Source organism: Eumetopias jubatus, unplaced genomic scaffold, assembly GCF_037043125.1.
Source record: "Eumetopias jubatus isolate StellerSeaLion01/CBP00866 unplaced genomic scaffold, mEumJub1_p1.0 scaffold_12, whole genome shotgun sequence".
NCBI lineage: Eukaryota > Metazoa > Chordata > Mammalia > Carnivora > Otariidae > Eumetopias > Eumetopias jubatus.
The window spans coordinates 103,623,902-103,676,970 of record NW_028274818.1 but is presented as its reverse complement, the minus strand read 5'-3'; the positions used below and the strand labels follow the sequence as shown (position 1 = coordinate 103,676,970).

At 53.2% G+C, this 53,069-nt stretch overlaps 2 protein-coding genes across 2 annotated transcripts; both read left to right on the top strand.

The window, feature by feature from the left end:
- Window positions 1–9,049: 9,049 nt before the first annotated feature.
- LOC114214299 (mucin-12-like) lies at window positions 9,050–15,937 on the top strand. The gene is made up of 8 exons (XM_088017073.1): window positions 9,050–9,073; window positions 11,099–11,348; window positions 11,679–11,753; window positions 11,845–12,007; window positions 12,920–13,081; window positions 13,574–13,650; window positions 15,325–15,413; window positions 15,600–15,937. The coding sequence occupies exons 1-8, from the start codon at window positions 9,050–9,052 to the stop codon at window positions 15,639–15,641; spliced, it is 882 nt and encodes a 293-aa protein (XP_087873199.1). The 3' UTR covers window positions 15,642–15,937.
- A 981-nt stretch (window positions 15,938–16,918) lies between these two features.
- MUC17 (mucin 17, cell surface associated) lies at window positions 16,919–50,773 on the top strand. The gene is given in 32 exon segments (XM_088017072.1): window positions 16,919–16,979; window positions 22,946–23,047; window positions 23,949–24,109; window positions 25,143–25,208; window positions 26,199–26,297; window positions 26,601–26,651; window positions 26,979–27,044; window positions 29,076–29,150; window positions 29,442–29,525; window positions 29,733–29,798; window positions 29,982–30,077; window positions 30,489–30,545; window positions 31,245–31,304; window positions 32,697–32,867; window positions 33,567–33,647; window positions 33,726–33,946; window positions 34,541–34,838; window positions 35,166–35,386; window positions 35,486–35,608; window positions 35,651–36,416; window positions 36,831–37,214; window positions 37,595–38,682; window positions 41,462–41,618; window positions 42,099–42,227; window positions 42,593–42,651; window positions 45,770–45,921; window positions 46,332–46,400; window positions 46,497–46,659; window positions 47,636–47,797; window positions 47,981–48,078; window positions 49,006–49,079; window positions 50,344–50,773. Coding segments are annotated over 32 exon segments (5,502 nt in total). The 3' UTR covers window positions 50,386–50,773.
- Window positions 50,774–53,069: the final 2,296 nt, after the last annotated feature.

Sequence of the window (53,069 nt, the reverse complement as noted above, 5' to 3'; positions counted from 1 at the left end):
TCTGCCCCACTTGTCTCTCTACCCTCTTGGATTCTAGCCTACTAGCTGGTGAACTTAGAGAGAATATACCCTTGGAACTCCAGTGAATGTGTGAGACAGAAACAGTAATGCCTGCCTCATAGGATAACATTAAAACATTAGGGAAAAGAGTCTGGTGGACTTTTCAGTTTTCATTCACTCATTTACTTCAGAAGTGCTCACTGGGCACCTGTCTGGGTCTCTGCAGCCACGGAGGCTCTGCTCTGGGTGGGAAGGGGGCTGTCAGCAGATTGTGTAGCCTGTTCCCTACACAACCACTGACTTAACAATTGAGATAAGGCTAGTATGGGATGCTGATAGGTAGCCAATAAATGCCAGCCCTCCCCACCCCTATTCATTCTTTGTGATTCAGTTAAAGACATGACCATAAACTGCCTTTAAGAGCCTGTTCATTGTTTGACTTGTCACAACAAACACAGTCTACTTTTATAACTTAAAAAGTCCAGTAAAATTTATAATGCCTAAATCCACAAAACTCTTTTTAAAGAAGGGGAAACAGCAGCTCAGATCTTACTTTCTGACTGTTCCCTTCCTCCCCACACCCTCTGCTGGGGTCCCTCCCACCTCCCTTCATGTGGACCTCGACCACCCCCACCTTGCACTGGGGGGGCCAGGAGTCCCAGCAAAGGCAGGGGGCTGAGTGGTCAACCATCCCAAGGGCCAGCACGGTCTCAGCAGTTACAAGGACAAGGGCGGGGCAGAGCTGAGAAGTGGCTTTTCCATGGGCACATGAAGGTAGGGAGGCTGAGGACTGTGGTCACCTCCGGGTGAGATACAAAGAGGGCTTCAGAGATGTGAGTAGAGGAGGCACCCTCTGAGACCAGGAGGGCAGATTGGGCCATCACTCAAGGAAAGGATGAAAGGAAAGAGAAGGCAGCTCTGAGGTCCTATGGCCAGGACTGGGTTTACACTGAGCCCTGCCACTCTCTGCTTTGTGTTGACCAGAGCCCCTCAGTGCTGCCTCTCTCTGATCCTCCTCATACCCACGACTCAGGGATGCCCCCCCCCCCATCTTGGCAACCTCCCCAGCTCAGCCCCTCTACTCCCACCATGCCAAATTAGACAAAACCTAACTCAGAGGCGAGAGGATTGGGCAAAACAATCGTATCTACTGACTTAAAAAACAGCCAAGCAATTTTTTTCAATCTTTCTCATCAAATGTAGAATTCCAAAAGTCTTAGGCGTTATTACACCTTTGACCTGAACTCATTGATTAGTGATTTGATAGTGCTGTTCTCTAAATTTTCAGATGGTGGTCTGCAAAACCAAAGATCTAGAACTGTTGATGTGAATGACCTGTCTTGACTAATTGTCCACTCCCTGCTTACCCTAGCTTCCAGTCCTTATCCAGCTCCTGGTCTCTCCCTGTGACTATCTGTCAGGACCTTGTGAAAATGGGGGTGTCTGGAATGGCAGAGAGTACCTCTGCCCTGAAGGCCTCCATGGCCCTTTCTGCCAGTGGCAAAGGTCCATCCTCATGAGAGGTGAGAAAGATGCAGCTCCAAGACATCTTTGGGGAGGGGTGGGGTACAGACAGGAGGGATGAGAAGCCGCATGCCCTGCCCTTTCAAGGAAGTCCCCTCATACTATCCTGTAGAATTCCTAATACTCCCTACCTTTATAACACTATTGTCAAAAAGATTCTTTTCATATTTGGTCTTTTCCATCTCATAGCAGGAAAGAGGAGCTGGGATTGTAGTCCCACATTACATAGGAGAATAGAGTCCTACACATGTAATCGCATGTTCTAAGTGGTGAAGAGGTGACAGAATGAGACGTCTAGATGCAGGATACATTCCCAGCATTCTTATACTCAGGCAACTGTAGTCTATTGAGTGGGCTATGGGGCCAAGGAGTAGGAGGAACTCACTTGGGCCACAGGGTGGCCCAGGTAGAAGTGGTAGTGTGGCTAGCTCTTGAGTAAGTGTGTCTGGAGAGAACAGACAGGGGGCAAATTATCCATGGAAATACGCCTTAGCTCTCCTGTTCTTCCTGGGTCTGTGAGAACTGCTAGGATAGAGTGTGTGTGTGGGGGGGGGATGGTCTCACATGTAAGACATGAGGAAGAGAGACTTGTCAGACTAAATAACAGCCAGATGACTCAAGGAGAATATGTGGTCTGCAAATCACAGAATGTGGGGAGCAAAAGGAATGTGCATGGGGCGTTTGTGTGAGTACAAATGTCCTTTCAAATTTATGCCAGAGTGCCCAATAAATAGACATGTCCCAGAGTGCTGAGGGAAGAAGGTGTAGGCAATTTTGGGCAGAATATATGTATATCTGAACAGCCATACAGATTTGTCAAAACCTGTAACCATACAACTAACAATCCAAGCCATAAATCATAATCAACATCCAGAAACTCATGTAGTAACACCTTGCTCTCTAGACAAACTAGTATATTCCAGAAGGGACACAAGTCTAGATCATCACTGGTAAATTGTCTAAATATACAGATTCCTCTGATATTTCTAGTACCTCTGAAGAGAGAAGTTGTGCTTCAGTCTCACAGGTTGACCAGCTATCCGGGACAGATTGTCACTAAAATCAGTGACAAATTCACAGACCACAGGATTATCTCTGATTTTTTTTAAACCCACAGGGTCATCTGCAACCACCCTTACCAACTATGGATACACATCGACTTCCAATAACTCCGCTACCCCTTCAGCCACATCCACTTCTATGGAATCCAATGTCACCACAGCTGGTTCAGTGTCATCAAATTCTACAGTCTCATTTTATACTACAAGTTCTTCTAATTCTTTGAGCCCCAGTGGATTTTCTACCACAACTTTGAACACTGGTAACAGCATGAAAACTTACACTGAATTGACTTCTGTCTTCACAACCAGTCTTGAGTTGTCCAAATCAACTGTTTCCTCTGGGACCTCCTCTACCTGGGAAGATAGTGCTGCATTCACTTCAAGCACCGGTCATCTATCTACCACTCCTACTGTCTCAGCTCAGACAGATTCAGACCTCACAGAAGGACTGACTGTGTATACAGGCACCCCTGATTTGTCCAAGCTTACAGTTACCTCAGACAGCACCGTTAGCAAAGGGGATGGAATGTCCAGGTTCAACGTAGGGCCTATGGAATCTTTTACATCAGGGACTGCTGACTCCTTCTCTACCCATGTTGATAGTGGACTAGCAACCCCATCCTTTGCTGTAAGGTCCACTTTCTACATTGCCCCCTCCGAGTTGTCCACACCAAGGTTTCTCACCCACTCCTCCCACAGCACAGATGATGCAAGTCCTGCCTCCACATCCAGCCCCAGTGAGCTCTCTATCCCCACTCTAGGTGCTGGCCAAGGGGACTCAACTCTCACAGGGGAGACCACCATCCCCAGCACTGTGCCAGCTTCATCTGAGCCCCAAGCATCATCCCCGGTTTCCCATGCCCCAGGCACTGGGAGTTCTGTGGCTCCATGGAGCCCTGGGGAGGCATCCCCCAGCCCAGCTGTCTCAGGAACACCTGCCACTGGTGTCATCCTGAAACTCACAGACCACACTATCATCTCTGATTCTTCTGCACCCACAGACACATCTGTAACCACCTTTACCAATGAGGATGGGAGTCCTGCGTCCACCCCAAGGCCCAGTGACACCATGTCCACCTCTAGCAGTTTTGGCCAAACCACCACGTCCTTTCCGGTGGCATCCACAGTCTCCACGAACCTCTCTGATTCATCAGATCCAACATTTTCACCTGACACTTCCCATACTACTGACAGGGCAAGTCCTTCATCCCCTCTGGGTCCAGGTCAAACACCTACCAGCCCTGTGGTATCTGGACAAACAGCCACCTCGACTTTCAGGAAGGAGACGACTGGCCACTCACAGATTTCAGATCTATCAAGACCCTCGGCTTCTGCTGCAACATCCTACACCAAGGCTGAAGGAGGGGCCACGTCCACTTCAAATCCTGGCCAGCAGTCTTCCTCCTCTGTGATCTCGGGACAGACAGCCACAGGCCTGACCGAGGGGCCCTCTGTCAATACAGATACAGCCAGTGGGTCCAAACCTACCAGTACCTCAGACGGCACAGTGACCAAGGACGATGGAAATTCTGTTTCCCTTTCGGGGCCTGCTGAATCATTTACCACTCCCAGTGGTGATCCTCACACAGCCACATCTTTTCCTCCAGGATCGCCTTCCAACACCCCCACCTCAGAGGTGTCTGCCCCAACATTTTCGCCTTACTCCTCCTACAGCACAGATGATGCAAGTCCTGCTTCCCAGTCAGGCCCTAGTGGTGTATCGACCACCACTGTGGTCTCTGAACAATCAGCCATGACCGTCACAGGGATGCCAACTGTCCACACCACTTCCGATTCACCTGAGTCCCTGGTTTCTTCCGACAGCTCCAGAACCTCAGGCCCTGGCAGTTCTGAAGCTCCATCGAGGCCAGGAGACTTCTCTACCAGCCCAGTTGGTTCGGGACCAACTGTGACCACAGTCACCCAGAAATCCACAGACCACAGCACCATCTCTGATTCTCCTCAACCTCCGGACTCATTGGCATCCCCTTATACCAAGGGTGATGGAAGTCCCGTGTCTACAGCAAGTCCCACTGAATCTTTAGCCACCTCTCCAGGTTCGGGACCATCAGCCTCACCCAGTGCTATGGAGTCTACATTCTCCTCAAGCGTCTCAGAGTCACCTGAATACACAGTGTCTTCCTATACTACAGGCTCTCCAACTCCCTCTCCCCAGGTTGGATTTTCCACCACTTCCCTGACCACTGGACACAGTGCTACAGCTTCTACTGGGTTGCCCTCTGTCTTCCCAAGTGTGTCTGATTTGTCCCAAGCCACCATTGCTTCTGAAACCTCCTATACGGCGGATGACAGAAGTGCGGTGCCCTCTTCAAGTCCTGGCCAGCTGTCTACCACACTCTCTGTCTCAGCACAGACATCCTCGGGCCTCGTGGAGGGATCCAGTGCTTATCCAGGCACCCCTCACTCATCAAAACCTACAGTTAGCCCAGTCAGCACCATTAGCAGAGGGGATGGAGTTCCTGCTTCCACATCAGGGACTGCTGACTCCTTTTCTACCCATGCTGATGGCGGACAAGCAACCCCATTCCTTGCTGCAGGGTCCACTTTCTACACCGCCCCCTCCAAGCTGTCCACACCAGTGTTTCCCACCCAGTCCTCCCACAGCACAGATAATGCAAGTCCTGCCTCCACATCCAGCCCCAGTGAGCTCTCTATCCCCACTCTGGGTCCTGGCCAAGCAGACTCAACTCTCAAAGGGGAGACAACCATTCTTGGCACTGTGCCAACTTCATCTGAGCCCCCAGCATCATCCCCAGTTTCCCATGCCCCAGGCACTGGGAGTTCTGGGTCTTCGTGGAGCCCAGGGGAGGCATCCCCCAGCCCAGCTGTCTCAGGAATAACTTCCAGTACAGTCCCCTTCAAGCCCACTGAGTACAGTATCCTGCCTGGTTTTTCTCAACCCACAGGCTCATCTGCAACCACCTTTACCAAAGAGGATAGAAGTTCTGTGTCCACATCAAGGTCTATTGAACCTTTTACCACTTCTGTTGGTGATGACCAAAAAACTTTTCCTCCTGGATCCACCTTGAATACAATAATCTCACCGGTGCCTACAGCTACATCTTCTTTCCACTCTTCCTACAGCACAGACAAGACTAGTCCTGGTTTTCCATCAAGCCCTAGTGAGCTCACTCACCCAAGTCTATTGTCTGAAGTAACCACACTGACTGTCACAGAGGAGTCAATTGTGTATACCAGTGTTTCTGATTTGTCCATATCTACTGTTTACTCTGAATCTTCTTTTACCAAATTTGAAGGAAGTTCTGCATCCTCTTCAGGTTCTGGCCACCTTTCTACCACCACAGGTATCTCACAACATACATCCTTAAGTCTAAGTGATGGGTCTACTGTCTATACAGGCACTCCTGACTTGTCCATACCTACAGTGATTTTGGACACGACTCTTTCCAAAGAGAGCACAAGTTCTGCTTCTACTTCAAGTTCAGGTGGAACTTTTCCCTCTACATGTGGATATCAAGAAACACCCACATCCTTTACCGTGGAATCAACTGTCTCCACAATCCTCTCAGATTCATCAAATCCAGCAGTTCCACATGATACCTTCTATACTACTCATAATGCAAGTCCTTCTTCCTCATCTGGTCCTGGTGAATTAATTTCCACTACTCTGGTCTCTGGGCAAACAAGCGCATCCCTTCCTGAAGCATCCACTGTCCCCACAACCATATCTGATTTGTCTCATTCCACTGATTCAGTGGTTACCTCCTCCACCACTGTCAAGCAAAGTTTTATTTCCTCACCAAGCTCTGCTGAATCATCCTCTACCACCTCAGTCTCTGGACAAACAGCCACAATTTTCATGGGAAAGCCAACTGTCTACACCATTTCTGATTTATCTGGTTCTACAGTTTCTGTTGATACCTCCTCTACCATCCCTATTGGGGGTCCTGCACCCTCATCAAGTTCTAGCTTGTTGCCTTCCACTACCATCACAACCATCACTGAGGAATCCAGTGTCTTCACCACTACCACTTATTCCTCCAAAACAACTGATTCATCTGATGCCCCCCAAACCACTGAAGATCTTAGTCCATTATCTTCATCAAGCCCCATCCATTCCTCTTCACCCCCTGCCACCTCTGGACAAATGCCCACCACCTTGGATGAGAATTCTACTTTCTTCATCACCAATAGTGTTTCTGCCAAACCAATGATTTCTACTTCTATCCCCTCTGCCACGGACAGCCCTAGTCCTGCATCCCCATCAGCTCTAACTTTCTCCTCTACAACTAGACTTATATCCAGACCAACAGCTACCACCTTCAGTGGAGGATCTACTATCTTTCAAAGCAGCGCAGGGATACCAAATGCAACAATATCATCTAACAGCTCCCAAACCCTAGTCCCTGGTGCTTCTTCTTCAGCCTCACCTATCCCTGGCTTCTCCTCCAGGCCAGTCCCTGACTCTTCTTCAGCCCTTACAACTTCTTCTGGTTTTTCCCCTCCTCTGTCCTCCACTCCACCTGGCTCTACCCATGCTCCAGTCCCTGGGTTGTCTACCTCTTCAACCCTCCATCCCCTGTTCACTAGCACACACACAACTGTGAGGACGACCCAGTCTTCAGCTATTACACCAAGTAAGTCTTTTCGTATGTCACTCTGTGTGCCTCTCCTGTCCATCTTCTCTCATCAACTAATCAGCTTTGATTTGACCTCTTTGTGGTCTTGTTCCACCCTTCCATTGCCTTCTAGTTGTCAGTCAATATCATCCACAGGAATGGTTATTGTTTTTTCTTTTCTTTTCTCTTTTGATTTGTAGGGCTTTTGCTTTCTTCACTCATCCCCTCTCATCTTTTGTTTCCTTCTTTCTCATTGTCCCTCCTTCTTCCCCCCGACCTTGGGCTTGAGGTGGTGGCAGAGGGTTCCATCCTCCTCTTTCAGTGTAATGCATAAATGATGGGTACTGGAATGGGAGCCAGTATTTTTGTCCTTTGGGCTTCCATGGTGACTGACGTGAATTCTACCCCTTCACAGGGCAGTGTCAGAATGGGACCATATGGAACGGAGAAGAGTGTGTCTGTGTCCAAGGCTTCTTTGGTTACCAGTGCAAGTCCCTTATAGACTCCTTCCTCCTAGGTAATGAACTTTTCTGAGACCTGCAGATTGTCCCTATGCTCCTTAACCACTTAAATTGGAAGGCAAAGCTGAAAGGATTATCTGCTACCACTATCTCATTGTGCAGGTGGATGAGAAAATATGACATTTACCTAGACCCAAATGCTTAGGTAGAACACAGACCTTCTGACTCCTTCAGGGCTCTTTTCACTAGCTCCTCTGCCCCTTGGATCAAGATGTTTCTAACCCAGCCTTTTCTGGAGCCCTCCGCTTAGCTCTCTCTGGGTCATGATCCTGACCACTAACGCCTCATGGTGTTCAGAGACAAAGGGCAGAAGTTTCAGTGACTCCTACTTGCCTCCTGGATTTCCATCCACCCTCCTACCCACTTTCTCTACCTCCATGAGACCAGCAGGTAGAGAATTAACCAATCCCAGAAGACATTATTGGGAGGTTGTTATCTCATGCATAATATGGCTATTCCCACAGAAATCCCGGAAAAAGTCAATGCCACTTTAGGTGTGACAGTGAAAGTGACTAATAGGAATTTCACAAAAGCCCTGAATAACATATCCTCCCCGGTGTACTGGAACTTCACTCAACTATTCGAGAGTCAGGTAAGAGAAGGAAAATCCCAGATTCCTCAATATGGATGTCCAATGTCCAATGTCACTGAGGATACAGGGGCTCATTCTGACTGACTTTGGAGTTCCTCAGCCCATGGATCCCTTCAGTCTTCTCAATTCCTGGGTGGGGGATCCTCTGAGAGCCCCCTTCCTTGAGTACCACCTCACCCACATCCTGGGGGGGGGGAGCATCCCTATATGTATACTTTTCCTTCCTTCTTTTCTATGAGCTAATTCCATGGGTTCCCTGGGGGAAGGGGGCCCTGGAACTGCCTCTGAGACAGGGAACAGGGGCTGTTGCATGCTCCAAGCCTGTATGAGCTCAGCTACCTCATTTATTTCAGATGGATAAAGCTTACATGAGCAAAGACTTTCCCCAGTACAGAGGCGTGATCATTAGGAGACTGTTGTGAGTATGTGGGGGGGGGGGTCAGATTTATAGACTGTGGGAAGCCCCCTCTCTCTGCTCGCTTGTCTTCTCCCATCTTGAATGAGTATCAGTACCTAGCTGGACCAGAAGGACGCCCAGCCCACAGGCAATACCAGAAGGTTCTGAGCCATTCATTTATTCATTCATTTATCCTTCATCCATTCAACAAGCTTGTACTGAAAGCCTACCTACCCTGTGGTAGGTGCAGGGAACACAATGGTCCTGGTTTTCATGGAGCAAAGAATGGCAGAACACAGCAAAATGGCTGTGCAATATGGTTAGAGTTAATGGTAAGAGACACACAGGGTGCAATGGGAGAGGTTGAGTGCAAGCTGGTGAGGTGGAGGAAAATCTTTCTGGAAGAAATGACAGCTAAGCTGAGGCTAGAATCACGAGGGGGAACAAGCCAGGTGGAGGGAATTGAGGAGCCTAAGGTGAGAGAGAGGAGGGTAGATTCCAGGAACATAAAGAGCAGTTGACAGCTTGAAATCATGGTGGGAGAGGAGGTGGAAAGATGACCCGTACCAAGTTACTTAATCTTGAAGCATCAGTAGTTTTGGCCCACATGGGAAGGTATCTGATTTGCACTACAGACAGCTCAGTCTGGCTGCAGGACTGAGAATGCACGGACAGGGGATGGAGATTATAGTGACCTGGACCAGAGAGGTGACAATGCAGAAGAAAAATAGTCCAGTGTGAAAGGTCTTTAGGAAGCAAGACCAACGGATCATAGGGATTTGATGGGTGTTTGGAGAGAAGGAGGGATGACACCAGATTTCTGGGCCACTAGGGGTGTGGAGTGCCCTTTGTTGAGATGAGGAAGGTTAAGAAGGAGGGAGATGGGAAAGAAGATGGTAAGTGGGCTGTGTGGAGTCTCAAGTGCCCAGGGCCCAGCCACATTGAATGGCTGAGTAATGGAGCGGCATGTGGTGGAACATGTAATAAAAAGTATCTGCATCAGAGACACTGGAAGAAGGTTTCCCTGGATAGAAGTTGCTGGAAGCCCTGGGAGTAGACCAGATGGCCTGGGGATGGTCACAGCCCAGGGACTAACATTTCCCAGGAAAGAAGCGTGGGAAGCACCAGCATCTAAGGGATAGGGAGGAGAAGCAGAGTGGCAAGACGTAGACAGAAGTGTGGGAAGGGAGCCTGGAGGGTGTCTTGTCCCAGGAGGGAAAGAGGGAGATCTTGCCAAGGGCCTGTGGGGTTCCATGCCTCAGCGTCCTCTAGCCCCCCCTCACCCCCTGCCCAGTACCAGCGCTTATTTCCATCTCCATTTTGGCACAAGGTTTTGTTAGTTTTTGTCCTCCTGTGTCTTGTTCCTGACTTCTCTGTCACAATGGCTGTGACTGGTGACAGACCTTGTCTTAAGATCTCTCAGTGCCCAATTGGCCACCTAACAAGGAGCTTCTGGGTTGGAATCTTGTATTTCTAAAGCGACCTCATGTTTCTTCATTTCTAAAAGCATGCTTATTTGGTTTTCAAAATACAATCCAACAGACTGCATTTAAAATTTTTAATTTAAAATATTTTTTATTGTGGTAAAATACCCATAACATAAAGTTTGCCATTAACCATCAAATGAATCATTTTAAGTGTATAGTTCAATGACATTAAGTATATTCACATTGTTGTGCAACCACCACCACAGTCCATCTCCAGAACTTTCGCATCTTCCCAAACTGAAACTCTGTACCCTTTAAACAATAACTCTCAATTCCCCCTCAAACCACCTTGGGCAACCCCCATTCTATGTTCTGTCTCTATAAACTGGATGACTCTAGACACTTCATATCAGGACTCACGTAAATACTCATACAGGATTTGTCCTCTTGTGACTGGCTTATTTCACTTAACACAATGTCCTTAAGTTTCATCCACATTGTAGTATGTGTCAAAATTTTCTTCTTTTGTAAGATTGAATACATTGCATTGTACTGTATACCACATTTTGTCTGTCTGTTCATCCATCAATGGATGCTTACTTAGTTTGCTTCCACCTTTTAGCTATTGTGAATAATGCTGCTGTGAACATGGGTGTACCAATATGTCTTCAAATCCCTGCTTTCAATTCTTTTGATCATATGGTAATTCTGTTTTTAATTTTTTAGGGAACTGCCTTACTGTTTTCCGCAATGGTTGTACCATTTGACATTCCCACCAACAGTGCCCAAGTGTTTGATCTTGCCACATCTTCAACCAAGAGCCTTCCATTTTTAGGAATGAATTTCACCCAATGGCATTTATTGTGATCACTGATATTTTGGAATCTTAGATCGTTTGACTCTGCAGCTTCCCTCCAGGATATTAACTGTTGGAGGGAAGAGTCCTCTAGTCTGTCCTGCCTCTGTGTCACATAGCTAATTGTCTCTCATCACCCCTCTTGCTTTGTGAGCCCCACTTTCTGGAAGGGTGGAAGACCCAAGGTGACTAATGAATCACCGAGTTCTGGTTCTAGGAATGGCAGTGTTGTGGTGGAACATGATGTCGTTATGGAGGCAAACTACACTTCAGATTACCAGAAACTGTTTGAAAACCTCGCTAAAATCATAAAGGTCAGGATTATGAATGAGACCAAAAGGCTATCTGGTGATTCTGAAGTGTGCAGAGGTAGGCCCACACAAAACCCCTTGATGGAGGTGGGGAAAGGATGGGAGGGGTCCCATAGGGTGATCTCAGCCTCTCCCCACCCTACATCTCTCCTCTTTTCTGGAACTCCAGAGGCCTCCCTATAGGGATCCTGAAGCCAGACCTGGGTGCCTTCCCCAGACTCTCCAGTGCCCTGAGCAGCTTTTCCCGGTCTCGGGCTCAGGTTGTCCCCAGCCCTAATGTCCCCATCTGAGCCTGCTTACAGGCCCAGCCACACCTAGGGATGGGCCAAGACCCTAGTAGAGCAGAGGGCAGTGTTTATGTCTTGTTCTTTTCCACCATGCTTAGCAGCCTCCTCACCTCTGTGTTACGATGAGGAAGCCACTATTGTGAGCAAGACTGTGAAGCTGGGCTTTGACCTGCAGGGTAAGCAGCTCCACAGGGTGGTGGACAGTAAACGTGGGGGTTGGGGGCACTTTAACCAGGCTAATGCTTGCTGCCCACCCTTCACCCCCAGAGCAATGCGCTCAGAAGGCCGCGAAGGACTATGCCCAGTTCTACTATGTGGATGAACTGGATGGGAAGCTGGCCTGTGTGACCAAGTGCACCTCGGGGACAAAGTTGCAACTGAACTGTCATGAGGGTGAATGTCAGCTGCAACGAAGAGGTCCCCGCTGCCTGTGAGTGTCCAGCCCCCCTAAGGCCAGTGCCCACTCTCTCTGGTGGTAGGACTGCACGCTCCACCACAGTCATGGAGCAGGGGTGAGGAGGGGGAGGCAGAGGGGGTCAGGCAGAGCTTACAAGGTGCCTCCTCTCTCCCATCATCCCTCTTTGTTCTACCTGGGTGTCCCTTCACCCCTCACCCCCATCAGAGGGAGGAGGGGGTGCAGTTTACAGACGTGGGCATCCTAAGACTTGAGCGAGCCCCTTCCCAAAAAAGTTCCAGTTACCGGGCGCCTGGGTGGCTCAGTGGGTGAAGCGACTGCCTTCGGCTCAGGTCATGCTCCTGGAGTCCCGGGATCGAGTCCCACATCGGGCTCCCTGCTCGGCGGGGGGTCTGCTTCTCCCTCGGACCCTCTTCCTTCTTGTGCTATCTCTCATTCTCTCTCTCTCAAATAAATAAATAAAATCTTTAAAAAAAAAAGTTCCAGTTACCAATTTCCAAATCTATATCTATAGATCTCTATCTCTATCTTTCCTTTTCCTATCACTATCCTAGCCACAATGCCATTATCTCCTCTCGCTACAGCTGGGGCACTAAGTTCGGGAGAGCACAAATTAAAGCATAAAATATAAAATTGGTAACAGGCCAGTCAGGGTGCCAGCTAGAGATTAGATGGGTGGACATCAAGTGTCTGGGATGAGGCATCCAACACTCAGATTCTGAAGCCTGCTCTGTAGTAGGGGACCCCCCACCCCCTCACTGCCCCTTAAGTGCTAGGGAGCCTCCTAACCTGGGTCCCTCCGAACCAGTGCCTGCCCCCTTGGAGGGAGAGCCAGTTTCCTGTGCTTTGGCATTCATCTATTTTTCCTTTTGGGAGAGTGGGTGTGAGGGATGCTAGTGGATTGGCTGATCTTGCCTGTGTCCCCAGATGCCCGACCTCGGACACGCACTGGTACTGGGGAGAGACTTGTGCCTTGAGCACCAGCAAGAGCCTGGTGTACGGAAGTGTGGGAGCTGTGGGAGCAGTGCTGGTGGTCACGGTGGTGGTCCTCACCGTCTTCCTCTGCCGATCCCAGAGAAAACTGCACAGGTGAGCTTCTGGGGCTGGGCCCAGAGATGGGGGACCACAGCTGGAACATCCCAAGGCTCTGCTCCTTCTAGCTCAGCATTCGGAGGCCTGATGGCAACCCAGCCCCTCTCAGCTCTGGGTAACAGCAAAAGGCAGCCTGCTGATCTGATCTGATCTGTTTGGCAGAGAAATGCATCCAAAAACTTGGGTCCTGAAATTGGATTCTGTAAAGACATTACTTGGTGTTAAGTAGCACCTTGGACTGTCAGAGGGAGTTGCTCTGGGCCTGGTCCAATGCTCCCATCTCATAGATAAGGGAAGGAGGGCCACTGAGGGAAGGGCAGGCAGGTCACAGTGATGTTGTTTTATTTTCTGCTACTGCCCTGGGGAGAGGCCCTTCCCTGACTCAGGGCTTGGCCGTGACAGCCCTTTCCAGAAGCCAAGGGTTAGGGCCCTCTAGGCCCCCTCCTCCACCTCCCTGCCCCCAACTGTTAATGGCGTTTCTATTGGCAGGGAAGAATACAGCTTGTCTCAAGAGTGGCACAGAGAAGATGTTCCTGGCAGCTTCCAGAACATAGGCATCTGGGGAGGTACTTCTCACTGGGAGCAAGCTGATGGGTCAAGAAAGGCCGAGAAAATGCTATGGCCAGACTCAGTGTGGCCGTGGGTGCTAGCTGGCTTTGTGTGTGCTGTGGATGCCAGGCTCTGCCGGCTTCTCTGTGGCCTCCTGACCCCGAGCCCCCACGCAGCCCCTGCCAAGCCTCGTCTTTTCTCAGCTCCTCTCTATCACTCCCGTCTGCATGTGGCCCACACTCACCGTTTCCCTCTTCCATGCCAGACTGTACCACTGTCTGGAAGTTTCCCCTTGCTGGGGGCTCTGCCTGTCCCAATCCTGCTCTGTTTCCAAGATCTGGTTCAAATACTCCCCCTCCTTAGAGCCTCCCGTGTGTTCGGGCTCTTCTGATTCCCAGCTGGCGTGGAAAACCTCCATGTCACATCTGCTCTGATCTCTCACTGAACGGAGATGAACGATCTCTGTCCCCCACCATCCCTGCGCTGGGGCAGGTTCTGCCTTACCAGTTCCTCCTGGCAAACACCATGGAGGGGCTACAGGCATGGCTGAGAGCCGGATCCTGCCCCCAGAGAGCGGCCCCTGTGAGAGCATCAGATGCACACACCGTTAGCGGGAGGACAGAACCATGCCCTGGGCTCCAGGGGCATAGAAGGATGCCCGAACCAGCCAGGGTGGGCTGGGATCAGAAAAGCCTGCAGAGGGGGACATCACCTGAGCCTGTCTGCAGGCTGGGGCAGTGCTGCGAGCTGGTGAGTAAGCCGTGTGCTTCCTGCTCCCAGAAACACAGGTCCCAGTGAGGTCATGGAGGTCTCTGTGGGCTGTGATGGGGAGGGGGACCCACCGGAGGGGCTTTAAGAGAGGGAGGCCAGACATGCATTTTGAGCAGCTCACTCAGGTGGACTTGAGGGGGACCTCAAGTGGGGAGACCAAGGAGAAGCCTCTGCAGTCATGCAGGGGAAGGAGGATGAGGCTGAGTAGGGGTAGTGAGGATGGGAGGAGTGGACAGACCCCAGGGAGCTGGGCAGGGCTTGTCCCTCACAGGCTGGGGAAGGGAGAAGGTCCGGATGTGGGGGGGCACTACCTGGAGGGGGCAGAGGCAGCAGTGGGGGACACAGCTGAGTACGGGGAGGGGTGTTGGCCAGTGGGCAGCTGGGAGCATGCAGGCAGGGGAGAGAGCAGGATGAAGGGCAGAGTCCCTGGGACAACCCTGGAGGAAGCAGAGAAGAAACGGTCATGGAGGCTGAGGAGGGAGGCAGGTGCAGGACTCGGAAAATGGCTGCTGAAAACACGCCAGCTACAAGAGAAGATTCTGGGTATAGTTTCTGCTTGCCGCGGTTCCCGCTGCTGGAGGGAGTGTGTGCTGGTGACCCCTGAGCAGTGCCTTCCTCCTGTTCCACCCTCGCCCAGGTCACCCCCAAGCCTGCCCACGGCCATGACTTTTGACCCCGAGGCACGCAAGGGGCTGTGGTTCGCTCCTGTCCTCTCGTCACACCGGGCCAGTTCCCCGGGCACGCTCCGGAGCGACCTCATAGACTAGCTGCAGCGGTGGGAGGATGGATGGGCGGTGGGAGATGCTTTCGGGAAAATATGGGACTGACTCTTCAAACCTGTCCCTCTTACTGGAAAAGGCCCCCGTCTGTGTCTCTCCAGCCTCCCCCAGGCTCACTCAGCCTGGCCCCTCTTTCTGCAGGTGAGAATCTGAAGGAGAATGCATTCAGCCTTAAAAACATCTACAGCCAGTTTCGGCCCTCCCTAGAGAATGTTGACCCTACCACAGAGGTGACTGGGAGCCCCTCCCCGGCTAGGAGCTGTTCCCTTCCCCCCAGCCATGCCACCCACCACCCTGGGGCTACCTGGGGAGGGTGGGCACCCTTGGTCTGGAGACAGCTAACTTCCATGGGATATGGCCATTGCTGAAGGGCCCCCGTTGGCCTCACCTCCTCTCTCCGCGCCCCCCCCCCCCAGCTCCACATCCAGAGGCCAATGGTGGTGACAACTGCTCAGTAAGCGAGGCAGGGGCTTCTGCCCCTCATCCAGATTTGGACAAGACAGCAGCAGACAGAGAGCCCACCACAGTGCTACTCCCCCACCTCCCCCATTGGTCAAAAGGAAACAGACGTCAGAGCCCAAGGTGGTCCTGCTCAGGCTGGTGGGCTTGGCCGGGCCCCTGCTGTGCACTCGCCTCTCCTCCATCGCCCTCTATCCAGGGGCCCCAGGGCTGCCCAGACACCCCAACATCTTTGCTCCATTGACTCACCACTCTGGAATTTGCCTCCCAATAAAAGAGCAAGGTTTAAAGTACAGAGCTGTGAGTGGTTTCTTTTTCTCTCCCTGCGGGGGCCTGGCTCCCCACCTGGGGCTCCAGGGAGCCCTTCTTGGGGAGAGCACTCCTCCCAGGATTAGATGCCAAATCTGGACATGGGACACTCGCCACTCTCAGTCCCTTCCTGTGACTGCATGTCGAGCAAGGAACATGGACCCCCTTCTTCTGCTCCAGGCTGGGGCAGGATCAGGCCCACCTCTGCCTGAGGTCACCGTGGAAGATGAGCCTGGGATCAGACCTTGGGGGCCTCAGACCCAGGGAGTGAGGAGTGGGGGCCCAGAGAAGGCTAAGGAGTGAGCCCTCAGCTTTGCTGACCTTGGGCGGGGGCAAGGTGCCTCCGGATGGCCATGGAAGCTTGTGCCCACCTGTGAACTCAGAGATAGATCTCTGGGCCCATAGATCCAAGAAAGCAGCCACCCCAGAGCTGGGCACTGGCCCAGGTGTGGCCATGATTTGAATCCTGGTGGGGTACACACAGGGCCAGTAAAGAGAGCTTGACACAAAGGGAGGGGAGTGTCCTTACCGGAGGCTGGAATTGAACAACAGGCGCCCTTCTCCTCTGGGGTTCAGGCCCAGCTGCTTCTCCTCCACCCTCTGAGTCCCTCCAGGGGTCTTCTCCGTTCTCCCAGGCTGCTCAGGCCCCTGTGCCTGCCCCTCTATTGGGGTGAAAATGCTGATGGCCCGCGTGCTTGTTGTGTACTGCCTGGAGAGGGAAGAGCTCCCCTCCCTCTGCCCTTTGGCCCGAAATAAAATCCACACCCTCCCCTCCCGCAGCATGAGAGAAGCTCATTCACTGACTCAGGTGGGCTGGCCCCGGTTCTCCAGAGTCTCAGGGATCAAAGGGCTCTGGGGCCCATTTATTACTGGGGTTCCTTGGCTGACATTCATTTTGCTCATTCTGGCGAGAGTGAACAGCAGGTGCACTGTCCTCTGAGCTCTGATGTTGAGACTGGTGACCAGGATGCTCTGCCTGCTGCCCCTTGTCCTTCAGCTCCTGTCCCGCCCTGTGGCTGCTGCGCACGGTGAGTGAACCCTGGCCTTGCCTCCTCTCCTGGGTCTGCCCAGGCCCAAGGGAAGGCTGCTTCCTGGGGGGCACAGGTGGGGGTATCTTTTGCCTGGAGCTCAGCCTCGTGCCCCTCACCTTCTCCTTCCCTTCCCGGCTACATGTGGTTTTGGGGTGCATCCAGGTTAGTCTCTCTGAGCCTGCTTCCTCCCTAAAAGGAGACAAGAGGTGAGGCTTGCCAGGGCCGGAGGATTCGATGCAATACTCCCCGCACGGCCCCTGGCATATGGCAGATAGATGCTCGGCTGATGTTAGGATCTGTCCTTACCCCTTGGATATGCCCCCCAACCGCCTGGTCACCTCCCACCAAATGTCCAGGCCTTCTTTTCATGACGGGACAAATGCTTGAAGTCTCTGCTCTCACTCTCATCCTGGCCATTTCTGCATCACCCCACCCCTGCCTTGTGCCCCGAGGATGTCCCATGGGCTGTCAGGCATCCCAGTACCAGGAAAGGGGCCACTGCTGTAGCCAGATGGGCACAAGATGGGGCTTTGGGAGCCCCAGATTCTAATCCTGCGGTGAAACAGCTCTGTGCCAGGGGGCAACTCAGTTCATCTCAGACCTCAGTGTCTTCCCTTAAAGGACATGGGTTGGGCCCACTAGGGGTTCCTTGGCCAAGGGGACTGGGCTCAGGTTGGCAGAGGATGACAGGGGGTACTGATCAGACCCTTCAGGAGTTCCCTCTGCCACTCGCCTGTCCCCAGAGAGAGAGGGAAGGGAAAAGCCAGGAACCAAACTGCCAGCCTCAGGTTCTCCCTCCCTGAGACGTCCTCCTGGGATGGCCTGGCTGGGGTGGGAAGGGGACTTGGAGGCAAAAGTGGGGGGGGGTGGCTGATGCTGAGCATGTAGATGGCATTCAAGTTGCCATGTCCTGGGCTTTGTCTTGCCCTGAGCTCACTACACCAGGAGCAGTAGGGGGGCTCCTGGTGCCCTGGCCCCAGACCTTGGGCCACCCTTCTCCGAAGAGGGAATGGGGTGGGAGCGGGGGAGAAAGTACCTGTGAGCATAATCCTGGAGCCTGTGGCCTCTTTGGCCCAAACCCACCCACAAAAGGTAGGGCCTTCTCTAGGGACCAGCCTGATGGCTGATGGGGCAAATGAAGAGGATGAGAGGAGGAAGGGGGGGCGGCAGTCTGGGGCAGGGTGGGGCAGTGCTTGGCTTGGTCTAAAGGGCTGGTTCACTGACCTGAACCTTACTATGACTTGGCACAGACTCCCAATGTGACAGCACCCGGAGCTGTCACCTTATTAGTAATAAGAATGACACCCTCAGAAGAATGAATACCTACCATTTACTTCGACCTGGATGGAACTGGAGGGTATTATGCTAAGTGAAATGAGTCAATCAGAGAAAGGCAATTATCGTATGATCTCACTCGTATGTGGAATATAAGAAATAGTGCAGAGGATCATAGGGGAAGAAAGGGAAAATTGAATAGGAAGAAATCCGAGAAGGAGACAAACCATGACAGACTCTTGACTCTGGGAAACAAACTGAGGTTTGCGGAAGGGAGGGGGGTGGGCGGATGGGGTAACCGGGTGATGGGCATTAAGGAAGGCACGTGATGTGATGAGCACTGGTTGTTTTTTTTTTAATTTTTTTATTATGTTAATCACCATATATTACATAATTTGTTTTGGTGTAGTGCTCCATGATTCATTGTTTGTTCATAACACCCAGTGCTCCATGCAGAATGTGCCCTCCTCAATACCCACCACCAGGCTAACCCATCCCCCCACGCTCCTCCCCTCCAGAACCCTCAGTTTGTTTTTCAGAGTCCATCATCTCTCCTGGTTCGTCTCCCCCTCTGAATTACTCCCCTTCATTCTTCCTCTCCTGCTATCTTCTTCTTTTTCTTTTTTCTTAAAATATGTTGCGTTATTTGTTTCAGAAGTACAGATCTGTGATTCAACAGTCTTACACAATTCACAGCGCTCACCGTAGCACATATCTTCCCCAATGTCCATCACCCAGCCACCCCATCCCTCCCACCCCCCCCGACCACTCCAGCAACCCTCAGTTTGTTCCTGAGATTCAGAATTCCTCATATCAGTGAGGTCATATGATACATGTCTTTCTCTGATTGACTTATTTCACTCAGCATAACACCCTCCAGTTCCATCCACGTCGTTGCAAATGGCAAGATCTCATTCCTTTTGATGGCTGCATAATATTCCATTGTGTATATATACCACATCTTCTTTATCCATTCATCTGTCGATGGACATCTTGGCTCTTTCCACAGTTTGGCTATTGTGGACATTGCTGCTATAAACATTGGGGTGCACGTACCCCTTCGGGTCCCTACATTTGTATCTTTGGGGTAAATACCCAGTTGAGCACTGGTTGTTATACACAACTAATGAACACAACATCAAAAACTAATGCTGTGTTATATGTTGGCTAATTGAATAAAAAAAAAAAGAGTGACACCCTCTTCCCAGGCACTGTCTACACTGTCCAGATTCTTAGTGACTTACCTCTAATAATGTCATTTTAGGCACCGTGATGTGCCTTGGTTGGGGAAGATGTTTCCAGCTCCCTCTCGTTCCTCCCCCCGCCCCCTCCTGGCCTCTCCCACATTCTGCACGCGATGGCTCATTGCATCTCTAGCCTCGGTCGCCCCCTCAGTGAAATGGAGCCTCTTTGCTCCCGCTTTCTAGGATTCTGTGGTCCCCTTTCTGCGTCGGGCGTTAGCTGGTCTGTAGAGCTTTGGCATCTGACTCTCCCATGTGTCCTCTCTGGGGACCCAGAGCCACATCCCTTCTCAGGCTACTGGGCTGGGGATGCCTGAGTGGGGCGTGGGCCGCGAGGAAGAGCCTGGTGGCCTTCACCTGGCTCTTCCTGGCAGGCACACCCTCCCATGGCCACGGCCCCTCCTTCCAATACACCCTGATTATATTGCTTATCAGTGAAACACAACATCCTGGGCCCAGTTTGGTCCTGTCCAGCTGTGGCAAGTGCATCTCACCTCCCACACCCAGCACAAATGTGTCAGGCTTGAGTGCTCAGTCATCTCCCTCTGCCCTCTCTCTCACTCCCCATCCTGAGTGCCTTCACCCACCCATGTCCTCATCACCATCCTAATGTCAGCCTCCTGAGGGAGTCTAAGGAACATACACTCTAGAGGCTAGCTTCCCCCCCGCCTCCGTCAACAAGGTCTACCTCCTCTGAGGAGCCTTCCTGGGGGTCACCACAGACTTCTCTCCCCTTGAACCCATTGCTGCAACTACAAGAGACTGGAAAGAGTCTCACTCCCTGGACCACCATAATAAATTAGCACAACCCGAGTGGCTTAGAACAATAGGAAAAATCTTGTCTCACGGTTCTGGATGACAGAAGTCCAAAACCAAGGTGTCAGCAGGTGGTGGGGAAGGAAGGATCTGTCCAGGCCTCTCCCCTGGCATCTGGTAGCTGCTGCCAAGCTTGGCATTCCTTGCCTTGCAAGCACATCATCTGTGCCTTCATCTTTCCCCAGGGTTCTCTGTGTGCGCATGTTCCTGCGTCCAAATTTCCCTTCTTGTAAGGACACCGGTTGTTTTGGATCAGGGCCCACTCTACTCCAGTGGTGACCTCATCTTATGTAATTACATCTGCAACAACCCTACTTCTGGATGTCATGTTCTGTGGTCCTAGGGGTTAGGACTTTACCATACGAATCTGGGGAGGGGGACACAATCCAACCCCTCCCAGGGGCCCCGGGGCGGGTGGTTAAAGCACAGAGGTAACCCCACACATGTGTTATGAAGGGATCCCTCTAGCTGCAGTGTGTAGGATTGCTTGGCTTGGAGGTCCGGGTGGGAAGTGGGGAGATGGGGCAGGAGGTTGGGTGAGAGTCCACAGCAGCGCTGACCCGGTGGTTTCGGGAGCCACGGCAGGAAGTGGATACGTCCGGGATACCAGCAGGCCTGGCTGATGGCGCAGATGTGGGAGGCGAGCGGGAAAGAGAAGCAGAGTGCCTTCCAAGGGGCTAGGCTTCAGCAATCGGTAGAAGGCTGCTTGCTCCGAGGGGTCTAGCAAAGAACTCAGGAGAGTTTTGGACAGAGTCTGGGACGTCCACTTAATATCACCTGAAGATGTCAAGTCAAAATGGAAATCAGCTTGCCTTTGGGGGTTGGGGGGGCAGAGCAAGAGACACACACGGTGTGGAGGGCTGTATTTCCTAGGACTGAAGCAAGATCTTCCTGAGTTCTCCGTCCCATGCCCTGAGAATTTCAGGTTTTTCCATTTTGGCTGGTGGGAACAGCGCTGCTCCCATCCCTACACGAGAGCCAGGTCTCCTTCCTTCCAATCTTTTCCAGTGGCACTTCTCGGATCTTGGGGAGCTGTTTCATAGCATGCTCTGATCAGTAGATTGCGTGGCGGATATCCAGGGGCCCCTCTGTGCAAGTCCGCCTCCCCAGTAATTCTGTCCTGTGAACTCTAGCTGCCTTGGTCTCTCAAGACCATGACGTGCATCTCCTCAACCCAGGAGATCTGCTGGGCTCCAGTTACGTTCTCCCTCCAGGCACTCTGCCTGGAAGCCCTCTCACATCAGTAAGCTAGGATCATCACAGGGCTCACCTTGTTTGTTTCCTTGTTTGTCTCTCAGGAACCATAGTCCTCTGTTGCCTGACATCCAGTGTATTGACAATCATCATTTCATATCTTTTGTATGGTGATGTGGTTATCTGGGGGCTGGGTGTGGTTTCAGGTGGGAGGGTGAATTCTGATCCCTGACACTCCATCTTGGCCAGAAGCAGAAGTATAATGCTTTGATAGGGGCCTTTGACTAGTGTGTAATCTATTATACATACACGGCCAATTAAATCACTTTCAACATTTCAAGTTATATTTATAAAATTAATACATTACATTTCCTATTGAAAGACTTCAGTGGTTTGATTAATAACAAAACCTTTCCAAGTATTCAAGAGACTCCATAAATCTAATACAGTAAATATAAATTTTTTAAAACTTCCCCCAAACCTTCAAGTCTAATACATTGGAAGTACCCAAGTGGTGGATCTTAAGTTCTCTTAAATGGTCTCATACTGTTTACAACCTTAGCAAGGTTTCAAGGTAAAATGACAAGTCTAAATCAATCGTTTAGTTACATATTATAAATTGAAACTACAAGGTTTGCACATTAGGCCAAATTCTCTTGAACATTACAAATATCTTAAATCCCAAGTGCGAAGAGATTATGTAATACGAAGGGTTTAAATTTCTTAAAGTGGGTTTAAATTTCTTAAAGATAATTAGAGTAAATGTATCTGTTCCAAGAGCTTAAATGAAGCTCTTTCCCCCATTAGTTAGGATATTTTTGTATCTGCTATAACAAATATGCCCCAAGTGTATAATTGCTCAACCACAAAAGAAGATTTTTTTTCTTGCTCATGTAATAATACGAGGCAGACGTTCCTGGTTGGCAGGTAGCTTTCCTTCATGTGGTGATTCAGGGACCTAGGTTCCTTCTTCCTGAGGCTTCACTATTCTCTTGGGCCTCCTTTCCATCTGCCTCCAGTTGGCAGAGCAATGAGGACCACCACGGGAAGTTTCTGGGCTGGCCTGGAAGTGGCATGCTCACTTGTGCTCACGTTCCATTGGAAGGACTTAGTGACATGTGAATACTTACTTTCTTGAAATCTGATTCCCGAAGTAGGCAGGAGCTCCCTTTCCTACTGATGTACAACTTGATGTTGTCCCAACGTCTCAAAATCTTCAAGACCTCATCCCCCAAACCCCGGCCTTCTCACCTCACCTCTGTGTGAGCTAGGTCCTGATGCTTGATTTCTAGATCCTGAAACAAGCAAGGTGGCCCTTTCCAGAGGAGGTGGGGCTGGGGGTGTAGGGAAACAGAGAGGTTTTGAGAGAATGAAGGACTCCCAAAGGGGAAAGAAAGTTATAGCTCCAGGAGACTAACTTCCCTTTCTCTCTTTCAGATCTCCAAAGGGACAGGGCTGTATGGGATGGAGGAGGGTGTGTGTCACAGGAGAACCCCCAGGACCCTCAGTGCAAGCGGATACAAGACATCTATGATACAGGTGAGGCACAGCATCCCTGGAGGTCTGGGAGGGAGCACCTTCATGCAAAACGACTGGAACAAGCCTCATAGGTCCACAAACCCCAAATTTTACATTCCACAACCACATGGCTTCTAGTGCCTTATAAAGATTCTTAAGGTAGATGGGAACCAGCCAGAGTCTACAGAAAGGGATTCAGGTTCAGCCCAATTCAAACAGCCTAGAGGAGATGGCAAGAGAGACCAGAATATACCTGCAACAAATATCTCGTTGATTCAGACAATGGATTCTGACAACAGTTTTATTCTGATAACACTAAGAAGAAAGAGCCCATTTAAAGTAGCAATTTCTTTCCTTTTTTGCCCCTTATTTATCAATCTATTTTAGAGAGAGAGACAGAGAGACATGCACATGAGCCGGGGGCAGGGAAAGACAGGAGAGAAAGAGAGAATCTCAAGCAGACTCTCTCCTGAGTGTGGAACCCAATGCTGGGCTCAATCACATGACCTAAGATCATAGCCTGAGCCAAAACCAGGAATCAGATGGTTAATGGACTGAAGACCCCAGGTGCCCCTAAAGTAGCTATTTCTGACACAGACCCCTGTGAATTCCTATAAGTTCTAGAAAATTTTAAAAAGCACTGACCAAACTGAAAAATTTGAACACTTGTATAGGACTTGGAGAGGAACAACGCTATTCAACTAAGAGGAACAAAACTGTAACAAGATTGCGAAAAACTAGAGAATCTGCAGTGATTTCCACTTATAAACTCACTATGGGGGATAACTCTAAAGAGAATGACAGATCTGAAACATCTGCTGACAGTGGAATCCGAGAGCACTCGAGGTCCAGACACTCAGCAATGCACTTCACATGGAACTATACTTCTCAAACTGCGGACAACACCCGTACCTTGAAACAGAAATCCACAGGGTCTTCTCCAAGCTCAGCCGTGGCAAGCCCTTTGGCACAGTCCTTCCCACTGCCTTTGGACTTTTCAACCTCGGCCAGCACCAGTTCCTTGGCACAGTCCTCCCTAGTGTCTTCTTCTCCAAACTCGCCTGTGAGAAGCCCTTCGAGACAGTCCGCCCCAGTGTCTTCCTCTCCAACCTCGGCCGTGACCAGCCTCTCGGAACAGTCCTCCCCAGTGTCTTCCTCTCCAACCTCGGCCGTGACCGGCCTCTCGGAACAGTCCTCCCCAGTGTCTTCCTCTCCAACCTCGGCCGTGACCGGCCTCTCGGAACAGTCCTCCCCAGTGTCTTCCTCTCCAACCTCGGCCGTGACCAGCCTCTCGGAACAGTCCTCCCCAGTGTCTTCCTCTCCAACCTCGGCCGCGACCAGCCTCTCGGAACAGTCCTCCCCAGTGTCTTCCTCTCCAACCTCGGCCGTCACCAGCCTCTCGGAACAGTCCTCCCCAGTGTCTTCCTCTCCAACCTCGGCCGTGACCAGCCTCTCGGAACAGTCCTCCCCAGTGTCTTCCTCTCCAACCTCGGCCGTGACCAGCCTCTCGGAACAGTCCTCCCCAGTGTCTTCCTCTCCAACCTCGGCCGTGACCAGCCTCTCGGAACAGTCCTCCCCAGTGTCTTCCTCTCCAACCTCGGCCGTGACCAGCCTCTCGGAACAGTCCTCCCCAGTGTCTTCCTCTCCAACCTCGGCCGTGACCAGCCTCTCGGAACAGTCCTCCCCAGTGTCTTCCTCTCCAAACTCGGCCGTGACCAGCCTCTCGGAACAGTCCTCCCCAGTGTCTTCCTCTCCAACCTCGGCCGTGACCAGCCTCTCGGAACAGTCCTCCCCAGTGTCTTCCTCTCCAACCTCGGCCGTGACCAGCCTCTCGGAACAGTCCTCCCCAGTGTCTTCCTCTCCAACCTCGGCCGTGACCAGCCTCTCGGAACAGTCCTCCCCAGTGTCTTCCTCTCCAACCTCGGCCGTGACCAGCCTCTCGGAACAGTCCTCCCCAGTGTCTTCCTCTCCAACCTCGGCCGTGACCAGCCTCTCGGAACAGTCCTCCCCAGTGTCTTCCTCTCCAACCTCGGCCGTGACCAGCCTCTCGGAACAGTCCTCCCCAGTGTCTTCCTCTCCAACCTCGGCCGTGACCAGCCTCTCGGAACAGTCCTCCCCAGTGTCTTCCTCTCCAACCTCGGCCGTGACCAGCCTCTCGGAACAGTCCTCCCCAGTGTCTTCCTCTCCAACCTCGGCCGTGACCAGCCTCTCGGAACAGTCCTCCCCAGTGTCTTCCTCTCCAACCTCGGCTGTGACCAGCCTCTCGGAACAGTCCTCCCCAGGGTCTTCCTCTCCAACCTCGGCCGTGACCAGCCTCTCGGAACAGTCCTCCCCAGTGTCTTCCTCTCCAACCTCGGCCGTGACCAGCCTCTCGGAACAGTCCTCCCCAGTGTCTTCCTCTCCAACCTCGGCCGTGACCAGCCTCTCGGAACAGTCCTCCCCAGTGTCTTCCTCTCCAACCTCGGCCGTGACCAGCCTCTCGGAACAGTCCTCCCCAGTGTCTTCCTCTCCAACCTCGGCCGTGACCAGCCTCTCGGAACAGTCCTCCCCAGTGTCTTCCTCTCCAACCTCGGCCGTGACCAGCCTCTCGGAACAGTCCTCCCCAGTGTCTTCCTCTCCAACCTCGGCCGTGACCAGCCTCTCGGAACAGTCCTCCCCAGTGTCTTCCTCTCCAACCTCGGCCGTGACCAGCCTCTCGGAACAGTCCTCCCCAGTGTCTTCCTCTCCAACCTCGGCCGTGACCAGCCTCTCGGAACAGTCCTCCCCAGTGTCTTCCTCTCCAACCTCGGCCGTGACCAGCCTCTCGGAACAGTCCTCCCCAGTGTCTTCCTCTCCAACCTCGGCCGCGACCAGCCTCTCGGAACAGTCCTCCCCAGTGTCTTCCTCTCCAACCTCGGCCGCGACCAGCCTCTCGGAACAGTCCTCCCCAGTGTCTTCCTCTCCAACCTCGGCCGCGACCAGCCTCTCGGAACAGTCCTCCCCAGTGTCTTCCTCTCCAACCTCGGCCGCGACCAGCCTCTCGGAACAGTCCTCCCCAGTGTCTTCCTCTCCAACCTCGGCCGTGACCAGCCTCTCGGAACAGTCCTCCCCAGTGTCTTCCTCTCCAACCTCGGCCGCGACCAGCCTCTCGGAACAGTCCTCCCCAGTGTCTTCCTCTCCAACCTCGGCCGCGACCAGCCTCTCGGAACAGTCCTCCCCAGTGTCTTCCTCTCCAACCTCGGCCGCGACCAGCCTCTCGGAACAGTCCTCCCCAGTGTCTTCCTCTCCAACCTCGGCCGCGACCAGCCTCTCGGAACAGTCCTCCCCAGTGTCTTCCTCTCCAACCTCGGCCGCGACCAGCCTCTCGGAACAGTCCTCCCCAGTGTCTTCCTCTCCAACCTCGGCCGCGACCAGCCTCTCGGAACAGTCCTCCCCAGTGTCTTCCTCTCCAACCTCGGCCGTGACCAGCCTCTCGGAACAGTCCTCCCCAGTGTCTTCCTCTCCAACCTCGGCCGTGACCAGCCTCTCGGAACAGTCCTCCCCAGTGTCTTCCTCTCCAACCTCGGCCGCGACCAGCCTCTCGGAACAGTCCTCCCCAGTGTCTTCCTCTCCAACCTCGGCCGCGACCAGCCTCTCGGAACAGTCCTCCCCAGTGTCTTCCTCTCCAACCTCGGCCGTGACCAGCCTCTCGGAACAGTCCTCCCCAGTGTCTTCCTCTCCAACCTCGGCCGTGACCAGCCTCTCGGAACAGTCCTCCCCAGTGTCTTCCTCTCCAACCTCGGCCGTGACCAGCCTCTCGGAACAGTCCTCCCCAGTGTCTTCCTCTCCAACCTCGGCCGTGACCAGCCTCTCGGAACAGTCCTCCCCAGTGTCTTCCTCTCCAACCTCGGCCGTGACCAGCCTCTCGGAACAGTCCTCCCCAGTGTCTTCCTCTCCAACCTCGGCCGTGACCAGCCTCTCGGAACAGTCCTCCCCAGTGTCTTCCTCTCCAACCTCGGCCGCGACCAGCCTCTCGGAACAGTCCTCCCCAGTGTCTTCCTCTCCAACCTCGGCCGCGACCAGCCTCTCGGAACAGTCCTCCCCAGTGTCTTCCTCTCCAACCTCGGCCGCGACCAGCCTCTCGGAACAGTCCTCCCCAGTGTCTTCCTCTCCAACCTCGGCCGCGACCAGCCTCTCGGAACAGTCCTCCCCAGTGTCTTCCTCTCCAACCTCGGCCGCGACCAGCCTCTCGGAACAGTCCTCCCCAGTGTCTTCCTCTCCAACCTCGGCCGCGACCAGCCTCTCGGAACAGTCCTCCCCAGTGTCTTCCTCTCCAACCTCGGCCGCGACCAGCCTCTCGGAACAGTCCTCCCCAGTGTCTTCCTCTCCAACCTCGGCCGCGACCAGCCTCTCGGAACAGTCCTCCCCAGTGTCTTCCTCTCCAACCTCGGCCGCGACCAGCCTCTCGGAACAGTCCTCCCCAGTGTCTTCCTCTCCAACCTCGGCCGTGACCAGCCTCTCGGAACAGTCCTCCCCAGTGTCTTCCTCTCCAACCTCGGCCGTGACCAGCCTCTCGGAACAGTCCTCCCCAGTGTCTTCCTCTCCAACCTCGGCCGCGACCAGCCTCTCGGAACAGTCCTCCCCAGTGTCTTCCTCTCCAACCTCGGCCGTCACCAGCCTCTCGGAACAGTCCTCCCCAGTGTCTTCCTCTCCAACCTCGGCCGTGACCAGCCTCTCGGAACAGTCCTCCCCAGTGTCTTCCTCTCCAACCTCGGCCGTGACCAGCCTCTCGGAACAGTCCTCCCCAGTGTCTTCCTCTCCAACCTCGGCCGTGACCAGCCTCTCGGAACAGTCCTCCCCAGTGTCTTCCTCTCCAACCTCGGCCGTGACCAGCCTCTCGGAACAGTCCTCCCCAGTGTCTTCCTCTCCAACCTCGGCCGTGACCAGCCTCTCGGAACAGTCCTCCCCAGTGTCTTCCTCTCCAACCTCGGCCGTGACCAGCCTCTCGGAACAGTCCTCCCCAGTGTCTTCCTCTCCAACCTCGGCCGTGACCAGCCTCTCGGAACAGTCCTCCCCAGTGTCTTCCTCTCCAACCTCGGCCGTGACCAGCCTCTCGGAACAGTCCTCCCCAGTGTCTTCCTCTCCAACCTCGGCCGTGACCAGCCTCTCGGAACAGTCCTCCCCAGTGTCTTCCTCTCCAACCTCGGCCGTGACCAGCCTCTCGGAACAGTCCTCCCCAGTGTCTTCCTCTCCAACCTCGGCCGTGACCAGCCTCTCGGAACAGTCCTCCCCAGTGTCTTCCTCTCCAACCTCGGCCGTGACCAGCCTCTCGGAACAGTCCTCCCCAGTGTCTTCCTCTCCAACCTCGGCCGTGACCAGCCTCTCGGAACAGTCCTCCCCAGTGTCTTCCTCTCCAACCTCGGCCGTGACCAGCCTCTCGGAACAGTCCTCCCCAGTGTCTTCCTCTCCAACCTCGGCCGTGACCAGCCTCTCGGAACAGTCCTCCCCAGTGTCTTCCTCTCCAACCTCGGCCGCGACCAGCCTCTCGGAACAGTCCTCCCCAGTGTCTTCCTCTCCAACCTCGGCCGCGACCAGCCTCTCGGAACAGTCCTCCCCAGTGTCTTCCTCTCCAACCTCGGCCGCGACCAGCCTCTCGGAACAGTCCTCCCCAGTGTCTTCCTCTCCAACCTCGGCCGTGACCAGCCTCTCGGAACAGTCCTCCCCAGTGTCTTCTTCTCCAACCTCGGCCGTGACCAGCCTCTCGGAAAAGTCCTCCCCAGTGTCTTCTTCTCCAACCTCGGCCGTGACCAGCCTCTCGGAAAAGTCCTCCCCAGTGTCTTCTTCTCCAACCTCGGCCGTGACCAGCCTCTCGGAACAGTCCTCCCCAGTGTCTTCCTCTCCAACCTCGGCCGTGACCAGCCTCTCGGAACAGTCCTCCCCAGTGTCTTCCTCTCCAACCTCGGCCGTGACCAGCCTCTCGGAACAGTCCTCCCCAGTGTCTTCCTCTCCAACCTCGGCCGTGACCAGCCTCTCGGAACAGTCCTCCCCAGTGTCTTCCTCTCCAACCTCGGCCGTGACCAGCCTCTCGGAACAGTCCTCCCCAGTGTCTTCCTCTCCAACCTCGGCCGTGACCAGCCTCTCGGAACAGTCCTCCCCAGTGTCTTCCTCTCCAACCTCGGCCGTGACCAGCCTCTCGGAACAGTCCTCCCCAGTGTCTTCCTCTCCAACCTCGGCCGTGACCAGCCTCTCGGAACAGTCCTCCCCAGTGTCTTCCTCTCCAACCTCGGCCGTGACCAGCCTCTCGGAACAGTCCTCCCCAGTGTCTTCCTCTCCAACCTCGGCCGTGACCAGCCTCTCGGAACAGTCCTCCCCAGTGTCTTCCTCTCCAACCTCGGCCGTGACCAGCCTCTCGGAACAGTCCTCCCCAGTGTCTTCCTCTCCAACCTCGGCCGTGACCAGCCTCTCGGAACAGTCCTCCCCAGTGTCTTCCTCTCCAACCTCGGCCGTGACCAGCCTCTCGGAACAGTCCTCCCCAGTGTCTTCCTCTCCAACCTCGGCCGTGACCAGCCTCTCGGAACAGTCCTCCCCAGTGTCTTCCTCTCCAACCTCGGCCGTGACCAGCCTCTCGGAACAGTCCTCCCCAGTGTCTTCCTCTCCAACCTCGGCCGTGACCAGCCTCTCGGAACAGTCCTCCCCAGTGTCTTCCTCTCCAACCTCGGCCGTGACCAGCCTCTCGGAACAGTCCTCCCCAGTGTCTTCCTCTCCAACCTCGGCCGTGACCAGCCTCTCGGAACAGTCCTCCCCAGTGTCTTCCTCTCCAACCTCGGCCGTGACCAGCCTCTCGGAACAGTCCTCCCCAGTGTCTTCCTCTCCAACCTCGGCCGTGACCAGCCTCTCGGAACAGTCCTCCCCAGTGTCTTCCTCTCCAACCTCGGCCGCGACCAGCCTCTCGGAACAGTCCTCCCCAGTGTCTTCCTCTCCAACCTCGGCCGCGACCAGCCTCTCGGAACAGTCCTCCCCAGTGTCTTCCTCTCCAACCTCGGCCGCGACCAGCCTCTCGGAACAGTCCTCCCCAGTGTCTTCCTCTCCAACCTCGGCCGCGACCAGCCTCTCGGAACAGTCCTCCCCAGTGTCTTCCTCTCCAACCTCGGCCGTGACCAGCCTCTCGGAACAGTCCTCCCCAGTGTCTTCCTCTCCAACCTCGGCCGTGACCAGCCTCTCGGAACAGTCCTCCCCAGTGTCTTCTTCTCCAACCTCGGCCGTGACCAGCCTCTCGGAACAGTCCTCCCCAGTGTCTTCTTCTCCAACCTCGGCCGTGACCAGCCTCTCGGAAAAGTCCTCCCCAGTGTCTTCCTCTCCAACCTCGGCCGTGACCAGCCTCTCGGAACAGTCCTCCCCAGTGTCTTCCTCTCCAACCTCGGCCGTGACCAGCCTCTCGGAACAGTCCTCCCCAGTGTCTTCCTCTCCAACCTCGGCCGTGACCAGCCTCTCGGAAAAGTCCTCCCCAGTGTCTTCCTCTCCAACCTCGGCCGCGACCAGCCTCTCGGAACAGTCCTCCCCAGTGTCTTCCTCTCCAACCTCGGCCGCGACCAGCCTCTCGGAACAGTCCTCCCCAGTGTCTTCCTCTCCAACCTCGGCCGCGACCAGCCTCTCGGAACAGTCCTCCCCAGTGTCTTCCTCTCCAACCTCGGCCGCGACCAGCCTCTCGGAACAGTCCTCCCCAGTGTCTTCCTCTCCAACCTCGGCCGTGACCAGCCTCTCGGAACAGTCCTCCCCAGTGTCTTCCTCTCCAACCTCGGCCGTGACCAGCCTCTCGGAACAGTCCTCCCCAGTGTCTTCCTCTCCAACCTCGGCCGTGACCAGCCTCTCGGAACAGTCCTCCCCAGTGTCTTCCTCTCCAACCTCGGCCGTGACCAGCCTCTCGGAACAGTCCTCCCCAGTGTCTTCCTCTCCAACCTCGGCCGTGACCAGCCTCTCGGAACAGTCCTCCCCAGTGACTTCCTCTCCAACCTCGGCCGTGACCAGCCTCTCGGAACAGTCCTCCCCAGTGTCTTCTTCTCCAACCTCGGCCGTGACCAGCCTCTCGGAACAGTCCTCCCCAGTGTCTTCCTCTCCAACCTCGGCCGTGACCAGCCTCTCGGAACAGTCCTCCCCAGTGTCTTCCTCTCCAACCTCGGCCGTGACCAGCCTCTCGGAACAGTCCTCCCCAGTGTCTTCCACTCCAACCTCGGCCGTGACCAGTCTCTCGGAACAGTCCTCCCCAGTGTCTTCCTCTCCAACCTCGGCCGTGACCAGCCTCTCGGAACAGTCCTCCCCAGTGTCTTCCTCTCCAACCTCGGCCGTGACCAGCCTCTCGGAACAGTCCTCCCCAGTGTCTTCTTCTCCAACCTCGGCCGTGACCAGCCTCTCGGAACAGTCCTCCCCAGTGTCTTCCTCTCCAACCTCGGCCGTGACCAGCCTCTCGGAACAGTCCTCCCCAGTGTCTTCCTCTCCAACCTCGGCCGTGACCAGCCTCTCGGAACAGTCCTCCCCAGTGTCTTCCTCTCCAACCTCGGCCGTGACCAGCCTCTCGGAACAGTCCTCCCCAGTGTCTTCCTCCCCAACCTCGGCCGTGACCAGCCTCTCGGAACAGTCCTCCCCAGTGTCTTCCTCCCCAACCTCGGCCGTGACCAGCCTCTCGGAACAGTCCTCCCCAGTGTCTTCCACTCCAACCTCGGGGGTGACCAGTCTCTCGGAACAGTCCTCCCCAGTGTCTTCCTCTCCAACCTCGGCCGTGACCAGCCTATCGGAACAGTCCTCCCCAGTGTCTTCCATTGCAACCTCGGCCGTGACCAGTCTCTCGGAACAGTCCTCCCCAGTGTCTTCTTCTCCAACCTCGGCCGCGACCAGCCTCTCGGAACAGTCCTCCCCAGTGTCTTCTTCTCCAACCTCGGCCGTGACCAGCCTCTCGGAACAGTCCTCCCCAGTGTCTTCTTCTCCAACCTCGGCCGTGACCAGCCTCTCGGAACAGTCCTCCCCAGTGTCTTCTTCTCCAACCTCGGCCGTGACCAGCCTCTCGGAACAGTCCTCCCCAGTGTCTTCCTCTCCAACCTCGGCCGTGACCAGCCTCTCGGACCAGTCCTCCCCAGTGTCTTCCTCTCCAACCTCGGCCGTGACCAGCCTCTCGGACCAGTCCTCCCCAGTGTCTTCCTCTCCAACCTCGGCCGTGACCAGCCTCTCGGAACAGTCCTCCCCAGTGTCTTCCTCTCCAACCTCGGCCGTGACCAGCCTCTCGGAACAGTCCTCCCCAGTGTCTTCCTCTCCAACCTCGGCCGTGACCAGCCTCTCGGAACAGTCCTCCCCAGTGTCTTCCTCTCCAACCTCGGCCGTGACCAGCCTCTCGGAACAGTCCTCCCCAGTGTCTTCCTCTCCAACCTCGGCCTGGACCAGCCTCTCGGAACAGTCCTCCCCAGTGTCTTCCTCTCCAACCTCGGCCGTGACCAGCCTCTCGGAACAGTCCTCCCCAGTGTCTTCTTCTCCAACCTCGGCCGTGACCAGCCTCTCGGAACAGTCCTCCCCAGTGTCTTCCTCTCCAACCTCGGCCGTGACCAGCCTCTCGGAACAGTCCTCCCCAGTGTCTTCTTCTCCAACCTCGGCCGTGACCAGCCTCTCGGGACAGTCCTCCCCAGTGTCTTCTTCTCCAACCTCGGCCGTGACCAGCCTCTCGGAACAGTCCTCCCCAGTGCCCACGGTCTCTCCAACCTCGGCCACCACCAACGGCTCCCCACAGTCCTCCCCAGGGTCTTCTTCTCCAACCTCAGCCGTGACCAACTCTTCAGCACAGTCCTCCCCAGGGTCTTCTTCTCCAACCTCGGCCGTGACCAGCCTCTCGGAACAGTCCTCCCCAGTGTCTTCTTCTCCAACCTCGGCCGTGACCAGCCTCTCGGAACAGTCCTCCCCAGTGTCTTCCTCTCCAACCTCGGCCGTGACCAGCCTCTCGGAACAGTCCTCCCCAGTGTCTTCCTCTCCAACCTCGGCCGTGACCAGCCTCTCGGAACAGTCCTCCCCAGTGTCTTCCTCTCCAACCTCGGCCGTGACCAGCCTCTCGGAACAGTCCTCCCCAGTGTCTTCCTCTCCAACCTCGGCCGTGACCAGCCTCTCGGAACAGTCCTCCCCAGTGTCTTCCTCTCCAACCTCGGCCGTGACCAGCCTCTCGGAACAGTCCTCCCCAGTGTCTTCCTCTCCAACCTCGGCCGTGACCAGCCTCTCGGAACAGTCCTCCCCAGTGTCTTCCTCTCCAACCTCGGCCGTGACCAGCCTCTCGGAACAGTCCTCCCCAGTGTCTTCCTCTCCAACCTCGGCCGTGACCAGCCTCTCGGAACAGTCCTCCCCAGTGTCTTCCTCTCCAACCTCGGCCGTGACCAGCCTCTCGGAACAGTCCTCCCCAGTGTCTTCCTCTCCAACCTCGGCCGTGACCAGCCTCTCGGAACAGTCCTCCCCAGTGTCTTCCTCTCCAACCTCGGCCGTGACCAGCCTCTCGGAACAGTCCTCCCCAGTGTCTTCCTCTCCAACCTCGGCCGTGACCAGCCTCTCGGAACAGTCCTCCCCAGTGTCTTCCTCTCCAACCTCGGCCGTGACCAGCCCCTCCGAACAGTCCTCCCCAGTGTCTTCCTCTCCAACCTCGGCCGTGACCAGCCTCTCGGAACAGTCCTCCCCAGTGTCTTCCTCTCCAACCTCGGCCGTGACCAGCCCCTCCGAACAGTCCTCCCCAGTGTCTTCTTCTCCAACCTTGGCCGTGACCAGCCCCTCGGAACAGTCCTCCCCAGTGCCCTCGGCCTCTCCAACCTCGGCCACCACCAGCGCCTCAGCACAGTCCTCCCCTGTGTCTTCTTCTCCAACCTTGGCTGTGACCAGCCCCTCAGAACAGTCCTCCCAAGTGCCCTCGGCCTCTCCAACCTCGGCCACCACCAGCGCCTCAGCACAGTCCTCCCCAGTGTCTTCCTCTCCAACCTCGGCCGTGACCAGCCCCTCGGAACAGTCCTCCCCAATGCCCTCGGCCTCTCCAACCTCGGCCCCCACCAGTGCCTCGGCACAGTCCTCCCCTGTGTCTTCCTCTCCAACCTCGGCCGTCACCAGCCTCTCGGAACAGTCCTCCCCAGTGTCTTCTTCTCCAACCTCAGCCGTGACCAGCCTCTCGGAACAGTCCTCCCCAGTGCCCACGGTCACTCCAACCTCGGCCACCACCAACGGCTCCCCACAGTCCTCCCCAGGGTCTTCTTCTCCAACCTCGGCCGTGACCAGCCTCTCGGAACAGTCCTCCCCAGTGTCTTCTTCTCCAACCACGGCCGTGACCAGCCCTTCGACACAGTCCTTCCCAGTGCCCTCGGCCTCTCCAACCTCGGCCACCACCAACGGCTCGGCACAGTCCTCCCCTGTGTCTTCCTCTCCAACCTCGGCCGTGACCAGCTCCTCGGAACAGTCCTCCCCAGTGCCCTCGGCCTCTCCAACCTCGGCCACCACCAGCGCCTCAGCACAGTCCTTCCCAGTGTCTTCCTCTCCAACCTCGGCCGTGACCAGCCCCTCGGAACAGTCCTCCCCAATGCCCTCGGCCTCTCCAACCGCGGCCCCCACCAGCGCCTCGGCACAGTCCTCCCCAGTGTCTTCCTCTCCAACCTCGGCCGTGACCAGCTCCTCGGAACATTCCTCCCCAGTGCCCTCAGCCTCTCCAACCTCGGCCACCACCAGCGCCTCAGCACAGTCCTCCCCTGTGTCTTCTTCTCCAACCTTGGCTGTGACCAGCCCCTCGGAACAGTCCTCCCCAGTGCCCTCGGCCTCTCCAACCTCGGCCGTGACCAGCCCCTCGGAACAGTCCTCCCCAGTGCCCTCGGCCTCTCCAACCTCGGCCACCACCAGCGCCTCAGCACAGTCCTCCCCTGAGTCTTCTTCTCCAACCTTGGCTGTGACCAGCCCCTCGGAACAGTCCTCCCCAGTGCCCTCGGCCTCTCCAACCTCGGCCACCACCAGCGCCTCGGCACAGTCCTCCCCTGTGTCTTCCTCTCCAACCTCGGCCGTGACCAGCCCCTCGGAACAGTCCTCCCCAGTGCCCTCGGCCTCTCCAACCTCGGCCACCACCAGCGCCTCGGCACAGTCCTCCCCAGTGTCTTCTTCTCCAACCTCGGCCGTGACCAGCCTCTCGGAACAGTCCTCCCCAGTGTCTTCTTCTCCAACCACGGCCGTGACCAGCCCTTCGACACAGTCCTTCCCAGTGCCCTCGGCCTCTCCAACCTCGGCCACCACCAACGGCTCGGCACAGTCCTCCCCTGTGTCTTCCTCTCCAACCACGGCCGTGACCAGCTCCTCGGAACAGTCCTCCCCAGTGCCCTCGGCCTCTCCAACCTCGGCCACCACCAGCGCCTCAGCACTGTCCTCCCCAGTGTCTTCCTCTCCAACCTCGGCCGTGACCAGCCCCTCGGAACAGTCCTCCCCAATGCCCTCGGCCTCTCCAACCTCGGCCCCCACCAGCGCCTCGGCACAGTCCTCCCCAGTGTCTTCCCCTCCAACCTCGGCCGTGACCAGCTCCTCGGAACATTCCTCCCCAGTGCCCTCAGCCTCTCCAACCTCGGCCACCACCAGCGCCTCGGCACAGTTCTCCCCAGTGTCTTCCTCTCCAACCTCGGCCGTGACCAGCCCCTCGGAACAGTCCTCCCCAATGCCCTCGGCCTCTCCAACCTCGGCCACCACCAGCGCCTCAGCACAGTCCTCCCCTGTGTCTTCTTCTCCAACCTTGGCTGTGACCAGCCCCTCGGAACAGTCCTCCCCAGTGCCCTCGGCCTCTCCAACCTCGGCCGTGACCAGCCCCTCGGAACAGTCCTCCCCAGTGCCCTCGGCCTCTCCAACCTCGGCCACCACCAGCGCCTCAGCACAGTCCTCCCCTGTGTCTTCTTCTCCAACCTTGGCTGTGACCAGCCCCTCGGAACAGTCCTCCCCAGTGCCCTCGGCCTCTCCAACCTCGGCCACCACCAGCGCCTCGGCACAGTCCTCCCCTGTGTCTTCCTCTCCAACCTCGGCCGTGACCAGCCCCTCGGAACAGTCCTCCCCAGTGCCCTCGGCCTCTCCAACCTCGGCCACCACCAGCGCCTCGGCACAGTCCTCCCCAGTGTCTTCTTCTCCAACCTCGGCCGTGACCAGCCTCTCGGAACAGTCCTCCCCAGTGTCTTCTTCTCCAACCACGGCCGTGACCAGCCCTTCGACACAGTCCTTCCCAGTGCCCTCGGCCTCTCCAACCTCGGCCACCACCAACGGCTCGGCACAGTCCTCCCCTGTGTCTTCCTCTCCAACCACGGCCGTGACCAGCTCCTCGGAACAGTCCTCCCCAGTGCCCTCGGCCTCTCCAACCTCGGCCACCACCAGCGCCTCAGCACTGTCCTCCCCAGTGTCTTCCTCTCCAACCTCGGCCGTGACCAGCCCCTCGGAACAGTCCTCCCCAATGCCCTCGGCCTCTCCAACCTCGGCCCCCACCAGCGCCTCGGCACAGTCCTCCCCAGTGTCTTCCCCTCCAACCTCGGCCGTGACCAGCTCCTCGGAACATTCCTCCCCAGTGCCCTCAGCCTCTCCAACCTCGGCCACCACCAGCGCCTCGGCACAGTTCTCCCCAGTGTCTTCCTCTCCAACCTCGGCCGTGACCAGCCCCTCGGAACAGTCCTCCCCAATGCCCTCGGCCTCTCCAACCTCGGCCACCACCAGCGCCTCAGCACAGTCCTCCCCTGTGTCTTCTTCTCCAACCTTGGCTGTGACCAGCCCCTCGGAACAGTCCTCCCCAGTGCCCTCGGCCTCTCCAACCTCGGCCGTGACCAGCCCCTCGGAACAGTCCTCCCCAGTGCCCTCGGCCTCTCCAACCTCGGCCACCACCAGCGCCTCAGCACAGTCCTCCCCTGTGTCTTCTTCTCCAACCTTGGCTGTGACCAGCCCCTCGGAACAGTCCTCCCCAGTGCCCTCGGCCTCTCCAAGCTCGGCCACCACCAGCGCCTCAGCACAGTCCTCCCCTGTGTCTTCTTCTCCAACCTTGGCTGTGACCAGCCCCTCGGAACAGTCCTCCCCAGTGCCCTCGGCCTCTCCAACCTCGGCCACCACCAGCGCCTCAGCACAGTCCTCCCCTGAGTCTTCTTCTCCAACCTTGGCTGTGACCAGCCCCTTGGAACAGTCCTCCCCAGTGCCCTCGGCCTCTCCAACCTCGGCCACCACCAGCGCCTCGGCACAGTCCTCCCCTGTGTCTTCCTCTCCAACCTCGGCCGTGACCAGCCCCTCGGAACAGTCCTCCCCAGTGCCCTCGGCCTCTCCAACCTCGGCCACCACCAGCGCCTCGGCACAGTCCTCCCCAGTGTCTTCTTCTCCAACCTCGGCCGTGACCAGCCCCTCGGAACAGTCCTCCCCAGTGCCCTCGGCCTCTCCAACCTCGGTCACCACCAGCGCCTCAGCACAGTCCTTCCCAGTGTCTTCTTCTCCAACCTCGGCCGTGACCAGCCCCTCGGCACAGTCCTCCCCAGTGCCCTCGGCCTCTCCAACCTCGGCCACCACGAGCACCGCAGCACAGTCCTCCCCAGTGTCTTCTTCTCCAACCTCGGCCGTGACCAGCCCCTCGGCACAGTCCTCCCAAGTGCCCTCAGCCTCTCCAACCTCGGCCACCATAAGCAGCTCTGCACCGTCCTCCCCACTGTCTTCTTCTCCAACCTCGGCTCTGACCAGCCCCTCAGCACCGTCCTCCCCAGTGCCCCCGGCCTCTCCACCCCTGTCCACCCCCAGCCCTTCGGCACAGTCCTCCCCTGTGTCTTCCTCTCCAACCTCATTCGTGACCAGCCCCTCGGAACAGTCCTCCCCAGTGCCCTCGGCCTCTCCAACCTCGGCCACCACCCGCACTTTGGAACAGTCCTCCCCAGTGTCTTCTTCTCCACCCTCCGCCATGACCAGCACCTTGGCACAGTCCTCCTCAGTGCCTTCGGCCACTCCAACCTCAGCCACCACCAGCGCCTCGGCACAGTCCTCCCCAGTGTCTTCTTCAACCTCGGACGTGACCAGCCCCTCGGCACAGTCTTCCCAAGTGCCCTCGGCCTCTCCAACCTCGGCCACCATAAGCGGCTCTGCACCGTCCTCCCCAGTGTCTTCTTCAACCTCGGACGTGACCAGCCCCTCGGCACAGTCTTCCCAAGTGCCCTCGGCCTCTCCAACCTCGGCCACCATAAGCGGCTCTGCACCGTCCTCCCCAGTGTCTTCTTCTCCCACCTCGGCTGTGACCAGCCCCTCGGCACAGTCCTCCCCAGTGCCCTCGGCCTCTCCAACCTCGGCTCCCACCAGCGCCTCGGTACAGTCCTCCCCAACGTCCTCTCCTTCTCCCACCTCGGCAATCACCAGCCCCTCAGCCGTGTCCTCCCCAGCGTCCTATGCTTCTCCAACCTCGGCCGCCACCAGCCCTTTGGCACAGTCCTCTCCAGCGTCTTCAGCCTCTCCAACCTCGGCCATCACCATCTCCTCGGCACAGTCTTCCCCAGTGTCTTCACATGTATCCACTCCTGGCTTCTCCAGTTCTTCAGGAACTTCTGCTTCCTCCTCGTCTGGGACGTCTTTGTTTTTCAGCACCACAACTCTGTCCACCTCAACCTCCAGAACAACGCCTACACCTACTATCCGGAGCACCACCTCTGCCACAAGCCCAATTTTCTCCACTAGTTCCACTAGTGTTTCAATAAGAAGCACCCCCACTCCAACCCCTACTGCTTCAGGAACCACACCACGTAAGCAATTTTTTGAATCTGCCTTTTGAAGCTATATTTTTTAATATGTCCCCATGGGCTTCTTAAAGTTTTGCCCTTCATACTCTTCTTTTGCTTTACTTGATTCTAGTGAGATCAAATGTTCCATGTTGTCACCCTGTCTCTGACCTCTCTGTTCTTCAGCTGTTTCTTGAGCTAAGTGCACTCTACCATACAACACACTTTACATCTCTTTTCCTGGACCCCTTCAATCCCCAGCAGTGTCGACACACTCCATTTTTTCCTTTTGTATTGTGGGGACTCTGTCCCATTGTGTTTTATTTCCTATAATCTCATGAACTTCATATCTTTCATTTGGATTTTATGTCTTTTTAGTGGTTTTTTTTTTTCATTGACTTTGCTCATGCTTAAGTGCAAAGTTTTTTGTTTTTGTTGTTTGTTTTTGTAAGAGTGTGTTGCCAATAGTACTCACATATGCCATTGGCAACTATCTCTCTGCTACCATTCACTTATTTTGTTTTTTCTTATTTTTTACTCATCCACTACGGAAGCCAAGAAGGTTCACTTTTATCAGCTCTGAGCTCTGCCTCTATGCCCTTGAATGTTTCTGTATCCATATGCCTCCCTGTCTTTCCTCTGTGTCTAGAGCTTCACTCAGCTCTTTGCTCTGGGTAAGATGAGACCTGCCCCACTCCATACCTACTGTTATAACATACTGTCATTATGTAATACGTAATATACAATATATATTATACAATATGCCTTATACTTTTGAGATTTATTATCAGAGTGAGAGAGGATATTTGCCATACATTAAGAAAAACATACTACTTAAAATACTTGAAGACATTTACTGGTTTAGATGTACTATAGATATGCCCCGGGACATATGATCTGTGTCTCCCTGGGGCACTGCCCAATCCTGTCTTGAATTTAAGATGAAGGGAAGTTCTTCAGAATTTGGTTACTGCATTTTCTCAGCACTCTGTGAATTCTTCCTCTGGCAAGTTATTTCCCTGGCCTTTATTTTATGTGGCTTTGTTCTTTGGTTTCTCTCCAATGTGGCATTGTCTTGTTGAGCTCTCTGGTTCTCAGATGGAGGTACTGAGCATCTTCACAGGGGAGGTCTGGATCTTGTGTCCCTAGGAAGTCCCACAGGTGTGTTGTAGTGAATGCATGACCACCAGGCCTACAGCTGGTGTTGATCACCTGTCTGAAGGCAGATGGTCTCCCTTCATCTTCCTCTTATTCCCTGGAGGTCGGCTTTCCCTGTAGACCCTTGGGCAACAAGTCACACACCCCAGTAGTTGCTTTTGCTGCTGTGCACAAGGTTGTGTTCAGCACTTAGATCAGGTCTGGACATCTTCAGTAACACGCAACAGAGAGAGTGAGAGAGAGGCTGATTTGGATTCATGGATCTTTATTGTGCCCAGGACACCACTCTTGACTCAACTCTTTCATTCTTCCTGAATGTCTTGTACCAAAGGCCTGTAACCAGAAGCTGTGTGATGTGATGGCCGTGGGTGTGGCCCATGCACTCTGAATATGGCAGGAGAGGGGTAGACCAGGAGGCAGAGGTGGGGCAGGTCTTCCTAGAGTATGTGCATATCTCATGTGCCTCCTTAGACAAAACACACCTGGGATACTAGTCTGTGCAGGTACAGCTCTTTTCAAGAAAAGCCAAGGGGAGAGACACCTGGGTGGCTCAGTCAGTTAAGCATCTGCCTTCAGTTCAGGTCATGATCCCAGAGTCCTGGTATCAAGTCCTGCTTCAGGCTCCTTGCTCGGCGGTGAAACTGCTTCTCCCTCTGCCTGCCACTCGCCCTGCTTGTGCTCTCTCTCTCTGTCAAATAAATAAAATAAAATAAAATAATAAAATAAAATAAAATAAAATCTTTATTTTTTTAAAGATTTTATTTATTTATTGGAGTGATACAGAGAGAGAGCTAAAGAGCACAAGTGAGGGAGAAGGAGAAGCAGGCTCCCCACAGAGCAGGGAGCCCAATGCGGGGCTCGATCCCAGGATCCCGGGATCATGACCTGAGCCGAAGGCAGATGCTTAACAACTGAGCCACCCAGGCACCCCTAAAATAAAATCTTTAAAAAAAGAAAGAAAGAAAGAAAACCCAAAGGGAACAGAGCTATCACTTTTCCAGGCAGGTTGTGGGAAGTTACACTCCTCCCTCAAACTCCACATCCCAGAAAATAAAGAGGAATCATGAATAGTCACAATGGCAAGTTTCCAGCATGAGCTCTTCTGAAGCAGGTTTTGGAGAGACAATGACATACTCATTCTCAGGCTTGCTGGAATCTAGATTGGTCAAGTTCCTCTGGATATTCCTAGTTTCTATTTCCTCTTTTCTCTTCCTCAGCCTTGACTGTGTTGTCCCTCACTACTGATAACACTAGGTTTCCTGTTCCTTTCTTTTCAGGGGTAAAGTAAATCATACTGGAATACTCCAAGACCAGGTCAAGTCTGGCCTCCACGTGGACCATGGGCAGGTCTCTTAGCCTATCTCCACCTCACTTGTCCCATCTGTAAAGTGGGGATGACACTAACTGTCCTGCTTACCCCAGGGTCTCGTGAGAGTATCAAATTAGACAGTGCCTATGAAAATATGGTACAAGTTGTAAAATGTTGTGCAAATATGTGAGGGTAAAGCGGGGCCTTGTCCCTTTCAGGGATCTGCTTAAATGGAGGGACATGGAACGGGAAGGTCTGTGTTTGCCCCAGCGGCTACCAAGGAGACCATTGCGAGAACAGCGTCCCGATCTGCAACAATGGTGGCCACTGGGATGGGATCAAGTGTGTGTGCACTAACCTCTTCCAGGGGCCGAAGTGTGAGGAGGTGGTCCCCAGCATTGAGATAGGTGAGTAAGACCTCAGGGCCGTGCTCTCCCCAACACTGGACCTCCATTCCTGCCCCTCTGCATGTCTAGGAATATGGCCTCTTCTGGGGGCAACCATTTTACTCAATGGTAAGAAAGTTGAAACATTAAAAAATGAATAAAGCAAGAAGGTATGGTTTGGAACAAAACACAAATTTGACACAGAATTTTACCATAAAATACACCTAAGATAAATGAGTGTGTGATGGAGGAGAATACAAAAAGTGTGTGGAATTCTCATAGAGAATGTAGGACCCGAGATCCCCTGGGCTCAATTCCAAAGCCGTGAGGAGTGCGGTGTACTCCCCACCCTCCAAGGGCACTCTGGTGAGACCTGAGTGGGGGGTCGTGGGTGGTGGGCCCAGGCCACTCCCCTGCCCAGGGAAGAATTGCTGGAGTTGTGGGTCTCCTTGGGAGGGAACTCAGGGTGAGGGATTGGCTCTGTCCTCAGTAAGTGGTGCTCCTGTCTGACCACCTCAGAGCCTCCACCGGAGACTGTCTCTGCCCAGATGGAAATGACCGTGACAGTGACCAGTATGGAGTACACCAAAGAGCTAGAAGACCGGAATTCTGTACAATTCCAGAAATTCAGTGAGATATTCACAAAAGAGGTGAGCCTGGGAATGCAAGTCCCTGTGGCCACTCTGCTCTCCCTAGGGAGGAGTCTCTAGAGGTGAAGAAAGCAGCTGAGGGCTGTTCTCTTGTTATAGGCTTGTGAGTTTCTCAGCTCATTCTTTTCCTCAGGGTTTGCCAGAGAGCTTGTGGAAAGACAAAGCAAGTTTCCATGAAAGGGGACTGGGGGCCCCATGGGTGGGGCTGGTCTCTGAGGAGGGACTCCTCCATCGGGACAGTGTGGACTCCTGACAGGGAATGGGGGAACACAGCAGGTGTCGGCCTTCCTGAGTTCCTATGGAAAGACCTGGCAGGCTCCAAGTTGGGGCCTGTGGGATGACACTGTGACCTCCTTGCCTTTCAGATGAACATAGTTTATCTTGGAATCCCTGAGTATCAAGGGGTCAACATCACAAGGCTGTTGTAAGTATCTGTGGCTCCTGGGAAGAAAGTCTTTGGAGTGGAAGCAATAGTCATAATTATAAAAACAACTGTAACTCTGCCTCTATATTAGTTGGCTAAGGCTTTCATAACAAAATACCCCAGACCAGGTGGCTCAAGCAACAGAAATTTATTTCTCATGGTTCTGGAGGCTGGCAGTCCAAGATCAAGGCGTTCAGTGGGTTGGGTTTCTTCTGAGTCTCTCTTCAGCTTGTAGACAACTACCTTCTTGCTGGGTCCTCACACAGTTTTCCTCTATTCAAGCATATCCTTGGTGTGTCTTTGTGTGACTGAATTTCCTCTTTTTTTTTTTTAAGTTCTTGTTTATTTTTTTTAACAATCTCTACACTCAACATGGGGCTTGAACTCATGATCCTGAGATCAAGAGTCACATGCTTTTCCAACTGAGCCAGCAAGGAGCCCCCCAAATTTCCTCTTATAAGGACACCACTCAGATTGGATTAAGACCCACCCCAACAGGCTCATTTTAACTTAATCGCATCTATAAAGGCCCTATCCCCAAATACAGATGCATTCTGAGGTACTGGGGGTTAGGGCCTCAACACATGAATTTTGGGGGAACACAGTCCAGCCCATAACACACTCCAAAAACTATGGTTTCACAATATATTTTCAAATTTTGAAGCTCTAATCACCCTGTAAGTGAGGCCAGCAGGACTGTTCCCATTGCACAGATGAAGAAACAGAGACCTAGAGACAGGCATTGAGTTGCCTGAGGGGTCATTTACGGAGTGGGAGAGCCAAGAGCTCTCACAGAAGTCCTCTTATGCTGGAGACACTGACACACAAGAACACCTGCAGGTTACAGCTTGTGTGATGGACACCCCACTTGTCTTCAGAGATGAAGCCCAATAACTTAACTCAGGAGGAAACCCCAGGGAAAAGAGTCCAAGTCGACAGGTGGCCGGTATTCACTCTTACTCACCTCCCACAAGATTCTGCCCCCACAGAATCTCAGCCCCATTATCAACCTCGACTTTTTGAAATGTTGAGAATGGTGCTGGCCAATGAGGTTCACAGAAGTTGCCCAGCCTCCCCCAGATCATGAGGGAGCTATCGTTCCCATGGTTTACAGAATCGTGATAATTTTCAAGAGGAACTTAGAACCAGTAGGGAGGAAGTTGCACAAAAATCACAGGGAGGGGAAATGTGTCTGTCAGCCTCTGTTTTTCTTCCTCTCTCAATTGTGTTGAACCCAAACCTTCTCTCTCAAACAAGAGAGGCCACCCTAGGTGGGACCATATGGGCTTGCCATGCCCCCTCACTGTGGTCTGTGAGCACAGCAGGTGCCCCGTGTCTGCTCTTCAGCAGCTCAGCTCCCCTGGAAGAGAAAACCATTTTTCTTTCTGGTCCTAAAACTTCCTGTCTGGGTTTGGCATGTGCTGACCCCGTAGAGCTCTCTTTTTCCCCTGGGGATGGGGCAGTCTGTGGGTGCAGATGTCATCTTTCTTCTCTACATGTCTCTCTCTATCTCTCAGGCAAGAGAGGGAGGACAGGCTCTGTGGATCAGGTATTTTTACATTCCTGCTGGGTTTTCTATCTATGGTACCACCTTTGGTCAGATAAGAGGAGACAGCTGGGCTCTGAGGGCTCCAGAGAGATCTGGGAGTGGGCAGATAGGAAGTGAGAATCATTCACCTCGGAAGTATGGAAGGAAGAATCCTAGGAACCATCTATCCTCATGTTACAGAAGAGGGAACTTAGGCCCCATGGGGCCAACTGCTGGTCCAAGATCAGCCGGCTACTCAGGGCCAGTGTTGGGATTTCCTCCTGTACCTCATAACTCCCACTACACCTGCGTGGCCTTGATAAAGCCGTCTTTCTCCGTGGGAGCTTTCAAAACGGGGACTGAGGACAGTGATGGACTCTGGGAGATACCAGATGCCACCACCACATGGGTTTCTTGACCCACATGTCTTTATTGTGAAAGATGGCCTTGAGCTACAAGATCCTCTGGTCCCCTCTAACTCATTCTAGAGGTTATTTGAATTCCACTCTTCTATATGTTATATACTATGAGTATAATTATTATCTCATTTAACTCTATTATTCTGTATTATTCTATTCTTTATGTTGTTCAGGAGTAAATCCACACTCCCCCAATCTTCTATTTATGTTTGAGCCTCTGAATATAGTGGTAAGGAGAAAGCAAGGGAAAAAGAGCGCTTTGGGCTTCCATTACTTAGGAATCTTGAATTGTGAGCATGGGAAGTCTGGACTTGTTGCTGTATTTTTAAACCCAGAAAGCTCATTCCTGGGGTGTAAATAATCTCTACACCCACGTGAGAGAGAAGTAACTTCCATTCTAGAATAAGAGCTTATTGACTTCCAAGTATTTCTGATCCTGTTTTGCATACACAGAAGATGTACTGCTTTGGGGATTTGGAGCTAGGGGAGAGAAAAGGAAACAAATGGAAGCTGTTAGCGTGTCTGAAGTCACGCTTTCTTGGTGGCCTTGCCCCTGGCTTCTCCTAGCTCCTAAGCACAGAGTAGGAAGAGACTGTCAGCTAGAATTTTAACCTTTTAGGTGTCAGAGATTCATTTTAGAATCGACACAAGTGTATGTGAGTAGAAAATATGTACATATGAGCTTCAAATCTGTGCATGCTCTTAAGAGGCTCACAGACCTTCTGCAGCCTTCCACCTAGCAATTTTTGAATCCTGTAAGAGTCTCTGGTGTCCTCCTACCTCTTGAGGACACCTTGCCGGCAGCTGCCCAGTCTCCTGTTGGAATGCACCTGATGACACCTTGAGGATGATCGTCCATGGTCCCATCCCTCTGTCCATCTTTGCCCTTGAACCTTCCGAGACTTCCACACAGAGCTGCCTAGAACTTAACCTTTGAGACAGTTGTCAGAGGCGCAAGTCATGGTATGAGTCCTGTGGGGAAGTGACTAGCACTGTGCCTGGAATGAGCCTTCACCCAGGGGACTCCGGGTCATCACTTCAACCATCTTCCCCCAGCTCTGCCTTCCCATGGGGACAAAGAGGGCATATCCTGCCTGGGAAAAGGGGTTGGAGAAGTGAGCACCTATTATGACCTGTGAGGATACTCATGGATATCTTTTTCTCTCCTCAGTGCTGGCAGTATTGTGGTAGAACATGAAGTCATCCTGAAGACCAACTACACCCCAGAATACAAGGAAGTTTTAAATAAGGTCACCCAGGAGGTGAAGGAAAAAATCCAGAATGTAACCAAGGAGCAAATAAGCAGAAATAATACCTGCGAATGTAAATTCCTAGGCTCCTGGGAGGGGCTTGAAGGGGTCGTCAAGGAATCTTTAAGCTTTGTCATCCTTGGGGTGGGGGAAGGGGGAAAGGCAGGTGTACACGCAGGCTACATCCTGTGGGGCACCAGTCTGCGGGGAAAGTGAGAATAAGCATGGCTTGTTATGCGGAGAAGATTCTTCTGAATGTAATGAATAGTGTGGGACTCTTGGCAAAGGTGCATGTGGGACGAGACATGGGGAGGGCACAGGGCACTTGAAGGGTCATTATTCCGGAGAGCTAGGCATGAGGCTGGCATTCCCCGTCTGCAGGGATGGGTTTCCCACCACCCCTCATCACAGCCCCTCTCCCCACTCCCCCAACCCCTACTAAAGCAATCTGTTTTAAGGGGCTCTATGTGTGTCCATTCACAGCTGTACTGTGCTACAATACGACTGCCACCAAGGTGCAAACGGTCACAGTTACTGAATACGACCCTGCAAGTAGGTGACTTGGTTGGGGGGGCCTCCAGGGAGGGCAGGGGGAGGCAGACCGTGTGCCTGGTTGCCTAGTCACTGCAACTTCTCCATTCCCCACAGAGGAATGCCGGGAGAGGGCTGGAGATGATTACGCTGCCTACTTCTTCGTGGAGTACAAGGAAGAGAAACCGAACTGCATCAACCGCTGTATGCCAGGCTTCAACAGATCCCTGAACTGCAACTTCGGGAAGTGCCAGCTAGACCGCAGTGGCCCTCGGTGCTAGTGAGTGTCCCTCCCCAGCCTGGCTCTGTCCTTCCTCCCCACCCTTCAAGACCTTGCCTAAAGGCCAAGTCATGGAGTGGGTCCTGGCCTCTCTTGAATGCAGGCAGCCACAAAGGACCCATGTAGCCAGAGCCCCAAGGCCAGGTCCAGAACAGGCCTCAACAGCTCTCCTCCCCTCCCCGGGGTTTGTCCAGTTGAAACTAAGGACTGTGCCAAGCTCTAAAGAAACAGAAGGAAAGCCCCAGCTTCAGGAAACTCCCAGTCAGATGGGGAGGATAGAACCTTGCTTCCAGGGGGAGACCATACTGATGAAATGAGAAGGTGACCCACCCACACGGGGAGGGTGGAAAGCCTGTAAAAGCCCGAGTCCCAGGCTTTGCCCACTGAAATGAAATCAAAGAGCAACCAGGGGGAAGAAGTCACACATATGCAAAGGCCTGAGCAGATGTTCTGGTTCTGGGAAAGTTTTCTGAGCGAGGATTTTGCAGGCTGGTGTGGGGAGGAGAGGAACAGGGCTTAGAAAGGGTATCTCCAGGGAGGGGAGGGAGCTTCGGAGGCAGAGTGTATGCTGGGGATCGGGGATGGGGATTTGCTTTTCCTGATAGAAAGGGAAAGGCTGAGAATGTGATGGCTAGTGTGTGGATAAAAAGGTTGCTGTTGGGGTCTCAAGTTCCTGGGTACAGCCCAGGGCAGCACCAGAGGTGGGCCAACTGCTCTAGATCCTGGGCTGCAAAACCTAAAACTATTGGGCTGAGTATTGGGCCTCTCTTAGGCCCATGCCGTGGAAGCTGGACTTTACCTCTGTCCATCCCCTCAGGGCTCCTCGTTCTGGACCCCAGCAATGTCGTTTTCACCCTCTCCTCCTCTTCTGCACTCATGGGGTCAGGGCTGGATCTGAGGCAGGGAGATTGTGGGTGTTGGCTGCCCCTGACTCAGAATCCTCCGTCTCTCCATCTGCCCCCTCTGTCCATCTCAGCTGCCTGACCACAGACACTGACTGGTACAGTGGTGAAACCTGTGAGTTCAGCACCAAGAAGAGCCTGGTGTATGGGCTTGTGGGGGCAGCTGGTGCCATAATGCTACTCGTCCTTGTTGTTCTCTTGATGTTCATGTTCCGTTCCAAGAAGGAGTTGAAAAGGTGAGTCACTGCTGCTACCTCTCCCATTTGCCTCCAGCTCCTCTTCCTCCTTTTCTGATCCCTCTGCCCTCAATCATTCACCCTCAGGGTGGACAGTGGGAGAGCGGAAAGGAGGGACATAACCAGTCCCCAAATCCTGGTTCGCTACTCATCACGGAATCTCTCTGGTGTTTCTGTCAATAGGCAAAAGTCTAGAGTGTTTCAGTTGTATAAGTGGCATGAAGAAGATGGAGGACCAACCCCTGGAACTTTCCGAAACATTGGCTTTGACATCGATGAAGGTATGGGAAGTCCTCAGTGCACTCAAAATGTTTCAAAGTGTGGAGACACACATGGGAGGCACACGGGAGGACTTAAAAGAGCAAAGAGAATAGTATTTTCATCTCTAAAACATTGGGTTCCACATTCGTACCCCTATTTCCACCTCTGGCTCCTGCAAAGCCCTGGATGAAGTGTAGGCATGGGCACAGCAGAACTAGACCACTGGGGGGCACGAGTTGCTTGATGGTCTAGATTTCTCCAGAACACAAACCTGCCTATGTGGACCCGGATAGGCACCTAAGAGTAGGTGAGCTCACTGGTAGGTGATTTATAGCTCAGTCAAGTGATTAACTGCAGATTTTGTCAGGTTAAATGTATGTGTTAAAATTTCTACAGATTGAGTCTTTGCATTCCAAAGAAGGGAAGAATGGAACGAGGAAACCATTTCAGTCAATCCACAAAAAAGCAAGAAAGGGGGAACAGATGATAAGGAAAGAGATGACTAATAGGAAGCACAAAATAAGATCGTAGAAAATAAGGTGCTGGGTGGCTCAGTTGGTTAAGTCTCTGCCTTCGGTTCAGGTCACGATCCCAGCGTCCTGGGATCGAATCCTGCATTAGGCTCCCTGCTCTGCAGGGAGCCTGCTTCTCCCGCTCCCTCTGTCTCTCTCGAATAAATAAACAAAATCTTAAAAAAATAAAATAATCTACCATAACAACAACAACAAATATAAGTGGATTAAACACTCCAGCTGAAAGAGGGAATTAAAAACAAAATCTAGCTATTTTCTGTGAATGAAAGGCAGAGCAAAGATGAAGGCATAAGCATGGAAAAGGACAAAAAGGAGAAATACTAGCCCTGCAGTGGGTGGGATTGATAGGGAGAGATGGGAGATTGTCTTCCTAACCAGCTGCTTCCATGGGGCTTTCTTCCCTTCCAGCTCAAGATGACGCCATCCACTTGGACTCCATTTATAATAACTTCCAGCCCTCCCTGGACCACATAGATTCTGAAACACAGGTAAGAAAGGCATGGATGAAGCGCTCACCTCCCCCTGCCCTGAGACCCCATATCCTCTCCTACCATGGTAAGATCTTCAGGAAAGCGAAGTCATGTTTATGGTTGTTAGTCTGGGTGACATCTAGGTTTACATTGCTGGGAAATGAACAATAACTTGGGGTGGCAGCAGGTGGAGGAGAAGGAGCTAAGCAGCAGGGTGGAATCTACCTTCTCTAGATACCTGAGGTTCCAGGTTCAGAGATTTCTTTCCACTCTAATTTTTAATTTTCAAACCCACATAAAAGTCAAAATAGTAATGCACTAAATACCCCGCCTAGATCATCAACGTTTAACATGTTGCTACATTTTCATTATATGGCAAGGTATATATATACATATATGATATACATACCCAACAAATTTTGCTGGACCATTTGGAAGTCAGTTACAAACATTATGACATTTGATAAAATGATAAAAGTGATAAAACGCTTCAGTACACACCCCCAAATCCCACTAGCATTCCCAATAAGTTGATAATTCCACAATATCATCCAATATCCATTTTTCTAATGAACCCAAAAACATCTCTTATTCCTAGATTTTTCAAATATGAACAAATTTCACTCACTGACTTTTGTTGTGTCATGTTGGTCTTTTTAATCTAGAACTGATTCCTACCTTTTAAATATATTGATTTTTTTAAGAATCTAGGATGATTGTCTTAAGGAATGCCCCACATTTTAAATATATCTAATTATTTCCTCATGGTGTCCTTTACCTTGTCCCTCAAGCCTCTGTACTTCCTATAAACTGGCAGGCCTGGAGGCTTGATTAGACCCAGCTTAGACATTTTTCTTAAGCATATGTCATGGATAATGCTACTGCATCACCTCAGGGGGTACATAATGTCAGGATGTCCCACTATGATTGAGGCCAAGATTGGCACTTGGCAAGAAGTGACCACTCATTGATTGCCACCTTAATTTTGTTTCAACTGGATGGATGTTCCAGGGCAGAAGAAATGCTCTCAAAGTATTCACACTTCCGAAGAAGTATGATTGGATTCATGCACCTTTCTCCCTAGGGAAAGCCTTGGGGCAAAGATAAACTCCTTAGCTAGAATGCCTTGAAAGCTACTTAAGTTAGGGGTAAGTGGGGGGAGACAGTTGATTTGTACTAGATTCTAAGCTGAGCACTTTCCCAGTCCCAAGGCTCTTATGTTTCCAAATCCCAGTTTCCTTATAAACCCAGCCCTCACCTGGTTCTCTCTCTCTCTTTCCAGATCAAAATTCAGAGGCCCCAGGTGATGATGACGTCAATTTAAGGCAGTTTCACATGGAGCTGTGGGGTCTGGGAGTGAGGAGAGCTTACTTTGTCTAAGCCTGATGGAAATTTTCCCCATTGACAGCATTCATGGAACCAGATGAAAAACAAAACCTGTACCAAGGAGGAAGGGGGGAGAGAATACAGTGCTAGAAAACTCTCAAATACAAACACCATGGAAACTCCGATGGGCTTGTTATGATCTCAGGCGAGGCGCTCCTGTTCATACAGGGAAGTTCTTCCTCCTGCCTGCCTTGTTTCAGCACCAAGGACAGCATCTGAATCACCTATTAACTGGCGATCACTTAAACATGGGACTGAAATTTACGTTATACAAAACCTCTTGCAAGACTTATTGTACTTCATTTTCATAAAAAAATGTTTTAAACGATTCAGCATTTTCTTTGAGTATATAGGATTATAAGTATTTTAAAAGTTCTAATATTTACCTATCGGTTCTGATTTTTTATTAGTCAATATAATATATATTTCTAATAACCAAAAACAATAAAAGCAAATTTATTAAATTTTTCATGGTTCCCAGTCCTTTCTTCAGCTGATACCCTATACTGGTTCCTGTTTCTCACTTGCCAAGCTTTCTCGCCTCCTCTCCCTCAGGATGTAGGGTCTGATGAATTTGGCCTCAAGATGAAAAGAAGAAAATCTACAGCCAGAAAGTGTACCATTCTTGCTCTTCCCCAGCATCACTTGCTGGCCACTGAAGATGCCATAAAGCAAGACTCACACATACTCCCATGATACTGGCACTCCCAACTGGGAGAGAACCAAGTTCTTCTTCTGGAAATGGGCTTACGTTTCTTTCCATAGATTTGCAGAGATAGAGTCTTGGGTTTTATTTCCAGCTTTCTCACCCACTCCCTGTGTTAAGTCTGGGAAAAGTCATATTTGACAATTTGGACTCAGACTTGTCTTTTGCTAAGGACTACGTTCTTCCTAAAGTCCCCTTATTGCAGTCATTTTTAACACGTTTAGGATGATTTATTATGATTCCGGCCATGCAGCTCAGGATTTATTTTGTTCTGCAAGGTGTTTCCCACAGGCTACCCCATTTAAACCTTAAGCTTAAAACAGAGCCTAGGCTCTGCTGCCCCCTCATGATCACTTGGAGCATCTGCAGGCACCGTTCAGCTCCAGGCCATCCCCTCCTTGCCATCCCTCCCCATTGGAAAGCCATCAAAATCCCCCGCTCTTAAAACTGGGCTTAGTCCATTTGGGCTGCCATAACAGAATACCATAAACTAGGTAGCTTATAAACAACACATGTTTATTTCTCACAATTCTGGAGGCCAGGAAGTCCAAGATCAATGTGCTGACAGGTTTGGTTCCTGGTTCACAGACAGCCATCTCTTTGTTGGTGTCCTCACAGGGCAAAAGGGGTGAGGGAGCTCTCTGGGGGTCTCTTTTAGAAGAGTACTAATCCCATTCAGGAGCGCTCCATCCTCATGACCTAATCGCCTCCCAAGAGTCCCCACCAGCTAACATCATCACATTGGAGATTAGGTTTTAACCTCTGAATTTGGGGATGAGGGAAGACAAACATTCATTTTATAGCCCAGGCTGAATCTAGATGTCTTCCTTTTCAAATCTGCTTCCTGCTTCACACAGACCAAAGCATCAGTGGTCATGGAGGGGCCATTTAAAAGAACTGCAGACCCCACATCCAATCTAGAACCACGCTACCCACCTCAAATCCTTCCTGCTCTTTCCTCACATCTGCTTCGTGGAGAGGCAGGATACAGTAACTAGACACGTAGTTGGTCTGGGTCAATTCTTGGCCAGCCATTTATTACCTGAGTGAACTCGGGAAAGTAACTTCTCTCTGGACCTCTTATCTGAACCACTCCCTTTGTGCCAATCACCATTGTATATTTTAACCCATTTATTCCTTACAACCCTATAAAGTGGGAACTATCATTATCCCCATTATACAGATGAAGGAGTCAAGGCAAAGACACATCCTGTCACTTGCCCGAGATGGTGTAGCCAGTGGATGTGAACCTGGAGTTACAAACCAGGGAGTCTGGCCATCAAGCCTGTGTTCTTGACCATCAGTTACATGCCCTTCCCGTGGGGCCACCCTTGGGATTAACTGGGTTAATACATGTAGAGTGCTTGGAAAAAAGCCTGGCACATAGAAATTTCTTGGAAGGGAGGAAGGAACATTAGTTACTGCTCCATCAGCTTCTTCCCTCACATTTCTCTCCCTAGTATTCCTTCTCTTCCTCTCATCTTCCAACCATAGAAGAGCCATGGGCTGCACTGAGGGCAAGATGAAACGAAGGCCATGTTATTTTGCAGAAACAGGGAAATCCAAAGGCACAGAGATGCACAAAAGAAGACTGGGGGTGGAAACACTAGGTGTGAAGAGGAGGGTCTGTTGGGGCTTAAAGGCAAAAAGGAATTTGGGAATCACCCCTCCAGGCTCACCTTTGGCCACCTGCATCACCCCCACTGTTACGTGGTTCCACGTACTATTACTACTCTTGGGTGCTTCTCTTGCCCTACCTGTGGGTCTTTATGGCTTCACCTCTGACCCAGCCCATTGCCTTGTCAGCCTCATGCCTGACCTCCCTGTGGCTTGCTCTCCTGCCAATCACTGCTTCCTGTGCAGCCACTGGCTCCTTCCCAATTGTGCCGTTCACCTGCTCAAAAACCCTGATATCC

What these genes read in the sequence shown, in the direction of transcription:
- LOC114214299 (XM_088017073.1), top strand. Translation starts at nt 9,050, where the DNA reads ATGGGAGAGGTTGAGTGCAAGCTG. An exon ending in GAGAGGTTGAGTGCAAGCTG is followed by an intron (nt 9,074 to 11,098) that starts GTGAGGTGGAGG and finishes TGTGTCACATAG; the next exon opens with CTAATTGTCTCTCATCACCC. An exon ending in TGATTCTGAAGTGTGCAGAG is followed by an intron (nt 11,349 to 11,678) that starts GTAGGCCCACAC and finishes CATGCTTAGCAG; the next exon opens with CCTCCTCACCTCTGTGTTAC.